The 72,089-nt window shown below is 41.1% G+C and overlaps 1 non-coding gene across 1 annotated transcript; it reads left to right on the forward strand.

The window, feature by feature from the left end:
- The first annotated feature begins 708 nt into the window (after positions 1-708).
- LOC141588966 (small nucleolar RNA R71) lies at positions 709-815 on the forward strand. Its single transcript, XR_012519930.1, has one exon. It is a non-coding gene; the product is annotated as a small nucleolar RNA R71 (small nucleolar RNA).
- The last annotated feature ends 71,274 nt before the right edge of the window (positions 816-72,089 follow it).

The raw sequence follows: 72,089 nt of genomic DNA on the forward strand, positions 1-72,089 counted from the left end.
TGGGCAACTTGAGTTTCAAGTGCCTTTATGGACGCATCTTTCTATTGATCACTCAGCTGAAACTGCTTAGTAAAGGCTTGCAACATAGACTTAAGCTCACCAATTTCACTCACCCCACCAGAAGATGATGCACCGTGGTTAGGAGGAGTAAAGGAAGGAGGCTTTTGAAAGCCTTGTTGATTCTTGTGTGGAGGAACATAAGGCTGCTGCTGGTGCGGAGGAGGTGTAGGATTGAGCACATTTTGACTAGTCCACCTCAAATTGGGATGGACTGCCCCTTGGTTGTTGTAATAGGAACCCCCTTCTTGCCTATATTGCTGAAAAGCAAGGACTTGTTCCTTCTCCACAAGACACCCAACAACAGTGTGGCCATCATTACCCCCACATCTCTCACATGAAACGGTCTCTCCTCTAGTAAGAACATGGACCGTCTGAGGCTCCCCAGCAGCTTGTAACTCCAACTTGTGAAACCTAGCATTCATGGTCTCCAGCTGAGCCAAAACCTGCTTATCAACTGCATGAACTGTTCTAATCCCATCCCTTGGGTTTCCATACTCAGCACTGTGATTAGCCATCTCTTCAATAAGAGACCACCCCTTATCATCATCGGTGTTCTCCTGGAATCTCCCACTAGATGCCGCATCAAGTATGGCTCTGTGGTCATCATACAACCCATTTTAGAACTGATTAGCTAGAAACCATGGGTCAAAACCATGGTGAGGAATAAACCTCACCAAATTCTTGAATCGTGACCATGCCTCATAAAAACTTTCATCGGGAGCCTGCCTGAAACTAGTAATCTTGGCCCTCAGCAGATTGGTGCGCTGTGGAGGGAAATATCTCTTGTAAAAGGCAAGAGCAAGAGACTCCCAAACTGTAACCCCAGCAGCTGTGCGGTCCAAGCCAGTCAGCCACTCCCTGGCTGAGTCAGCTAAAGAGAAAGGAAATAAAACCTCCTTAATCTTATCTTGAGTTACCCCCTTAGTGGCGGGGATAGTAGAACAATAATCGGTAAAGGTCTCCATATGCTTTCTTAGATCTTCACCTGCCACACTCCTATAAATATTTCTCTCCACCAGATTGATATAAGAAGGACGGATGTCGAATGTATTCCCATCCTCAGTCTGGAGATTGAAACCTTTCGGAATAGAGGATGCTTTAGGCACCGAGTGACTGGAAAGCTTTGGCATCTTTACTGTAGAAATCGAACTATCTTCTTCGAAAAGAGAGTGATGTAGCTCTGGCTCGAAAGTACTCAAGTCTTCCTTTCGTGATTTTCTCTGCAGACGGAGTCTATGCCTGTATAATCTTTCTGGCTCTGAATCAGCTGAAACTAATTCAAACCTGTCTGACCTGGGCATAAACAACACTGAAGGAAAATAATAAGAACGGCCTCAAGGAATAAAAATTCCCTGAGACGGATAAAATAAACGGAACGAAAACAAATAGGGCAATTGCCTCCCCGGCAACGGCGCCAAAATTTGACACGTCTGTCGTGTACCTGTCAAAAATAAACTAACTATATAGCTAGGGAAGTCAGGTCGATCTCCACAGGGAGGCAAGATATCTGTAGTAGTCCGTCTATTTTGTCACAAATGGAGGGGGGGGGGGGGGGGGTTGTTTGAATTGTTATCTAAACTACGAGTTTTAAAGGAAAGAGAAATAAAGGGCAAGAGCAATAAAGGTAGAGCAATAAGATTAAACTATCAGATAGAGAGGGACATGTCAGGATTTTGGTTCACTACGGTAGTCCAGTGACTCAGCTGTAAATGATTCAGATGAATTAATGTAAGACGGATGTTGAAAGGTCCTTTCGGTCCACTTTCTATCCTAAAATACCACTAACTTAATTTTCATTCTCGTCAGGGTAGTCTACTGTTCATAACAGGCCTATTTAGTCCAATCTTTCGATCTAGGATTAATTTTAGCCAGATTAAAGGTTAACTCAGAAGCGTGCACTCAACTAAGTCAAGTAAATACAATTAAATTGCTATGGTGACAGAGTCTCGTAATTAATTCATCTATTTCATTCACTACATCGTCATATTCCTACCGCAGATCCCCTAATCCCAACATGAAAGGGGTTTAGCTACTCATGTCGCGAATTAAAATAACAACAGATAAATTCTCAGCAGTAAACATTATGAAATAAACAATAAATCGCATAAAAGTAAATTAGGGCAGAAGAACAAATGCAACGAAACGAAGAATTAAAGCAAACAAGAGATTAATTATTAATAAGGGAGAAGAAAGGAATTACAATCAAGCGAATCCGGCGTAAAGAACAATCGAATCCGAGCAATAATAACCCCAAAGGTAAAGTTACAGTGAAGAAGAATGATTAACGCAGTAAAATTTTGATAAAAGCTAAGTAGTGAATAAAAACTCCTGCTAATGACCTAACTAAAGCTTGCTTAAATAGAAAATAATTAAGTTTTTGCGGAATAAAACATAACACGGGCTAATTAAAGCCCATAATAGCGAAACCACTCGATCGAGTGGATTAAAACCACTCGATCGAGCAAATCTTCAGCAGCATCTACTCGATCGAGTAGATAGTTACTCGATCGAGTAACTCGTCTTTCTGCAGCTTAAGGATCGAGTAGAAATCTACTCGATCGACCTTCTTGGGACGTAAAAACCACTCGATCGAGTGGTAAAACTGCTCGATCGAGTTCTTTGACTTCATTTCAGCTCAAGTCCGTCACCGACTGCCTCGTAATGCGTGCCACGACGCTTCCAAACGCAGTATCTCACTCTGGAAAATCCCGTCTCCTCTAAATGCATGCAAAAAGGACGAAAAAGAGTACGATTCCACTACTTTCGCGTTCATTTCTACAAAATGGACAAAACGAACCAAAGTAGCCAATTCGGGGCAAAATACTATAAAAACAGTATAAAAATGCATAGAAATACGTGCTAAAATAGGCAAAAAAGGCTATATAAAAAGTACGTATCAATCATATTCAGATTATTATGTTAAAAGAAACATGAACAATTGAAGATGAAACAAAACAATAAGATGATTAAAAGACGAAGGAAGAAGAAAGGAAGCAGGAACTGCGGCAGCCTCAGGAAGAGGCGCAGCAGGTGCTGCGTCCCTTCGAAGAGGCGCAGCAGGTGCTGCGTCCCTTCGAAGAGGCGCAGCAAATGCTGCGTCCTTTCTCGTTGTTTGTCTCCTGATAATCCGAAAAAAGGGTTTGAAATAAGGTTTCACAAATCAGTTTTAAGCGTATTTTCGACATAAATCTTACAATGATGATTACAAAAATAAAAAACAAGAATTAAAAGAAGGATTTACACACTCAGACTTACATGTTTGACAAACGAGATGAACTAAGTTAACGTTTAGTGATGCTCGACTGGAATGTACGACGAAAGTGCCCTCTTAGAGGAATTAAATAGATTGATTAAGTTGATTGATTGTGGAGTTGGTCAAATTGGTCGGTCATGCAAAACGAGGCTGGTACTCAGAAGGATCCGAGCTTACGTGGTCAAAAGTTCAAGCACGTAGACGCTAAAAAGTAAGAACGTGGTCTTAGAATGCAAAGGGAGAAGAGAAGGGCGGACACTCGCGTGAGAAATATGAGAAACGAAGGTCCCTATTTATACTAATCATACGATGGAAGTTAGGGTTTTCGGAGAAACTTTGGAAGTGAATCTCGAAAAGATACGAAAAAAAACGCAGAAAAGGACTGAGGAAGAGGCGCAACAAGCACTGCGTCTCTTGGAAGAGGCGCAGCACCTGCTGCATCTTTTCCTCAGTGGTTTCCTCCTGCGGAAGAAAGATTTCCGTGTTTCTATTATGGAATAGAGGATTAATCTTATTTACATAATATTTTATATGATAAATTTCGGGATATATTTTACCAAAGATTAAAGGATTGGAAAAAATATGGAATAGAAATATCCGGAATATTCCAGAACATTATGACTCGGCATTTTAAACGGTTATTGGAAAATGAAGACGGTTTTTGACCCGGACTCCAAATGTACTCTAATTACTGTCAAAAGGACCGTATCGGCGCGTAGATGACGACTATGAGGTAGACACAAGTGTTTGAGCGATCACTTGAAGATAAACTTACGAACTGTCATAAATCGTTCCGTGTACCTGGCCGGATTATGTCTTTTCGGTTACTTGTCGTTAGGAGCACCTAGACCAAAACACAATTTATAACTTCACAAACAACTCTACAATTAGTAAAGAGGAAAGTAAAGGTCGGATCCCAAGGGACGGGAATTGAGATGAGATTTCTATTGCAACTAGTGGTGTCTTAAGGGGTGTCACAATTGGGGTTGATGTAGAAGGTCACTAAACTAAATAGCAATGAAAGTAAACAAGCAAGATGAATTAAAAAGGGTTGTAAACAATTGATAAAAAGCACTAGGGTGTCATGGGGTCATAGGGGATTCATGGGAATTGATCATACAAACATATTCTCAAGTTATCAGCAAGCAATTATTGTTGTGATGGATTGAGTTGGTTTATATCTTACAATCCTAGGAAAGTTTGGGTCCCGGAGCCGAATCGATTACATTGTACAACGCCTACAAGTCGACTTAATCTTCCCTACTCAACAATATGCGTGGTCTAATGAGACTCGAGTTGGTTTATGTCTTACAAGTCTCATTGAAAAGATAGGTGATGGGTAAAAAATGCAAGGATTCATAGGCTCACATTTCATCAAACATAACATGTGCATAAGTTTAGATCACAACAAGCAAGCAAATAAACTATGAAAGCATATTAATTTAAGCATGAATCATTCCCCATGTTGGTTTCCCCTAATTACCCATTAACCCTAGCTAAGGAAACTACTCACTCATTATCATGTTGAACATGCTAGCAAGGTTGTCAATCATACCAACAAAGTGAAACATGATGAATAAATGAAAGTGATTAAAAATAATTAAAAAGGGATTAAGAGAATTATACCTACTAATGATTCCAATAATAAAGCAAAGAATAAAAGAAGTACTTGATGCTTGATTGAGAGGTTGTCAATCTCCCAATAATAACCCAAATAATCTTCAATTACCCAAAATAAAGGATGAACAAAAGAGAGATTAAAGAAATAAAACTTGTATTAAAACTTGATTAATTGTTGATTACAAGATTAAAGAGAGATTTGATTGATATTAACTACACTAAAGATTGCTAAGAAGAACATGCTCTTCTAATTAGACTAATGGGGTATTTATAGTGGGGATTAGGTGTGTGAATTAGGGTTAACTAAGGGCTTAAATGATGATTAAGTCCCTACCTAAGGAAACGCCGGTCTTTTTTGGAAAGACTCCGGTCTCTAGGGTGACTCCGGTCTCTAGAAAAAGATGTGCATCTTTCTTGAAGCTTGAAGAAGACGAAATGGGTCTGCCTAGGAATCCGGGCGTCTTTAGCACGGGACGGGCGGATTCGGTGGTCTCTGCCCGGGCGTCTTGGGGAGAAGACGGGCGTCTTCTGGTGCTCTTGCCCGGGCGTCTTGGAGTGAAGACGCACGGATTGTGGTGGTGGAGACGGGCGTCTTCTGGGGAAGACGCACGGATTGCTGGACAGTCTCGTTTCTTCTTCTTTTCTTCCTTTTTCTTCATAAGATCCTTGGGGATTTCCTCGGGGATGCAAGGATCTTTTCTCATCATTTCCCATCTACTATAGTATGTACAAAGGCCTTCTAATCTTGTCTCTCCTTGATGCTTGGTCATTGAATTCAATCAATTTAGTCTCGTTTTGCCATGAAAATGCAAGGTTTGCACTCCTTTCCTACCAAGGGATCAAAACCTCAAAGAATATGCAAAACAAAGAACTAAAGACAATAAATGACCCAAATATGCACTAAAAAGCATGGGAACAAGGCTAATTCGGGGACTAAATATGCTCTAATTATGGTCACATCAGTACTAAACATGCCGCCCAATCATCACCGGGTGGTTTGCGGGAGGTGCAGAAATTAGGTATCTACAGAGCTCCCACTTTGACTGAGACTTGGACAAGGCAAAATTCAAAGTATAGCCATCAGGTCAATCGAAGATTACAATCTGACGACTATGGCGACGCGAGGCGGTTCAAGGGGTCTGAACCAAGGACCTGTCGTCGGGAACATTTTAGGGTCTGTCGACTATCGGGGAGGGTCGTTTAAAGTCCATTAGACTACGTAAGGAGGCTCGCCAACCATAAGAAGAGACCATACCTGAAATTCCTTGAAACTCCAAGGGGAAATAAAACGCGATATTTGAAGAGGCAGCAGGACGTAGGTAGGAACTGCTAGGAGAAATATGCTTGGGTCGGTTTCAAACAAACTTTGGAAGAGCTTGGGGTCGATGTTGATCTCCACGTGTTGAGAGGGACAAATGTCTGTCCGTATACTCTCATCGGGAACATAATCGGGAACTGATCTCCATGTCTCGAGAGGGACGATTGGCTGTCCGTGTACTCTCGCTGGGGAACATAATCGGGAACTGATCTCCATGTCTCGAGAGGGACGATTGGTTGTCCGTGTACTCTCGCTGGGGGAACAGAATAAAGGTGTGTCGAAACACCTGTCAGAAAATATCTGCTCGTTGTGGCAAGCAAAGTCTTGGTAAAAGATATATATTACGATAGTTTATAGTCGGCTTGGAAATGCAGGTCTGGGCGAAGAACAAATGTCAAATGGACCAAATATACGATGTGTGGTATCAAGGAAGAGGCGCACCATATATGGGCCCACAAATAACGAACTTATAACGAATCTTTAAAAATTCATTTGGAGGGAAGCTGAGGAAGAGGCGCAGTAAGAGCTGCGTCTCTTGGAAGAGGCACAGCACCTGCTGCGTCTTTTCCTGAGTGCGGTTTTCCTGAGTAAAAACTCGATGAAAGACGGGATTCATTTCATAATTTCGAAACATAAAATCTCAATTACTCTCTCAAATTCTAACCATTTCTCGCCAAAATTTGATCAAAAGCCTGCATTTGCCATGACTAATCGAGGTATGTGTATTAATTTTGCATTAATCTTCCGTATTTGATCAAATTGGATCGATAAATCAGGGTTTTTCAACCCTAAAAAGTCGAAAATTTGGGGCTTTTCCCCCAAATGATTTTGCCTTGTAAAATTGACCTTGCAAATGGATAAATGGTAGTATAAGGATCATAACCATGTATTTGTCTCGAATTTTCATTGAGCTTTGAGTATTTGAGTGAAATCGAGACGGTCTCACAGCTAAACCGTATATTGCTTCGAAAATAGCCTTAGGATTGCTCATATTATGGGTAAACTTCCTACCATTTCAGAATTTTGATTTGTGACAGCTTTTTCAGGACACTTTTCCAGGGCATAATCGCTGTTATAACGAAATGCTGTCGAAATTTCGACTCGAACCCATGACTAGGCTTCAACTTAGGCTTGACTTGACCCAAATTACCACATGAGCGGACGGGTTTGTGGGAAAATTGGCCAAAGATGGCGAGAAAATAGCGATTTCGGAGCTTTGAAAACTCAAAAATCCCCTAATTAAGGCTTGTCGTCACTTGACGCGGCCTAAATTTGCTTTAATTTTGCAGGTGATGAGGCTTCTACGTCAGGGAGGGGTCCCATGGACGTGGACACGGCTCTTGACCCTTCTCGTACACTTGAGGAGGCGTTAGAGCAGGCTTTTACTGCTGCAGTGGCAGCTGCTGAGGACGAGGTCGTCGAGGAGGAGGTTGTTGAGGATGAGGAGGCCCCGAGGCGGGCCAACGTCGGACGAGGTGGTCACCAGCTGAGGGGAGCGCCAGAGTGGGCTGAGAGCTGGGACACCACTTGTAGGGTAATATCCGTATAAGACCCTCTAAATTTAGGACTATAACGTAAATTTAACATGTGAAATATAGTCATAAACGAAATACAATAGAAAACGATAAAGATAAAGAATCAACCTCGGGTCCTTTGATGCGCGGCGTAAAGAACAGAAATCAACAGAGATTTCCTCCTAATCGTTGCACCCAAGACCGTCTGAGACTATGCCCTTGTGCTAGAAATGCTCTCTAATTGACTTGCAATATAGAGAGAGCTATTGTGAGGTTTTCAGATGTGAGATCTAGGTTTCAGAGAGAAATAATCTCCAAAACCCTAGTTTTCTGTAAAATGAAAAATGTCTCAGTCAAAAGGAGAGGGAGTCTCTCCTTTTGTTTGGTTCGGCCAAACCGAGAGCCTAGGGGAGGGAGTGGGCTTTCACTTCCTCCTTCTTTTAACTCGTGGTCCGACCAATCCCGCTAAAATGTATATGACGCGGTTTTTATTATAAATCGTCATCGGTTATCGGCTATTAAAATATCAACTAATAATACGGGTTAGTTGAATTATTAATACATGTCCGACAAAGACGATATTGTATAATTTATTCAATATACATTAATTAAATATAACCGTTTATATTTAATTTGCGAATTAACTGTTTAATTCGCCTTAGCCCATTTTATTTAATCCGTATTAAATATAATATCTCAACATCACATTTTGACTAATTACTAGTCAAATAACTCGGACTAACTGGTTAGTCAAAATTGGCATCAACATGATCGTATTTTCATCTTTGTCACATCTCTCAAACGTATCCTATAGGTGTGACTTTTAGGGACCAGTTGATCACCGCCATCTGTATGACAATAACGTCAAACTTATCTAGCAAGCCAACCGTTATTGATAAACGTGGATCAACTGATAATAATACCAAAAGTATGCCCTTTGATCCTTTTAGAGATTTATAAGTCCTGCACTAATCGTTAAGGACACCAACCCCAACAAGCTCCCACTTGTCCGTACAAGTGTATGTGCAATGACGTTATCCGCACTAACTGGAGGACACAAGCTCCAACAAACTCCCACTTGTCCGTACAAGTGTATGTGCGATAACCGATTCTCATATTCATTTAAAATTTCTCCCACTCAATGTAAAACAATTTGCAGATCCGGATCCGCAAAGGTCGTATTTTACAATCGATCTGTATCAAGAGTGGTTTCCCCGACTAGAGAGTAACTTAACTGATAAAACGAATCCGTATCCGAGCATGGCCATACATTTCGATTCTGACTCCTCGAGTGGCCCCGAGAAATATCGAGTACGATAAAGGCTGAATATTTCCTTCAACTCGACTCCTTCCGATCTAAGCACGGCATGAAATGACCGAGAGAAAAAATCTACTTGGCCCCTGTTACGGATGACCGTGAGAAAGAAACCAAAGTCACCCAAAATCTGCCGTAGTCTCAAGAGACAGTCGATAGTCAAAAGAATCGACTCTTAGGATCACCATGGAGGTCCTATCCACGACCGGGCAACGAATGTTATAAAACATTTAGGACTCCACGTCCATGTCACAATGGTGTCCTACGAAATATCCGTATAAATCGCCTCTGTGATTGGTCAGTCAACCGGTTGACTTATGGCTCGTTGGACCCACCATCAACCAACGTCACAAAATAATTGCCAGAGTTATCAGCTCATGTGGGCAATTAAGGACTAAAAATATAATGTTTGTTCAGTTCACTTTGTGGTGTTCAAAATTGTCGTACAATTCCACATGAAAAACAAAATATATAAATATCAAAACGATGATGTTGTATAGAGTACAAAAGAGAATGAATCTAATCCATAAAAGAGTACTACAACTTAGGAGCACGTTTAATTCCCATGGAATTAACGTGCCCTTCATGCTTATCTTGTCGTAATGGTTTAGTGAGAGGATCTGCTATGTTATCATCTGTAGCAATCTTTTCTATCACTACTTCCTTTTGCTCCACGTAATCTCGGATTAGATGAGCTTTCCGTTGTACATGTCTAGACTTGTTGCTAGACTTTGGCTCCTTAGCTTGGAAGATGGCACCACTATTGTCGCAATAGATGGTGATCGGGTCATTCGAACTAGGCACTACAGATAGTCCATGTAAGAATTGACGCATCCATATCGCTTCCTTTGTAGCTTCAGACGCGGCATAGTACTCGGACTCGTCGTAGAATCTCAGTAACGATTTGTTTGGAACTCTTCCGGTGATCATAGCGCCATTAAGAGTAAAAACGAATCCGGATCGAGATTTCGAGTCATCTCGATCCGTTTGGAAGCTAGCATCTGCAGAATCGGTTGCGCATAGCTTTTGATCGCCTCCATAAGTCAATGCCCAATCTTTAGTCCTCCGTAGGTACTTAAGAATGTTCTTGACAGCCATCCAATGTGATTCACCTGGATGCTGTTGGAATCGACTTGTCATACTCAATGCATATGCCACGTCCGGACGTGTGCATATCATGGCATACATGATTGATCCTATAGCCGAGGCATAAGAAATCCGTGTCATGCGCTCTTTCTCTTCCGGTGTCTACGGTGCACGAGACTTGCTCAAATGCACCCCCGGAGTCATAGGAAGAAACCCCTTCTTGGAGTTAGTCATCTTTGAATCTCTCTAGGACTTTGTCTATGTAAGACTCTGATCGAGAGATAACATCCGTCGTGATCTATCTCGATAGATACGGATGCCCAGAATTCTTTGTGCCTCACCCAGATCTTTCATCTGGAAATGGTTCTTCAACCATACTTTCACCGAAGTTAAGAGAGGTATGTCATTCCCAATCAGGAGTATGTCGTCAACATACAATATTAGGAAGACAATCTTGCTCCCACTCGACTTGATATATAGACATGGTTCCTCGACCGATCGAGTGAATCCATTTTCTTTTATCACTTGGTCGAAGCGATGATTCCAACTCCTCGATGCTTGCTTAAGTCCATAAATGGAACGCTTAAGCTTGCACACTTTCTTAGGATGTTCTGGATCGATGAAACCTTCGGGTTGTACCATGTACAACTCTTCCTCCAAAAAGCCGTTTAATAAGGCGGTTTTCACGTCCATTTGCCAAATTTCATAGTCATGAAAAGCGGCAATCGCTAAGATAATCCGAATGGAACGCAGCATGACTACGGGTGCAAAAATTTCATCGTAGTGCAAACCTGGCACTTGGGTGAAACCTTTAGCAACTAGTCGTGCTTTGTAGATATCTTGTTGACCTTCCACAGAATGCTTTATCTTGTAAAGCCATTTGCATTGAAGGGGACGAACCTTAGCAGGTAAGTCAACAAGATCCCACACGTTGTTCTCATACATGGAGTCCATCTCGGATCGCATGGCCTCAAGCCATAGCTTTGAGTCAGAACTAGTCATGGCACCTTTATAGGTTGCGGGTTCACTACTCGTTAAAAGTAGAACGTCATCTATGTCATGTTCCTCGACCATACCAATGTATCTGTCGGGAGGAATAGAGACTCTTCCCGACCTCCTAGGTTCCTCAGGAATATTAACCGCAGCCGGGATTGAAGGAACTGGTTCCTCCAATGGTTGCTCGGTACTTGGTTCCGGAATCTCCGACAGTTCGAAGGTTCTATCACTCTTTGCATTCTCGAGAAATTCCTTCTCTAAGAATGTCGCACTAGCCGCAACAAAAACACGTTGTTCGGTTGGCAAATAAAAGTAATGACCAAGTGTTCCTTTAGGATAACCTATAAAGTATGTCTTGACCGATCGCGGGCCGAGCTTATCCTCGTGTCTCCACTTGACATAAGCCTCGCAGCCCCAAACCCGTATAAAGGACAAGTTAGGGACCGTTCCCTTCCATAGTTCATATGGAGTCTTGTCAACAGCTTTAGACGGACTTCGGTTAAGTATTAGAGCGGCTGACAAAAGAGCATAACCCCATAATGAATCAGGTAAAACCGTGTGACTCATCATGGATCGAACCATATCAAGTAGTGTTTGATTTCTCCGTTCGGACACACCATTCAGCTGAGGTGTTCCAGGTGGAGTTAGCTGTAGGGCAATCCCACAGTCTTTAAGGTGTTGATCAAACTCGTGAGAAAGATACTCGCCACCACGATCCGAACGCAGTGTTTTAATCTTTCTACCCAATAGGTTCTGTACCCTATTCTGGTATTCCTTGAATTTCTCAAAGGATTCACTTTTGTGCTTCATTAAGTAGACATAGCCATATCTACTTAAATCATCCGTGAAAGTGATGAAATACCTATAGCCTTCTCGTGCGGTGATTGACATAGGACCACATACATCCGTGTGTATGAGCCCTAATAGGTCAGCAGCGCGCATTCCAACACCTTTGAAGGAAATCCGAGTCATCTTACCGATGAGACATGATTCACACGTGCCAAATGATTGAAAATCAAAGGCCGAGATAGCTCCATTCTTGATGAGCTGTTTAACGCGTTTCTCATTAATGTGTCCCATACGGCAGTGCCATAGATACGTTTGATCTTTGTCACCAACCTTTAACTTTTTATTCATTACGTGTAATATTTATTTTGTCCGATCTAAAACATAAATTCCATTCACGGAGATCGCCTTGCCATAAATCATATTGTGTAATGAGAAAATGCAAGAATTATTCTCTATTACAAATGAAAATCCAAGTTTGTCAAGTGCAGAAACTGAAATAATGTTTTTCGAAAGACTGGGTACATAATAGCAGTTATATAAAAATAACTCAAATCCGCTAGGAAGCTGGATCACATATGTTCCCCTCGAGACGGCAGCCACTCGTGCTCCATTCCCGACACGCAGGTCCACCTCACCCTTTACGAGGGGTTCGATGTTTCGGAGCCCCTGCACATGATTACACAGATGAGAACCACAACCAGTATCAAGTACCCAAGTTTCGTAACTTGCGTGGTTAATCTCAATCATATGAATAAAAGTAGTAGAGGAAGAAAACATACCAACAGGTTTAACACGACCTGCCTTTATGTCCTCATGGTATACGGGACATGTACGCCTCCAATGCCCAGTCTTGTGGCAATGGTGACACTCCATGTTACCATCCTTGCTCTTTGTCGTGCCTGATGAGTTGCTCGACTCACCAGGACCACTCTTACCTGAACCCGACTTCTTAAACTTCGGTTTGCCTACTGCTAGGCCTGGCTGAACCTTGCCCTTACCCTTGCCCTTGTTTGACACAACGAGAACATCTTGTTTCATGCTCCCACTGAACTTCATGTCCTTCTCGGTCTGTACGAGAAGGGAGTGCAGTTCGTGGGGACTTTTCTTCAAATCATTCATATAGTAATTCGCTCTAAATTGCGAAAAACCATCGTGGAGTGAATGAAGCATGCGGTCAATCACGATGTTCTCGCTGATTTTACAATCAAGCGTCTCCAGGTTCTCGACATTCTCAATCATGCTGAGAATGTGTGGGCTAACCGGTTGGCCCTTCTGGAGTCTCGCATCAAAGAAACGAGTGGTATGCTCATAGGTCACGATTCTCGGTGCTTTCGAGAATTCCTTGGTGAGCGTGGTGAAAATCTTGTTTGCACCTTGGGCTATGAAGCGTTTCTGCAACTTGGGTTCCATTGCAAAAAAGATTACGTTTTTAATCGCACCCGCTTCCAAGGCGAAATCGTTATACTTGTCGATCTCGTTAATTCCAGCCGTGGGGCCTGGGTTTAACGGCATGGGCTCAAGCAGATATTTGAGCTTCCCGTCAGCAGCGGCAGCATTCCGTAATGCTGCCTCCCAGTCCGCGAAGTTTGATCCATCATTCTTCAGTCGAGTTGACTGATTCATCTGATTCATGAAGATCCGAAGCCAGGACTCACGGTCCAATGTGGCACTTGGCATTGGGTCGTTCAAGTGACCAGCCATGTGTTATTAGCAGTTTAAAAGTTCGTGATCTACACTGAAAAAGAAAGAAAAACAAAACCGAAATAAGCAACTCATCGAGGTGATTTAAGTCTATTTAAAATTCATTTTAACGTGTAGACTCATGGCACTTGCATAATTGATCTCCCTCAAGAATAATACAAGTGATCCCAAGACTCAATTTCCGTAAATTGATAAGCCAACTGTTTAGCTAATTCTTCCGTAAGAATTCTTGGTCGATAGATTTCCGTAAATCCTATCTATAGTCCACAATGATCACAGGATCGTACGAGTGACCATAGTGTTGAGATAAAATAGGTCAATCGGTTCCAACTTACCCGACGTAGAAGGGGTCATATTATGCCTACCGACGAAGAAGGGACTCATTGGAGTTTGACCTATAAAGACCGTTCTCAATTTTTGTTTATACGAGGAAGATCCCATCAACTAAATTATAATTCATTTTAAGTGAACGAATAACTAGCGTCTGCGTGAATGAATTAATTTGGGCGATGGCTTAAAAACATGTGACATGAGAATGTCAAAGAAAACTAACTCGTGACCTCTATATGTGTCAGTTTTCATGCAATAAATAGGTGGTTTGGTTTTTAGGCGGAAAATGATGCATATTATCGTTACGAAAAAAAAATAAAAAAATAAAAAATGCAATACGTAAATAAAATTCCTAGTGTGGCCTATCCTAATAAAAAGAACATAAAACAACTTTGGAATCCACCGTTGGACCCGAGAAGCTTGTCTTGATGTTCCATCTTGATCCATGTAGCGGGAGTGAGCATCCGGTCTCCATCTTTGGTCTTCTCAAAAATTACAATTAAAATTACAAAATATAAACCTATTTACATTCTAATTAAAACTGTAATTACAAGTGAAAAATCCAAAATGGAGATACAAGATCTCAAAATACAACCAAGACCGTGTTCCATCATTACGGTAACACGTTCTACTAAGGCCACACTAAGTTACAACCGTTTGTAAAATAAATAAATACGTAATATAAAGCATTCACGGCATTCAAATCAACGATAAAAGAAAATGCATCAACTAAAACAAATTCATTCGTGACATAATTCCGTAATTATGTTAAATTTATCCAAACCACCTTTTAATGATTAAAATTCATGTGATAAAACCGCTTCTATCAATTTAATTTTAATCTAATACAATCTGTTACTTTAAATACGCTTTAAAATAACTTAATGGTACGTGTGTGAACCGTTTCACAATCATAGCGAGTGTACAATATCCGTATAATGTACATTTTATGGCCAAAAGAGAATTTTTAGACAAAAAGAGTAAAATTCAAAGCTGCCAAAACAAAATCCCTCGATCCAGGGACAAAAGTGCTCGATCGAGGAACTAAAGGGCTCGATCGACTGAACTGCTAGTCGATCGAGAGGTATGCTAATCAGGAAGTACTCGATCGACATAACTGGTGGTCGATCGAGGACTTTTATCAGCAATACTGCTCGATCGAGTACGAGGACTTCTCGATCGAGCAGTGGGGTTTTTAAAAGTGGTCGATCGAGTGCAGCAAGGACTCGATCGAGTAAAAACAAGACAGAAAAACTACTCGATCGATTAAAATCGTGTTCGATCGAGCATAAAAGTTTCTGGAAATGCAAAACCCTCGTGAAAACTGTTTTGACGAAACAAAGCAAATGCAATTTTGATCAAAAACGCATAAGAACAATTTTACAATCTGACAAAACTTGACATATTGTTATAATCTCCGTATAAAACAACAATATGCACAAAACAAATCGAAAATTAGATGAAACAACCGTGTAAACATGTCACGGTTTCAAAAATTTCAGCCGTGTAAACAAGGCACGGTTTTCGAGACAAATACAATCGTTTCAAAAATCGTTTTATGAAAAATCACAATGAAAATTTACGTGGCCTCGCTCTGACACCACTTGTAGGGTAATATCCGTATAAGACCCTCTAAATTTAGGACTATAACGTAAATTTAACATGTGAAATATAGTCATAAACGAAATACAATAGAAAACGATAAAGATAAAGAATCAACCTCGGGTCCTTTGATGCGCGGCGTAAAGAACAGAAATCAACAGAGATTTCCTCCTAATCGTTGCACCCAAGACCGTCTGAGACTATGCCCTTGTGCTAGAAATGCTCTCTAATTGACTTGCAATATAGAGAGAGCTATTGTGAGGTTTTCAGATGTGAGATCTAGGTTTCAGAGAGAAATAATCTCCAAAACCCTAGTTTTCTGTAAAATGAAAAATGTCTCAGTCAAAAGGAGAGGGAGTCTCTCCTTTTGTTTGGTTCGGCCAAACCGAGAGCCTAGGGGAGGGAGTGGGCTTTCACTTCCTCCTTCTTTTAACTCGTGGTCCGACCAATCCCGCTAAAATGTATATGACGCGGTTTTTATTATAAATCGTCATCGGTTATCGGCTATTAAAATATCAACTAATAATACGGGTTAGTTGAATTATTAATACATGTCCGACAAAGACGATATTGTATAATTTATTCAATATACATTAATTAAATATAACCGTTTATATTTAATTTGCGAATTAACTGTTTAATTCGCCTTAGCCCATTTTATTTAATCCGTATTAAATATAATATCTCAACATCACATTTTGACTAATTACTAGTCAAATAACTCGGACTAACTGGTTAGTCAAAATTGGCATCAACATGACTGTATTTTCATACTGTCACATCTCTCAAACGTATCCTATAGGTGTGACTTTTAGGGACCAGTTGATCACCGCCATCTGTATGACAATAACGTTAAACTTATCTAGCAAGCCAACCGTTATTGATAAACGTGGATCAACTGATAATAATACCAAAAGTATGCCCTTTGATCCTTTTAGAGATTTATAAGTCCTTGCACTAACTGTTAAGGACACCAACCCCAACACAGCAGACACCTTATCTAGGCTGCGGAGGGTCACCTGTCCTACAGGACGGTGAAGAGCTTGGTAACTTGAACTCATCACTCTTTCATTCATCTTCTTTCGTTTTTATTTGCTATTCCCTTTCCCTTTCATTTGAGCTAAAGATAGCTCTTGCTTCGAATCAAAATAGGAGGTCGGGAACATTAGGTCGTTCCCGGGTTACATGACGATGATGGGGGCCTACGAGAGACTGTCAGCAGAGGAGCGGGCCATCATCGAGCAAGGAGCGTTTGGTGCCTTGGTACAGGCTTGGAGAGACATCACGAGGAGGAAGATTCAGGCTAACCTTAGCCTGGTTCGAGCCTTCCTGGATCAATTTTAGGACACGACCTCTACCTTTCACATGCCTTTCGGTGAGGTTGAGGTCACGTTGGAGGACTACGGCGTGATTTCTGGCTTGCCGTGCGAGACTGAGGCGGTGGTGTGGCCGGAGACAGCCATGAGGATAGACTCGGCTGAGGCTAGGAGATTGATCGGCTGGAACTTGATGCCGAAGGCTGCTGCGGTTCCCGGGTTGGTGCCTAGTTCCTATGTTCGGGAGTACGTTGCTGGGAAGAGACCGGCGATGGTGGTGATCGATGGGAGGGAGACGGCTCCTCCTCCTTGCACTGCAGAGCAGAGAGTCCGTTTGTGGCTCTGGTGGTTCTTGTCTTCGATCTACCTCGGAGACAAGGGAGAGAGGCTGTCGACGAAGCTTCTTCCCTTCCTTTCTGACCTGAGTGGCCTAGGCCGTTGGGACGGGGTCACTGCTGGCTTTGTGGTCCTCATTCGCTATATGAGGGCCATGGTTCATCCGGAGTTGATAGAGAAGGGGACTTCTCCTGCTACTGTTGGCCCTGGACTGTTGCTGGAGGTATGAACCTCCATTTCTTTTCATGAAAGATCATTTCTTTATTGAATCACGATAGATCGTTATTGACTATCTTGTTTTACAGGCGTGGGTGTACTCCTACTTTCCGAGTCTCGCGCCCAAGAGGAAGGAACCAGGGGAGAGAGCTTATCCCGTTGTGAGGGATTGGGTGATGTGTCGCACGAAGAGCCAGCGTTCCTTCCACGACGCATGTCGGCGGGACGTGAACGCTCTACAGCTGGACGGCGTGAGTATCTTCGAGCCACTTTTCTTTGTTCACTTTTTCATTGCTCTCTTTCGTAACCGATCATATGAATGACCTCTTGTTTGCTTTTCATAGTGGGTGCCCAGTGATACGTGCATTTTATATAGTCTTTTTAGTCTATTTTATGCACGTATTTCTATGCTTTTATCGTGGTTTTATGCTACGAAATGCCCCGAATATGCTACTTTGGGTTATTATGTCTTATTTGCAGGTATGGACCCAAAAGTGGTGAAATCAAGCCATTTACCGCTCTTCTTGCATGCATTTGGAGAAAGAGTAGATTTGGAGCGGGAAATATTGCTGTCTTGGGATGCGTGAAGGCGTTTCGGGAGCTAAAAGGACAAGTCAAAGTCAAACTAACGCGATTTTGAGCTGCTGAAGTCGAGATCCACTCGATCGAGTGATTTATTAGTCGATCGAGTGGTTTAGGAGTCAATAATCAGTCGATCGAGCACTATTCTAAGTCGATCGACCAGTTCCTTGTATGCCTTTACTCGATCGAACAATGTCCTTCCTCGATCGAGCTGTTTTCTGGCTGAGTTTGCTCGATCGAGTGATTTCTTTACTCGATCGAGTGGCTTCGCTGACGGGTTGGGCTTTTAAGCTTTAATTCGTTAATTAGGTTTAATCCTACTCCTATTTTCTTATAAATAGGAGTTAGGGATGTCATTTGTAATCATCCAATAATCGAAGGATCACGTTGCTCTTCTCCCTTCTCTATACACTCGTTACATTTTATTTCTTCATTTAGGATCATTTATTTCAGTAATCCTTTCTTCCCTTTTCTCTCTTTAATTTAATTTAATGTTTATTATTTGTTCTTTCTTTATTTCTTGTTCTCCCTTAATTATGCATAGCTAATTCCCCTAGTATGTTAGGATTAGGGAAGCCGTGGTAGCGATGCTTTAACTGTATTAAATAGATTAGCCTTGCGATAGGAATTGTATTAGGCAATTTAATTGTTATCCGGTCAATTGTATGCATGCAGGAGACCAATAATTCTAGTTAACCCCGACCTAGATCAAAAGATTGGAAGGGAAGGCTTGCTTAATTACAATAGGGTATTGCAGTGAGGGCGAAAGTTAAGCTGTTTACGCTCTAGGGCGGTTTAAGGACCGAAAGGTGACGACCATAGCTCTTCTTATCAATAGTCTAATCGCCTTAGTATTCTCGATAGTATAAGATCCAATAGCCGCCACGGTGGACCGACTCCTAGCATACTCCCTTCTCTCTTGCTGTTAATTTCTCTTATTTCTTTCTCTCGCCTATTAGTTTAGTTCAACAATCAATTCAAAACCCCTATTCCTGTGACACCCTGACAGACCAAATTAGACAGATATTTAGCAACTTAGCCTCCCTGTGGAGATCGACCCTACTTACCGCTGACTTCTGTTAGTAGTAATCTAGGTATTTTATTTTTGGTGTAGAACGACCGCATCAAATTTTGGCGCCGTTGCCGGGGAGGCGACGCTTTTTATCTGTTTTATTTTTGTTTGTCCTTTTGCCTCAAGGGAAGACTAAGTACCTTGAGGCTGTTCTTATCTTTTTCTTTAGTGCTGTTTTGATATGCCTACAGGTTTATTAGACAGGCTACTGAGGGATATTATCGAAGGGAAGGCTTGAGTACCTTCGATCCCTCTTGCCAAGATGACATCTGTCTCCCGACTAATTGCTCAGTTTGAAGCCCAAGCTGAGCCACCTGCTAGTTGGGAAAGGAAGAAATCTTGGGGATGTGGTACTGCTGAGCACAATGCAGCCGTAGTTGTGCCGCCACATCCGCCCTATCAATGGCCACCGCAATAAGATCCTCCTGACATACAAGAAGAAGAGATTGCGGAGCTGAAATCCTTGATGGAGACACTTGCATTCCAAGCGCAAGAGTATGTCTCCCGAGTTGATAATCTCGAGTCTGTAGTTGCTCAGTTAGCAGCTGAGATGGAGAAAGAAGAAATCGCGGAGCTGACATATTTGATGGGGACCCTCGTATCCCAAATGCAAGAGAGTGATAGATATATGGACACTCGAATCCATGCGCTGAAGTCACAAATAGCTCAGTTAGCAGCTGAGATGCAAGAAGAAGAGGTTTATCTCGCTGAGAGCGGTTTTTCTCCTGAGGAAACCGTGTTGCCCAATGATGAGGATGACTTCTATGACTCAGACGACGAGTTCCTATCATATTTCACTGCCCCACACGAAGATTTCAGCCCTATGCAGGAAGAATCACTCGATCGAGTGACTAAAACTAGTCGATCGAGTGAAATTTCAGAGGGAAGCCCTCGATCGAGTAGTATTCTTACTCGATCGAGTGGAATGCAGGAGGATGATTCTCGATCGAATGGTTTTGTTACTCGATCGAGTGACATGCAGGAGGAAAGTGGTCGATCGAGTGATTATTCTGCTCGATCGACTGAAATGGCCATTGGGAGCTTTGGTTCGTCATTTTGGTTTGATTTGGATGACGAGTTTGACGATGATGAAGGTTACGGTGAACCTCCCTTATTCACAGCCGAGTCGGATATACTTGAAGTCTGCGATCTACGGGATGGATTCCACCGAGGAGGTTGATGAAGAAACAATTTGAGTCGGTAATTGCTCCTAGCACGGAAGAGGTAATAAACCCTTTTACCTATGATTCCGCCATTGAGAGCGACCAATCTGAGGTAGTAAACGATAATTTTATTATTGTTTGTTCTAATAGTATCTTGCCTCGTTTGACTTGCGCAATTCCTTTTAAAGTTATACCCCCTCTCAAGTGGACGATTAAATTAACAAATTCTCACCGTACATGTCATCTCAAAATTGCTAATCTGAATCGGGACCCCTATACTTTGACAGTTGCTCCCGCGCTCCTTTATTTTGTGGATAAATTTAGGAGCTCACATAGGAAATTTGTTAGACTTAAATGCTTACATATTTTTATTTCCTATTTCTGTATTCCACTTTGGTGCTACTTATGTTGTGTAGCACATGCGCAAAGCCTATTTGACAAAGTTGCTACGCGCTTTGAGCTGTTCTGATTGTGATTAATTAGAGAGGCTCGAAGAAAAAGAAGGTCGAGCTGGGACCTGACTGAAGCTAGCGCTACCCGGGAGGCAACCCGGCGATTTTATTTTGCTTTTATTTAATTTCAGTTGTAATAAATGGTTTTATACCATAGACTATCTCAGTATGCTTGTCTTGTTAGTTTGCGGCTGTTTTATTTGCGTTTTTGCAGGACTTACATTGAGAAGCACTCGATCGAGTAGTTTTTCTACTCGATCGAGCACTTTTTGCTGATGAATCCACTCGATCGAGTGATTAATCACTCGATCGACCACCTGCAGAATGAGAAACCACTCGATCGACCCATATTCCTGTCGATCGAGCAGTTTTAGATGGCCATGTTACTCGATCAGCCACTATACGACTGCTATCGAGTGTTGTTGACTTGAATTAGCTTCCTGAGACGGTTTTCCGGGCCCTTAGCAACCTCCCATTTCATGGTCGGTTTGGGGAGGTCCCCTTATTCGCGCGCATTTTGTGAGTTTTCCGCTTTTTACTCTCTCTTTCTCCTTTAGTTTGCATTTCCTTTCCATGTTTTGGTACAATGAGGGCATTGTACGGTTTGGTTTGGGGAGGTTTTGCACCCATATCTGTGTCTGCATCTTGTTTTTATTGCATTTCCGTTATCACGTTTAATTTCAGTATGCATTGTTGTTTATTTTCATAAAAATCAAAAATCTGATAAAAATTCAAAAAATTTGAAAAATTCAAAAATTCACGTTTATTTCCGCATATAGGTTGAGTCGGAACGGTAGATTTCAATGATGAAATTGCACTGCATTTGTCTTTCTGCTTAAGCCTTGCATTAAACTGTTATCTTTTAGCTTTGTCTTCGCATATCTACGAGTTAATGTTAAAATTTAGCTGAACATATAGACTTGACCTGAAATTTTGGCAACCTACTTATAATTTCTAAGATTTAGAGCCTTATAAACTGGTGTCATTTATGACCAGTTTCATGTAGGATTGTGAGTGGTTACTCCTTGCATAACATGTATCATCAATTTGCAAATATATGAAATTCAATTGCTTTTTGCCGTCATACATTCGGGTTAGTGGTTGGTGTCACATGCAGGGAGGTGCTTACAAATTCCTTTTCTTTCGTTTTTACCCATAAACTCCACATTAGCCAAATTTGCCAGTTGACCTTTAGCTACATCCAAATTTAGCCTGCCTTGTCAAGCTAGTTTAGATTGTTTTGCGGTATATTGTCTATAGTATCAAATATTGGCGCATATTCTGTTGAATTGGAGTTGGTATTTATGAAGGAGAGGAGGATGATGAAAAAAATGACGTGAAAAAAGAAAAAAAGTTGAAAAAGAATTGAAAAAAAAAAGAAAAAATCAAAAAAAAAAAAAGAAGAAGAAAGAGAAACCGAGAAAAAAAATAGAAATAGAAATAAGAAAAGAAAAGAAAAAAAAGATGTTGTTTGGTTGACGGTTTCTACTCCTATGTTCTATCTTACATAATTTGAGGAGTATGTTTGGTTCGGTTTGGTGAGTTTTATGCCAAATGAAGGCCATGTGTTTAATTCATAGTTGCTTAAGAATCGGATGTTGTCATATGGTTTTGTTTAGGTACTAGCTTGATCACCTATACCTCCACATTCCCATAATTGTTTTGCCTTTTCTTACCCATTGCCTCACTTTACCATATTTTTGTAAGCCCTCTGTGTGGGACCTTGTTGGTTGGAATGTATGTTTGGTAGCTAGAATTGTCTATCATATTAGTTGCATGCATGTTTATGTGGGTCGTAGTTTAGGTGAGCGACTATTTTTCTTTCTCTCTTATACATATATGTTCACCCTTTGCTTCATGAGAGAAAGAGTGACCCGTGAGAGTCCATTATTAACGGTCTTGCAAGGTCGACGGTTCAGCTTTATTTATAAACATCCTATAACTCGTTTGCATTTGACTATCTGCTATAAGTGTTAGTTTGCTTGTATTAAATTGGCTTAAGTGGGCATTTGTAGCTGGCTCTGAGTTATCTTTTTCCGTTCCTTTAGTTGCATTTTAGTTTACTCGGGGACGAGTAAAGGTTTGGTTTGGGGAGATTTGATACGTGCATTTTATATAGTCTTTTTAGCCTATTTTATGCACGTATTTCTATGCTTTTATCGTGGTTTTATGCTACGAAATGCCCCGAATATGCTACTTTGGGTTATTATGTCTTATTTGCAGGTATGGACCCAAAAGTGGTGAAATCAAGCCATTTACCGCTCTTCTTGCATGCATTTGGAGAAAGAGTAGATTTGGAGCGGGAAATATTGCTGTCTTGGGATGCGTGAAGGCGTTTCGGGAGTTAAAAGGACAAGTCAAAGTCAAACTAACGCGATTTTGAGCTGCTGAAGTCGAGATCCACTCGATCGAGTGATTTATTAGTCGATCGAGTGGTTTAGGAGTCAACAATCAGTCGATCGAGCACTATTCTAAGTCGATCGACCAGTTCCTTGTATGCCTTTACTCGATCGAACAATGTCCTTCCTCGATCGAGCTGTTTTCTGGCTGAGTTTGCTCGATCGAGTGATTTCTTTACTCGATCGAGTGGCTTCGCTGACGGGTTGGGCTTTTAAGCTTTAATTCGTTAATTAGGTTTAATCCTACTCCTATTTTCTTATAAATAGGAGTTAGGGATGTCATTTGTAATCATCCAATAATCGAAGGATCACGTTGCTCTTCTCCCCTTCTCTATACACTGTTACATTTTATTTCTTCAATTCCGGATCATTTATTTCAGTAATCCTTTCTTCCCTTTTCTCTCTTTAATTTAATTTAATGTTTATTATTTGTTCTTTCTTTATTTCTTGTTCTCCCTTAATTATGCATAGCTAATTCCCCTAGTATGTTAGGATTAGGGAAGCCGTGGTAGCGATGCTTTAACTGTATTAAATAGATTAGCCTTGCGATAGGAATTGTATTAGGCAATTTAATTGTTATCCGGTCAATTGTATGCATGCAGGAGACCAATAATTCTAGTTAACCCCGACCTAGATCGAAAGATTGGAAGGGAAGGCTTGCTTAATTACAATAGGGTATTGCAGTGAGGGCGAAAGTTAAGCTGTTTACGCTCTAGGGCGGTTTAAGGACCGAAAGGTGACGACCATAGCTCTTCTTATCAATAGTCTAATCGCCTTAGTATTCTCGATAGTATAAGATCCAATAGCTGCCACGGTGGACCGACTCCTAGCATACTCCCTTCTCTCTTGCTGTTAATTTCTCTTATTTCTTTCTCTCGCCTATTAGTTTAGTTCAACAATCAATTCAAAACCCCTATTCCTGTGACACCGTGACAGACCAAATTAGACAGATATTTAGCAACTTAGCCTCCCTGTGGAGATCGACCCTACTTACCGCTGACTTCTGTTAGTAGTAATCTAGGTATTTTATTTTTGGTGTAGAACGACCGCATCACTCAGGCCTTGGGCGCACTACACTGGCGCTCCTCCTTTTGTGGCTGAGGTCCTTCGACCTAGGAGCTCGAGCCGGTTGCTTTTGAGGACGTCGATGGGTTCTGTGTGGTACTTGGGCGAGCGCTTGGCTCGTCAGTGCTCCCAAGATGTCTTGACGGTTCCCATCGATCCTCCTCGGACGATGTTCAGGGAGCCTTCCGATGCTGAGAGGGAGGTTGACTTAGCTGGCATTGGTGGCGACGCCCTCCTTCTTCCTTGTGAGGACTACTCGGCGTTCCTCTACGGGAGATTGGCGTACTGGCCAGTCGTAGTAAGTGCTTTATTCTTTTTCGATTGACATGAAAACATGTTGAATGATCATCAATTAATGAAAACCATTTGAATTTTGTAGGAGGTTGAGGTGGCGGGCATTGAGTCCCCAGCGTACCCCGAGGCCCTCGAGTACACTGCGACGGGGATGACGACGATCTCCGAGCTTCGCGATTTTAACGCAGCGGTTAGAGATGCTGGTCTAGACGAGTGGCAGTATCTGATTCGGAGGGTATGCTCCCTAATTTAGTCAGCTTTTGTATAAGAATACACTTGTTTAAGCTTATCAACTTATTGAGGATCTTTGCAATGTAGGTTGCGCCATCCCGGTTCGTGGCTTTGTGGAGGGTAGCCAACCGGCTACGGGCTACTGCCATCGAGGCACTTGCTGGCAGTCGAGGACGTCAGATATGAACCTTCCGTTTACTTCATTTTTGAATTTTCTAACTTTTCTTATGTTTGAAATGATTGAGATTTGCCAATTCTTGCCGTTTGCAGAGGGAGCGTGACTTGGAGCGAGAGCTTGCCAAGTCCCGGGAGGAGACAGCTCGCCTGCTGAGGGAGCTAGAGGTCCGCGACGCCGAGATCGTTGCTCTCGAGGCGAGAGTTACTGAGCTAGGCGGCGACCAGCTGTAGTTTGTTGCTCTTTGTTGTTTTTGTTGTTGGCCGTACTTCACAGACTTTTGTATATTTTGGAACCTTCATTTTGCACTTTATACATTTTGTTTCGGGCTTGAGCCCTCAGTTTGGTGTACATATACCTTTTTGGTTGTATATATGATGGCCTGAGTGCCTTTGCTATTGGGTTGCTTTGTTTGTACCTGCAAGTTAGCTTTTGAACAGGTTTGGTAGATGACGGTTTATGTCGTCATGCTGCCTAAAGAAATTGCACATAAAACACATATTTGACACATGGCCTAAATTAGCGCAAGACAAAGACTCGAAAATGCAAAAAATTTACTGAAAATGACCGGACGGTAGGGAGGGTTACCCCCAAAAAAAGAAAAAAATTAGAAACGTATAAGTCTAAAATGTGAAATGGAATGGGAGTGAAATAATTCCCCCAAAAAAGAAAATTAAAAAAAGAAATGTGTAAGTTTGAAAATGAATGTCTAAATTGGTGAAATGATTCCCCCAAAAAAAAAAGAAAATTAAAAAAAAAATGTATAAGTGTGCTGAAATGACGAAAATGCCGATATTGCCTCGAAATGCGTGCCCGTGGAATTTAGGAAACGCGCAACATGGTAATTTGACGGATTTACCAAAATAATAACCCGTATGAATAGGAAATTATTCTTGGAGGAATTAGGAAAGATCCAATGCGGAAAATCACAGAAAGAAGGCTTAGGAAGAGGCGCAGCATGAGCTGCGTCCCTCTGAAGAGGCGCAGCAGGTGCTGCGCCTGTTCCCCAGTGTGTCAGTCCTGACAGATTTTAGGAAACAACTTTTAGTATAAATATAGATGTCGAGGGAGGTTTTATTCACATAATTCTTCCGTCTTTCTCTCGTCTTATTTCATAAAAGCTCTCTAATTAAGCATACATCATGAATACTCTTGAAATCCGTCTGAAAGAGTGGACAAATGAGTTCTCTAATGTGGAGAAACACGATATGGGTGCCTATAATTTTGGATCGATCTTGAGTTTGAAGCTGGTCAAGGTAGTCAAACCGTTCCTAGATGCTTGTCTGGATTATTGGGACCCGAATTATTACGTATTTGCCTTTTCTAGAGGCGATATTTGCCCATTTCCCGAAGAAATTGCTGCGATCGGTGGTTGGGACCCGGAGCATTTGCCTGCTATACCCTCTACTTCTCATGGGTATAAGATTAAGTTCAGGGATTTGCTTGGGTTGACAAGAGCTGAGGTTGACCGTCTTGTGACCTCTAAAGGAGTGCGAATGTTGGACTTCTTCGATCGATTCATAAACAGGGTAGATCCTACCATTTCCTATGTTGCAAGGCGAAGGGCATTCGGATTTTGCCTACTGCATGTATATGTCCTTCAAGGGCATGTTGATGAGGATTTGAGAGGTGACCCTCGTTACTTGAGCTTAATCAAGCAAATGGAGCTGCGGAGGAGCCTAGCTTGCCTGTGTTTAGGAGAGATCCTGTTGGGGTTAGATAACAGGAAAGCCAACCGCGACCTTCCTTATTTGGGAAGTTCCATTATATTGCAGGTAACAGAACGAAGCTTTTATTATTTCCCTTTTTTTTTCGATTTTTTTATTTTTTTTTATACCTGCGTTTTGGTAGGTCTGGCTTATGGAGCGTCTTCGATTGATCGAGCCCCCAGTTAATGTTCCTGCTTATCATGCTCGCTCAATTGCAATGAGGACTAGACATTACATGGTGGACTTCACTCGAGTCAGCAACTATTGGGAGAACAAATTGAAGAGTGATGATGGTCCACTGATTAGATGGATCATACCATGGTGGCATCTCAAATCTGTCACTGGAGTATCGTCCTTGGATCCTACCCGATCGGTGCGCATTCTTGGCTTGGAGTTTATGATATGCATCTTCCTAGAGAGGTTGATGAGGCAGGTTGGATTGAAGCAGACGATTCCGAAGCTTGATACCGTCCTGCAGACCGCTATGGCCCTTACCACTGAGAGCCGAAGAGAATGGGCCATCAAATGGGCTCAAAGAAATGTGTGGTTCTTGAATTCTTCTGTTAGTGCTCTATGGGTGTCAGATTCCTACTTGCAGTGGAGAAAACCTACTACTTTGGAGGAGCGCGAGAGATTGAGGAAGCGCGAGCCTGTTGACTATAAGGTTCGTGATGTAGAAAAGGAGAAAGAGAAGCATCTGACTGAGGGAGAGGAAGAAGCCGGGTTTCGAGTTGTTCATCTTTCGAAGAAACCGAAGACTTCTCCTGCCGTGGAAAAGGTGGTTGACAAGAATGGCAAGGGAAGACCACGGGAGAGACCGTTGGTGATTAGGTCTGAAGTGGCGCAAGAGTGTCCGGCTCGAGGTAGAGACAAGAAATATGATAAAAATGACAAAGGCAAAGGGAAAATGGAAGAATAGCCTGAGTCTTTATTATTATTTATTATTATTATTAGTATTGTTTATAATAAGAAGGTGGGGTTTTTAGAATCCTAGCTTATATTTTTTTTAACTTTATTTCTATTATGTAGCGTATTATTATTAAAAGAAATGAAATAAAAGAGGTTGATTGGTTATGAAACCGTTGGGATTTTCTATTATTATTCTTGTCGAACCCCAAATGCATATGCAAATGTCTTTCTATTTACATTTAAAATAATGGGTTGTATCCTGTGAAGGATTGTCTACGTATTCATCTTAAAAATGAAATCAAACCCTTGCGCGTAGTTCAAGTAAATGTAAAAGAATAATTGTTCTAAGCAAGAGCTCGTAGTGAACTAGAAAATAAGCATGAGCTTTTTACTTACTCCTAAAGTGCAATTCAATTTATTTGATGATATGAGGATGACAAATTGTCAAAATGTAAGAGCAAGGTGACGTTAGCTTTATTTAGCTTGGCCAGGGGCCGTTTATTTCGTGCCATAGGAGCGACACGTGAGGTTACGCGAGGCGCGTTTTGTTCCTATTCTAGGCATATTAACGTTTCAATTGGTCGAGGTTTGTCGGGTTGGCAAATTCATTCCCATCTAAGTCTGTGATCCTAACCGCACCCCCTGGAAGTATGGACTTGACTAGAAATGGTCTGGCCCAGTTGGGTTTAAACTTTCCTCGTGGATCGACATGTAAAAGAGCTCTAATTGATTTGAGGACCAAGTCTCCTTCTTTGATGTTCCTTGGCTTAACCCTTTTGTTGAAGGGTCGTTTGATACGTGCCTGATATGTTTGCACATTATGCAATGCGCGCAATCTTCGTTCATCCAGGAGGATGAGTTCTTCATACCTATCCCTCTTCCAATCGCCTTCCGGGATTTGACTTTCGAGTAAAATACGCAAGGATGGTATTTCGAGCTCGACTGGTTGCACGGCTTCCATGCCGTAGGTCAAATAGAAAGGGCTGGCCCGAGTGGGCATCCTAACAGATGTGCGATATCCCCATAAGGCAAATGGTATTTTTCTTGGCCAATCTCGATAGTTGTCAATCATTTTCTTGAGGATTGTGACAACGTTCTTGTCTGCCGCCTCTACCGCGCCATTAGTTTGTGGTCTGTATGGTGAGGAGTGGTGATGCTTGATTTTGTACTTGGCTAGAAATTGCTCAGTCTCAGCCTGAAAATGTGACCCATTGTCACTAATGATCTCATGTGGGCAACCGTATCGACAGATGATGTTTGTTTGTATGAACTTTGCCACGTTCTTGGCTGTGAGACTAGTGTAGGAAGCCGCTTCTACCCATTTGGTGAAATAATTGATTGCCACTAGAATGAAACAGTGACCTCCTGTTCCGACTGGGGTGATCTTTCCGATGATGTCGATTCCCCAAGCAGAAAATGGCCAAGGAGATGTCATGGTGTAGAGTAATGAAGGAGGGACATGTTGCAAATTCCCGAAAATTTGCCAATTATGACAATGTCTGACATATTTGATGTAATCGGATTCCACTATGGTCCAATAGTATCCTAAACGCGTGATTTTCTTTGCCATCATTGGTCCACTCATGTGAGGGCCACATTCTCCATCATGGACTTCTTCCATCACTTTTCGTGCCTGTGAATGATAAAGGCAACGTAAGACTGAACCAAGAGGCGTTCTTTTGTATAACTCTCCTTGCATGAGGACGTATTGGGAAGCTAGTAAGGGTATATCACGTTGTCCCCTCTTGTCCATATCTGGTGGATAGGTGCCATTGTGTTTGAAGTTCAAAATTGCTTGGAACTAAGTTTCCTCTGTAATTTCTTCTTCATCTGTGATTTGGTGCACATAAGCCGGTTCTGGCCGTCGTTTGATGCATAAAGGCATTTCTACCATATTATCCGGCATGTTAATCAAAGATGCAAGTTTTCCAAGAGCATCTGCAAATTAATTTTCTTCTCGAGGTAGATGTAAGTATGTTACTTGATCGAAGAATTGGGCTACTTGGTCTATTCTGGCTTGATAAGGTGCTAGGTTTTCACTTCGAATTTTCCAAGATCCTGTAATTTGGTTGATGATCAAAGATGAATCTCCATGTACGCGAAGATTCTTGATGCCTAAACCTGCTGGTGCTTGTAATCCGATGAGAAAAGCTTCATATTCTGCCGCGTTATTTGTCACCTCGAAGTCGAGTTTGACAGATATTGGTGTATGCTCGCCTTCAGGAGAAATGAGCAACACTCCTATTCCAAATCCTCTCAAGTTCGATGCCCCATCAAAATAAAGGTCCCAGGAGTCTACATCGGTTTGGAGTATATCTTCATCCGGAAATGACCAGGTGTCTATTGTTTGTGCATCATTGATGGGATTTTCTGCGAAGAACTCGGCAACGGCGCGCCCTTTTATAACTTTCAGAGGTACATACTTGAGATCGAATTTTGAGAGCATCAAGGTCCATCTTGCTAGGCGTCCATTGAGAACAGGTTTCTCGAAGAGGTATTTGACAGGATCCATTTTGGAGTATACTTTGACGGAGTAGCTAAGCATGTAATGGCGTAGCTTCTTCGTTGCCCACACACGAGTGAGGCATGTCTTCTCGAGTGGTGTGTATTTGCACTCGTACTCCAAGAACTTCTTACTAAGGTAGTAGATAGCTCTTTCTTCTTTTCCTATGGTTTGGGCTAGCATGGCGCCCATGGCTGTTTCAGTTACCGTGAGATATAAACCGAGATGTTGATCTCGTTGAGGTGGCATGAGCACTGGTGGCTTGGCTAGTATCTCCTTGATTCGGTCGAATGCCTTCTGACAGTCATTATCCCACATGGTGTGATCTGTTTTCTTTAGCTTTTAGAAGATAGGTTCACAGATCATGGTGAGTTTCGATATGAATCGACTTATGTATTGCACCTTACCTAAGAATTCTCTAACTTCTTTCTCTGTTTGAGGTTGCGGCATTTCGATTAGAGCTTTGATCTTGGAAGGGTCTATTTCTATTCCTCGTTGGCTAACAACGTATCCCAGGAGTTTACCAGATGTTACCCCGAATGCACATTTATGAGGGTTGACTCTCATGTTGTACTTTTGTAGCCTTGAGAAGAATTTGCGAAGGTTCGCAATGTGCCCTTCTCTATCCTTGGACTTGACAATCATGTCATCTAAGTATACCTCAACTTCTTTATGCATCATGTCATGTAAGAGCATAGTGGCGGTGCGTTGATATGTAGCTCCGGCATTGATTAACCCAAATGGCATAACCGTGTAGCAATAGGTTCCCCATTGAGTGAAGAAGGCGGGCTTATGCATATCTTCTATGGCCATCTTGATCTGCCTGCGTATCCATCCATGAAGGACAATAGCGCGTGATCTGCTGTGTTATCCACCAATATGTTGATATGTGCTAGAGGAAAGTCATCCTTGGGACTTGCTTTGTTTAGGTCTCTGAAATCCACACAAACCCGGATTCTCCCATCCTTTTTGGGTACGGGTACTATGTTAGCTACCCAGTCTGAGTACTCGGAAACTTTGATGAACCCGGCTTTGAATTGTTTGTTGACTTCTTCTTTGATCTTAAGAGCCCATTCTATCCTCATTCGTCGAAACTTCTGTTTTACGGGTTTAAAACCTGGTTTAATCGGGATTCTATGTTCTGCAATGTCCATGTCGATCCCTGGCATGTCTTTGTAGGACCAAGCAAAAACGTCTTTGAACTCGTGTAGGAGGTCTATGAAACTGGCCCTCTCGGCGGGGCTCAAGGTTGTCCATATCCTAAGTTCTTGAGGTTCTAGTTCGGTTCCTACGTTGATGGGTTCAATATCTTCTATTACTGGTCCCCCTTCCCCCTCTTGTAGTATTTCTTTGGCTATGTAGGGAGGTATTTTGATTGAGTCTGGGTCTAGGTCATCCTCATTATCATTGTAAACAGAATTGCATTCAGAATAACACAAAGAGTAAGCAGAACCTGATTTATTCATATTAAAATTTGAGAAAAGTTGAAACAAAGAAGCCATCTGTTCTATAGTCAGTGGCGGTAAAGGGACAGCTGTTAGGATATTTCCCGAACTACTGTTACTATTTGATGCTAAGCTAGGAGAAACAAGGGGAGTGGGAGTGACGACAGGAGGAGACTCTCTAGGGACTTCTCTAGACTTCGACTCTGAATCTGACTCGAACTCATCGTCTTCTGGTTCTCCTTTGAACATCTCTCCTTCTCCAGTGGTGAGCTTGAAGAGTCTTTCTTGGTTGTTCGTCCACTTGATCGTTTTCCTCCATCCTTTCTGCTGATTTAAGTTGGTTTCTGTGATCAGTGCGGTAGGGTTGAAATGATCGTCTTGAAGTATCATGGTAATGATCTCATCATGCGCGGCTCTAACAAATCGATCTTCCCCAAACAGTAGGCTAACAGCTTGTTCGTCTAAGCAAGGTGCTTGACGAGTTTTGACGGTAGGAACCGTTTCTGGAGGAATGAAGTAGCAATCGTGAAAGATCTCGATTCCGGCAAACTTGCTTTCGAGATAGTGCCAAGGTTCGGGAAATCCATGAAAGAGTTCTTGACTTCCTTCCCTAACGAAGTATCCATTTAGGGTAGGGAGATAAGGTTGCATTTGGATTCCCAGGTTCTTACGATTTTGAACTTGGGCGAGCATCTCGAGAGTTTCCTCTTTAGTGGGTTTGTACCCTAATCCAAGTGGTATCCTTTGTGAGTTGCCTTCTTTGTAGGGTGCAAAGGTGTTCCTTCGGGTAGGATTCAAAGGCATTCCCGGGAAGTATCCCTGGGATTTGAGTATGTGGTTGACCACCAAATTAGAGTAGGGATTGAAGTATAAAGGTGCCAACTCGCTTTCTATGACGCTTATGCTATGAAAGCCCCCAAGTTCATGTACTGGATCCGCGAGTACTTGGTTACTTGATCTCTTTTCTATTACCGCTTTGATGGGTGATGAAGTGATTGTCACCACTTTACCATCTAGTGGGATCTTGATCTTCTGGTGGAGGGTGGATGTCACCGCTTTGGAAGCGTGAATCCAAGGTCTTCCCAGAAGTATGTTGAAGGATGCTTCAATGTCTACTATTTGGAAGCTGACTTTTCGTTCGATCGCCTCTGTGGCTATGGCCAAGTTAACAAGTCCTACCACTTTTCGTCGTGTACCATCATATGTGCGAACACCTTGGTTGGTAGGGGCCCAATCCGACTCTTTCATTCCCAGTTTGTATGCCATTTTCAAAGGTATAACGTTAACTGCCGAGCCATCATCTACCAAAGTCATTGGCACATTCTTCTTCAAGCAAATGACAGTGATGTAAAGAGCCAAGATGTGATTAGCGCCAAAAGGTGGTAAATATTCATTTGAGAAAGTAACAGGGTTACTTAGCTTAGGTGATTCTTGGAAGACCAAGTTGACTACGTCATCGGGTGTGGAATTATGTGCCACAGTTAGTTTGGCCAAGGCTTGCAGTAAAGCTTGGCGATGTGGGAATGAGCTTGCAACTAGTTGCCAGACTGAAAGATCAGCCTTTGTCTTCTGCAGTTGCTTTAGCAAATGGTCAGTAGAGGTATCTTCGTTATCATTTGGTGTGACAACGTTGATTGGACCATTCGCTATAGGACCATTTTGAAAAGTGTTTTGGTATGGACGCCCTGAACGAGTAAGGTGGTCTACATTTTGATCCTCACTATTTTGGACTATTTCCTCACCGACTTTGACTAGGTAGCGTTCAGTGAGATACTCATCTTCATCATCGTCGGCCCACACTCCATTGATTGTAGCAAGTTCTCTCATCCTCATGATCTCGGCCTCCAATTGGATAATTTGGCCGACTAGTTCATCAACCACGGCTACTACTTCTTGCATTGTAGCATTTCGAGAGAAACTTAGTGGCGCACGTTCTTTGGGTGTTACACGTGGATCATGTAGGGTTGCCTCTACACTTTCTAATTCTGAGACTTGCCTATTCACACTCTTTGCCCATGCTATAAAGTCGGTGATGGTATGGGAAATGGTAGAGTAGTTCCCTTCTTCTTCTATTGCATATATCTCATCTTCGACTGGAGAAATGAGGTGTGAACAATCTAAGGTAGATTCTTCACTTGTAATCATCAGAACTCCAAGAGGATTATGAGTATTGTTAGGCTTGCCTCCAGGCGGTATTGGTAGGCGACCGTCTTCAATCATGTCTTGAAGCACATTCTTTAGCTTATAGCATTTTTCCGTATCATGTCCCTTGCCTCTATGATATTCGCAATACGAATTCTCGTCCCAGAACTTGGATTTCTTTTCTGGTTCGGGTGTAGGGCCTATGGGTTGAAGCTTACCCTGTTTCATCAGTCTCTTTAGAGCATTAGAGTATGTGTCCCCAATATTTGTGATTTTTCTTGGTGGGGTACTTTTCTTAGATGGCTCAAGAAGGTTAACTTCATCAGTCTTGCTAGTAGACCCGTAAGAATGACTTGTTGAGCCTTGATATCCACGACCTACCGTTTTAGACAAGAGCCCTTTACGGATGTCATCCTCGATCCTTGTTCCTAGTACAGTTAAGTCTTTGAAGGTCTTAATGTTTTGGTACCTCAAATGACTCGCATATATGGGCTTTAAATTGTCCACGAATTTCTCCACGAGGGTAGCTTCATCTAGACGTTCAACAAGTTGGGTACTAGTCTTCCTCCACCTACTTAGGAAGTCGGTGAAACCTTCTTTGTCATTTTGAGTAAGAACCTCTAAAGTGCGCATGTTGACTTGGATTTCGGCATTATCCGCATATTGCTTAGCGAACTCAATTGCGGCGTCGTCCCAGGTAGCAATCTTCTTGTACTCTAGAGAATAGAACCATTGTTTCGGGATAGTGTCAAGAGATGAAGGAAAGATCCTTAAGAACATCTCGGGTTTAATGCCTTTGATAGACATGTAATCCTTGAAAGCACGAATATGGTTCAAAGGGTTTTATGCCCCTTGAATTTAGGGATATCCGTCATGTTGAAGTTGGTTGGAAATTTGGAGCTCACGGCCTCATATTTGCGATTATTTTCCCTATAGATATCATCCCCTTTGAGATACATCAATTGTTCCTCCAAATATTGGAGTCGTTTCTCAGCTGTAGTCATACCTACGGGAGGGTTAACTTCATGTGCTCCCATAGGAGGATTTTCATTCCCGAAGTCATTCACAAATTCATCAGACACTTCACTTTCTCAAGGAGGCAACCTTGTTTCCACAGTATATATTCGGCCTTCGATTGTGTCGAGGCGATCATACACTTGGTCTTGAGTGACTTGGAGAGGAGCTAGCGCGGCTAGGATTTGATCATTACCATTCAGGGGTTGGTTGTAGCTCACGTCGCTTGTGTCAGACATCTTGGAAACTGACCAAAAGATCGACGACGAATCAAAACACGATCGACCTTTCTAGCACACTTACTTGGAAAAAATGTTTTGACTTGTAGAGTGGGAGTGTGCCACTCGTGTCAAGTGAGTTTTTTGAAGAAATGACAAAGTTTGAAAATGTTGGTCCTAGTCAACTGTAGTGTAGTTGTAGGAGTGGACTCGAAGTGAGGTTTTGAAATGGGCTTTGAGGCCCGAATTTTAACTCGACAATTGGACAAAGGTTTGACTGGTTTTGCGCTAATATTAGGCTTATGTTCGAAATTTTTACATTTTGAAAGAAATTTTGATTTTTACAAAAATCGTCATGGTTTTGTTTAGAAATGGTGATCACATATGGTACAAGTATTTATACAGGCATTATAACGGGATGCTGAGTGCATTTAAAAGGGTTTTGGCCTAAAGGGTGGGTTGCCATACCTAACAATCAAACCCGGGGTTTGTGGAGAGGCTCGTACCAAACAAGAGTAAGGCCGATTCCTAGCCCATTTCCTCGAGTAGTGAAAGTCCTTGATACAAATAAGAGTAAGTACCATGGCCTGGATGACGTCAATCGCTATCCATCCTTAGGCCCAAATAAGAATTTGGACCGTCTAGACGGGACGATTGGTCGAATGGGTTGGGTTGGGACTAGGAAGGCCGAATAAAACGGTCTAGGAAGACCGAGTTATGAAAATCGACAACTGTCTTGTACAAAATATTCCCTAACCTTGTTCAAGTTTCACCCTTGGCAACACGTAAGTGTATTAATCCCCAGCGGAGTCGCCAAACTGTGGACACGGGCCCACGGGGGCGAAAAGCGAGCAAGCTTTTCTTGTGCATTTGTGGAGTCGCCACCAATTTATTGTGGAAAATTGGAAACCGTTCGAATACCTCGTGCCATGTCAACACACAATGTCAAGACACAAAGTAGTGACATGAACACCAAGAACTCGTTACCCTTAGCATTCTATGTCTAGAATGACTCTCGTGGATGCCAATGAACACGGATGTTCACAGAGATCTGGAGTAAGGGGTGAGGGTACGTATTAGGAAACTCTTTTGATGGAACACCTAATCCCGCCCGCCTCGATTGCGGCCTCTACTAATGATTAGGGAAATTGTCTATACTTGATATGTTGTCGATTATATGCATGCAATGCAACATTCATTAGATTAATCCTAGCATGTGAGAATTAATACTAAGTCGGTGAACACGTAATTTAACATGCAATTGAGTCGAAGTAGGAATTTAGATTGATTACATGTGAGAGCATACAAGCAATACGATAAAAGAAATACAATAAAAATACAATAATTACATTGGATTAATTGATTTATGTCGAAAATACATTCAAAACGGATAATTTTAGAAAAGAAAGAATAAATAAATAAACAAACATAAATTAGGTGATAATACGATTAATAGTTAATTAAATACGTAAACTAATAAACTAGGTCAAAGCAGAAACGGGAATTTAGGGACATAAATCAACCGGGAACAGGCGCAGCAGAGCTGCGTCGCTTGGAAGAGGCGCAGCAGTTGTTGCGTCTGTTCCTGGGTTGAGTTCTGGCTGTGAAGCTGGAACTGCATCTCGTTAATATTCGCAGGTAAATTTAATGCTTGATTATGAATAATTGACTCGGATGGAAGTGATTAACAGATTATTTACATGTGATTGAGTCATAAAAACGATAAAACACGGATAAAAACTAATTTGGACGAATATATACAAGATTAATTAGGCCAATAACGGAATAAAACGAACTAAGACAAATTAATTAGGTTAAACATGTTATTAATGACGAACTAATGATGGTGACGATAAACAACAGATGCAAATATGTTAATGATAAATTCCAGAGACTCAATATGGATGAATCGAATCTCTAAAACCCGAATTGATATTAATGACGAAAACCCGCAAATATGAATTATGAGGGATTTAAGTCGGGAATTTAAAAGATTATAAATTATTAATGATTTATTTACATATTAGAATTATCATATTAAGATTATTTTAAAAGAAACATGAACAATTGAAGACGAAACAAAACAATAAGACGAACAAAAGACGAAGGAAGAAGAAAGGAAGCAGGAACTGCGGCAGCCTCAGGAAGAGGCGCAGCAGGTGTTGCGTCCCTTCGAAGAGGCGCATCAGTTGCTGCGTCTTTTTTCGACGTTTGTCTCCTGATAATCCGAAAAAAGGGTTTGAAATAAGGTTTCACAAATCGGTTTTAAGCGTATTTTCGACATAAATCTTACAATGATGATTACAAAAATAAAGAACAATAATTAAAAGAAGGATTTACACCCTCAGACTTACATGTTTGACGAAACGAGATGAACTAAGTTAATGTTTAGTGATGCTCGACTCGAATGTACGATGAAAGTGCCCTCTTAGAGGAATTAAACAGATTGATTAAGTTGATTGATTGTGGAGTTGGTCAAATTAGTCGGTCATGCAAAACGAGGCTGGTACTCAGAAGGATCCGAGCTTACGTGGTCGAAAGTTCAAGCACGTAGACGCAAAAAAGTAAGAACGTGGTCTTAGAATGCAAAGAGAAAAGAGAAGGGCGGACACTCGCGTGAGAAATATGAGGAACGAAGGTCCCTATTTATACTAATCACACGACGGAAGTTAGGGTTTTCGGAGAAACTTTGGAAGTGAATCTCGAAAATATACGAAACAAAGCTCAGAAAAGGACTGAGGAAGAGGCGCAGCAAGCACTGCGTCTCTTGGAAGAGGTGCAGCACCTGCTGCTTCTTTTCCTCAGTGGTTTCCTTCTGCGGAAGAAAGATTTCCGTGTTTCTATTATGGAATAGCGGATTAATCTTATTTCCTTAATATTTTATATGATAATTTCGGGATATATTTTACCAAAGATTAAAGGATTGGAAAAAAAATATGGAATAGAAATATCCGGAACATTCCAGAACATTTTGACTCGGCATTTTAAACGGTTATTAGAAAATGAAGACGGTTTTTGACCCGGACTCCAAATGTACTCTAATTACTGTCAAAACAACCGTATCGGCGCGTAGATGACGACTATGAGATAGACACAAGTGTTTGAGTGATCACTTGACGATAAACTTAAGAACTGTCACAAATCGTTCCGTGTACCAAACATGCGGCCCAATCATCATCGGGTGGTTTGCAGGAGGTGCAGAAATGAGGTATCTATAGTGGCAACTCCACAAATGCAAACACTTATTTTCCCAAGCGCCCCCGTGTCCACAGATTGCTTTTGAATCCCTTAACTTGTAACCTAATTATTTAACTACAACTTATCTATGATAAACCGCTCTATTTCGTTTGTTCGCACTACAAACTTGGAAAACCAAGTCATGTAACATCCCCATGAGTTAGGATGGCCTAAGGGAAGGCGTCCTGACTTATGGGGTTTTACACAAATGACTTAACTTTAGAGGCTTGCAAAAAGGATGGTATTTAAAACCTTATATTTCTTGAGCAACATCCATAATTCTTGTGACATACTCCATACAAATAGTAAAAAGAAGAGGAGGAAACCCTATGTCTAAGACCCTTCTTTGTCTTCAAAAACAAAAAATCTCTCCATTCAGAGCAATTAATGAGAAGGATAGCGTTGTAACACACTCCATAATCATATTAATGAAATAATCAGGGAAATTAATTGCATTAAGCATATCCTTCAGAAAACTCTATTCAATGTTATCATAAGTTTTTTGCAAATCCACATTTATAATCATTCTTGGAGAACAAGCTTTCCTACTATATAATTTGACCAAATCCTGCCATATAAGAATGTTTTCAACAGTATATGCTCCTCCCCTTGACAAATGCACTTTGGTTTAGGCTAATGATGAGAGGTAATACTTTCACCAAGTCTATTATGAATAAGTTATGCTGCAACAATAAATAGGTCTGAATTGACTCAATATGACATGAACGTCCACTTTTGGAATTAAAGTAAGAATGACATTATTCAGCTTCCGTAGAAGCTTTCCTGTACTAGAGAAGTCTGCAATACCCCGTATTTTATAATTATATTTTATATTGTATTCTACGAGTTACGTTATAAGACGGAATAATAAAATAATAATGATAATAATAACAATACATAATACATATATATACTCCACCTCACCTTATCCACCCATCTTATCAATTCACCACATCACAAATCCACCACACAAATGAGAAGAGAAGAATAGAGAAAAAAGGAAGAGAAACTTGAAGATTTTGTCCCTCCGCCTTGAGACGGTAAGGTAAGACCGCTTTATACTAGTTTATATATTAATTACTTTATACCATTGACCCGCCTCAACCTCGACCGACCTTGACCCGTCATTTGACCACCGTTGACCACCCTAAAACAGGTTTACCAGAGTAGATCTAGGGTTTGTGTTGCTGTTTTTATACCATTTTAAGGCGGGTTTTTACCCTTGTTTTTGTGGCTGACTTAGGGAGGCTTTGGATGTTATTGTCGTGGGGTGTTGGGGGGGGGGGACACGATGGTGGTCATGGGTGGCAAGGTTTTTAAAACGTGCTATTTTAGGAGGGTGTCAGGTTGTGTGTTGTTGTTGTTGTTGTTAGTTATTGTTGTTATCGTGTATGGGTGTTTGGGCTTGTGTAGGTGGTTTCGGTGGTGGCTGGTGTTAGCTGATGGTGGTTGGTGTCGGCTGCTAGTGGTAATCCGAATAGTGGTGGTGGTTAGTGGTGTTTGGAGTGTGTATATTTCGAGTGTTAGGTTGTTGTTGTTGTTGTTGTTGTTGTTGTTGTTGTTGTTGTTGTTGTTGTTGTTGTTGTTGTTGTTGTTGTTGTTGTTGTTGTTGTTGTTGTTGTTGTTGTTGTTGTTGTTGTCGTGTGAGGTTCATGGAGGCTGTGTTAGGCCCTGGAGGCGGCTGCCGAGGCTGGGTAGAGCCACGATCCAGCATGGCTAAGTGGTGGTCCTAGGTGGGGAGTGGTGGGGAGTTGACCGAGTGGTCGAATGGGATTTGGGTAGCTTTAAGAAGGTTTTAATAAATTAATTACGTATATAATTTAATTAGATTAGTTAGTAATTATATATTTAATTATCTTAATTAGATGCTGACTTTATGGAGGAGCACATTTGTATCCGGTTACTTTATCGTTTAGCAGGATTGCTAAACGGAAGGTTATTTCTACTCAGTTTCAACATATTTGAATGGTCCTGTGAGTCGTGTTTTAGTGGTAATTGCATTTTAACATGTTGTCATAAAGTCATATGTTACTATAAATGCAATATAACATGGTATTGGTTAAGACGACTTGATGAGTCGGTAATTGGCATATTATGTGGTATCTTGCATTTATTGTGTTTGTCATGTATACATTAATGACTTGAGTACGAAGGGACTCGTGTGTTTGAGACAAGACATCTGGAAGGGATCTGGTTGGCTTCCGGACCTGGCACGTCTGGGCGTGTCCCGGTACCATTATAGTGATTGTATAATAGTGTCTCATTCACATCATTGTCATGTTGCATACACATGTATATATTGTGTCATGTCTTATGTTATTTATTGAAACTCACGTGTTGTGTGTCTGTGTAATTGTCACCTATTTCCGGGGTGTCCTATGTCGATCCATATGATATTTCCGATCATATGGGGTGCAGGTTGAGTACAGGTTAATTTGTTGTCACGCGGGAGACGGGACACACTTTGGACTTGGAGTCTAGTCAGCATGAGATAGTCTTCTTTAGAAAGTCGTAGTAGCATGACTTGCATTTTTTATTTTGGAAGTAAAATTTACGTATCTCATTATAATCTGATTAAATAAGATACGGTCTAAGTGATCGAATTGTTTTATTACTTGGATGAAATTATTGTTTAAGGAAACAATTGTAATTGAATGAATAAATTATTATAAATACAAGATGTTGTGATTTATAATTGGTAAAGTAATTATGAATTATTAAGTCGATTTTGTATATGACGTATTTTTCTTAATACGTTGATTTTTAATATGTTAAAAATACATAACAATTTTATGTGACATATGACATGTGACAAATTGACAAATTGACAAAAATAAAATGGAGTCCATTTTATCTATTTGGACCGAAATAATGGGGTAGTATTAGCAATATATTATGTTAATTGAGTTAGTGGAAAACATGATCATGGTTGCCTAATACTAGCCATGCAAGCCTACTTGCTCTTGTGAAGGCAACCTTGTGCATGCATTGACTCCTTCTTTTTCCTCCTCTTCCACCCGGTTTTGAGAAGAAAACCACCTTGGTTTTTCTTCTTATTTTTACCAAATATACACTATGAGATGAACTAGTGCATATTCATTCATTTATCAACACAAAAATATTTTAGAGAGATAAAATATTTTCTTCCGTCTTCTTCTTCCTCTTGACCGAAATCCAAAGAGGACTAAAATATTTTTGGGTCATTTTATTTAAATTAATGTTATTCTAGTATTAATAATATTAATTTTATTAAGAGTATATCTTGGGTATTATTCCTTGGGAGGGATTCTATATTTGAGTCCTTTGTTCATCCATATAAGGAGAGCTCAAGAACAAGAGAGTAGGAGAACTCTCTTGTGCCCTTAAGATCCGAAAATACCAATGTAAGAATAAAGATTTCTTCCTTTTTAATTTTTGTTTGCATGCATAAGATCACCATTTAATTTTATGACTAAATTAAATTTATAACATATATGAATATGTTGAGTATATAGATCTAGATTTATAACAAGCGGTATCAAGAGCCTTGGTTCTTTGCATGCAAATCGGTTATAGTTTTTCCGAGTTATACGATTAACATATAAAACTTGTAAATTTGTGTTATTATGATATATCACGAAATAAATTTATGCATGTTAAAGTTTCTGGTCCTAAAATGTTTTTAGGATATTTTGGTTATTTATTGGATTTTTATTGTTCATCTTATATAATAATGACATTAAAAATATGATTTTATGATTAAAATGTCATTTTCGGACTAAAATTAACTAAACTTCGAATTGTCCAGTGATTTTTGGATATGTTATCACATGTATTATTTTAAGATGACCTGTAAATTTTCAGGATGTTTGGAGTTCTTATGCTCGAAAAATGGATTTTTCATGTTTAAAATCGGATTTAGAAGAAAAATAGGTTAATATGAGATACATTTAGAATCTGGTCATAAAAATTTAGTATGTTGTCACATGAAATTTTACATGATGTGTGTAAAATAATAGGCTATATTGAAGTCTTTATGCATGATTTATGATTTTTTGATGAAAAATAGCATAAATAGTGACTTAATTACTGAAATATTGCTAAAATATACTCCATGACTAAGGAAAAACGTCACATGTTGCATTTTATTATATTTTTCAGATCTAAAATTGAAAAGTTGATGAATATAATTTTTCTCATGTTTTTATGATTTTTATTGATAAATCCGATAAACCGCAACATAGTTTTTTCGATAATATTACGAAATTTAACCTAAGTTTTTGAATATTATGAGTGTCATGGTATTTTTTCAGAATGTTCATAAGTTTAAATTTCAAATTTTGAATTCATTTGGAATTTTTGTGATTTATTTGAAGTTTATAGCATTTTTATTGTAATTTTAGGTCCATTAATGAACAATTTTAGAAATATGAGTTAATTATGGTCAAATAGTTAGTGAAGACTAATTTTGAGTCCTAAGAGGTTAGGGTAATTAACTTATGGATAAATATGAATTTATGTATTTTATTGTGATTTTATAAGGTTGAATCACGCAAATCCGTAAAAACCATTAAATATACGATATTGGCTACTTAAAGGCGATTTAGCATAAAATTGGGCATGTTCATACATATTATAATGCTGCATTTTATTTATGATTGTCATAATTTTATTTTATGTAATTTTGAATTATGTAATTTTTACTTAGTATGGCCTTTGTTTTTAATTGGTATTACCCGAAATGTATGAGAATATCGATTCGGTTGTAATTTATTGTGAACTCGTATCACTGTTTTGTAATTTAATAAATTTATTTTATTTTAATTACAAATGTATAATAGGAAATTATGTAATTTGTTATGTATTTTAATTATACCGGAGTTCCTTGAAGACGGATTCATTCAAGACGGTGATACATAAAGACGGTGTTACCTCAATATGCGTGCCTTAACCGAAGTTCAAGGGACCAATGGAGTTGGTTTCCGAATGTGTAATAGTTAAATTGTTTTTCTATTTTAGGAAGGCCATACTAGGATTTATTTTATGTTTTGCATTTAATTTATATATTGCATGCATCGCTAAATCGCCATAACTAAAACATGCATCATCACTTAATCGAGTATATCGACCGTGTCAATTAGAATTATCGTAGTTCACCGCTTGTAGATACCTCATTTCTGCACCTCCCGCAAACCACCCAGTGATGATTGGGCCGCATGTTTGATACGCGGAACGATTTGTGACAATTCGTAAGATTATAGTCAAGTGATTGCTCAAATATTAATGTCTACCTCTTAGTTGTCATCTACGTGCCGATACGGTCGTTTTGACAGTAATTAGAGTACATTCGGAGTCTGGGCCTAAAACCGTCTCCATTTTCTGATAACCGTTAAATCCCGAGTCAGAATGTTCTGGAATGCTCCGGATATTTCTATTCCATATTTCATAAATTTTATCTTTTAGTAAGCAATTTCCCGTAATATTCACAAAAGATATTAAGGAAAATCGGATTATTTCCGTCCTACCATAACTCAAACACGGAAATCTTTCTTCAACAGGAGGAAACCACTTGGGAACAGACGCAGCAGGTGCTGCGCCTCTTCCAAGAGACGCATGTGGTCTTCGCGCCTCTTCCCGTGCCCTTTTCTCGCATGTTTCTCGTATCTTTTTCATATCTTTCCGAGATTCACTTCCAAAGAGTCTCCGAAACCCTAATTCCTTCACGTGATTAGTATAAATAGGAGCCTTCGCTCCTCATATTTCTCACGCGAGTGTCCGCCCTTCTCTTCTCCCTTTGCATTCTAGACTTTGTTCTTACTTTTTGGCGTCTACGTGCTTGAACTTTCGACCACGTAAGCTCGGATCTTTCTGAGTACCAGCCTCCCCGTTTGCATGACCGACCAATTTGACCAACTACACCAATAATCAACTTAATTAATTAATCGTTTTCCTCTTACGAGGGCACTTTCTTTGCATTCGCGTCGAGCATCACTAATCGATATCTTAGTCCTTCTCGTTTCGTCAACATGTAAGTCTGAGGGTGTAAATCTCTCTTTTATTTTATTGTATTTACCTATTGTATCATCATCAATTGTAAGGTTTATGTCGAAAATACCATTAAAACCGACTTCTAAAACCATGCTTTAAAACCTCTTTTTACGGATTTCCAGTAGATAACCGTCGAGAAAGGACGCAGCAACTGCTGCGCCTCTTCGAAGGAGCGCTAGATTCTGCCGCCTCTTCGTGAGGCCGCATGATTCTCGCTTCCTTTCTTCTTCGTTCGTCCTCTGTTATTCATTTCAAAATCCTTTTGATTGTTTCGTATTGTTCGTCATAATAGCATATAATTCCCATGTATATTATAATCATCATCATTAACATGTTTTAATCATACAAATCCGACTTAAATCCCAAATAATCCAATATTTGCGGGTTTTCGTCATTAAATTCAATTCCGGGTTGTAGAGATTCAATTCGTCAATATTGGGTTTCTGGAATTCGTCTTTGATATAGTTTTCATCTGTTTATTCACATATTCATCACATATTCGTCATTAATCCGTCGTATCTACCCTAATTAATTGACTTAATTTGTTTGACTCATTAATATTTTTCACTTCTGTCATTATTCCATCTTGTAATTAATTCGTTTAATTCCGTCTTATTCATGTTTTACTGTTTTCACAACCCATTCACGTGTTAAATAACCTGCTAATCACTTTCATCCGAGTAGATAATACCAATTGATCATTAAATTCACCGATTAACATTAACGGCTTGCAATTACGGCTTCACGGCCCGAGGAGAGCCAAGGAAGACGCGGCGTCACGCGCTATTCCAAAGGACGCGGCTCTCTGCTGCTTTGTTCTCGGCCGAGTTCGTCCCTGAACTCCGTTTCTGCCTTGACCTAGTTTAATTAGTTTACATATTAATCAACTATTATCCGTAATATCACGCTTATTCCTGTTCGTTTATTAATTTCATTCCTTTATTCCTTTTTCTCAAATTATCCGTTTTAAAGGTATTTTCGACATAAATCGCCTAATCCAATGTAATTAATGTAATTTTCATTATTGTAATTCATAATTATTGTATTTCTTTTATTGTTTGTATGTTCTCACATGTAAATGAGCATTAAATCCTACTTCGACCCAATTGTATGATAATTACGTGTCAACCGACTTAGTCTATTCTCACATGCTAGGATTAAAACTTGGATGTTGCATTGCATGCATATAGCCGACGATATATCAAGTACGAATAAACTTCCCTAATCATTAGTAGAGGCCGCTATCGAGGCGGGCGGGATTAGGTGTTCGATCAAAAGAGCTTCCTAATACGTACCCTCACCCCTTACTCCAGATATCTGTGAACACCCGTGTTCATTGGCATCCACGAGAGTCATTCTAGACATAGAATGCTAAGGGTAACGATTGCTTAGTGTTCATGTCTCTACTTTGTGTCTTGACATGACACGAGTATTCGAACGGTTCCAATTTCCCATAAAAATTGGTGGCGACTCCATACAAAATGCAAACGCTTGTTTCCCAAGAGCCCCCGTGGCCCCCGCTGTCCACAGTTTGGCGACTCCGCTGGGGATAATACACTTACGTGTAGCCAAAAGGGTGAAACTTGAACAAGGTTAGGGAATAGTTTGTACAAGACAATTGTCGGTTTTCATAACTCGGTCTTCCTAGACCGTTTTATTCGGCCTTCCTAGGCCCAACCCAACCCATTCGACCAATCGTCCCGTCTAAACGGTCCTAATTCTTATTTGGGCCTAAGGATGGATAGCGATTGACGTCATCCATACCATGATGCTTACTCTTGTTTGTATCAAGGGCCTTCACTACTTGAGCAAATGGACTAGGAATCGGCCTTACTCTTGTTTGGCACGAGCCTCTCCACAGACTTCGGGTTTGATGGTTCGGTATGGCAACCCACCCTTTAAACCAAAACCCTTTTAAATGCACTCAGCATCCCGTTATAATGCTTGTTCATGTATATCTTACGTGATCACCATTTGTAAACAAAACCATGACGATTTTTCAAAAAAATCAAAACCCATTTTCAAGTAAAAATTTCGAATTGGGCCCTTAATTAGCGCAAAATCCGGTCAAAACTCTGTCCGTTTGTCGTGTCAAAATTCGGGCCACAATCCCATTTCAAAACCTCACTTCGAGTCCACTCCTACAACTACACTATAGTTGACTAGGACACCCATTTTCAAAGACCTTGTCTTTCTTCAAAACTCACTCAACACAAGTGGCACACACCCACTTCACGAGTCAAAACTTTTCCTCTTTTAGCAAGTGTGTTAGAATGGTCGATCGTGTTTTGATTCGTCGCCGATATCTTATCCAGTTTCCAAGATGCCCGGATCAAGTGATGAAGCAAACTTCAACCAACTTCAGAATAGTAATGATCGAATCCTAGCCGCGCTAGCCCAAATGCAATCTACTCAAGAACAAACCTATGACCGCCTTGAGCTCATAGAAGGCCGTATCTTTGCCGTGGAGGGAAGGTTGCCTCCTCACGAAAGTGAAGTACTACGTGACTCTGACAACGAATCCAAGGATGAAAATCCTCTCATGGGGATGACTGGAGCTGAGAAAAGGCTCCAATACCTAGAGGAACAATTAATGTACCTTAAGGGTGATGACATTTATAGGGAGAACAATCGCAAGTATGAGGCCGTCAATTCCAAATTACCAACCAACTTTAGTATGACGGATATCCCTAAGTTCAAGGGACACGAGAACCCTTTGAACCACATCAGTGCCTTCAAGGATTACATGTCTATCAAAGGCATCAAACCCGAGATGTTCCTAAGGATCTTTCCTTCATCTCTTGATACCATCCCAAGACAATGGTTCTACTCTTTAGATCACAAGAAGGTCGCTACTTGGGAAGATGCCGCAATCGAGTTCTCCAAGCAATATGCGGATAATGCCGAGATCCAAGTCAACATGCGTACTCTAGAGGTTCTTACCCAAAATGACAAAGAAGGATTCACCGACTTCCTAAGTAGGTGGAGGAAGACTAGCACTCAACTAGTGGAACGCCCGGACGAGGCCACTCTTGTGGAGAAGTTTGTGGATAATCTCAAGCCCATTTATGCCAATCATTTGAGATATCAAAACATCAAGACTTTCAAAGACTTGACCGTACTAGGGACAAGGATTGAGGATGACATCCGTAAAGGACTCTTGTCCAAAACGGTAGGTCGAGGATATCAAGGGTCCACAAGTCGTTCATACGGCTCTACCAGTAAGACCGATGAAGTTAACCTTCTCGAGCCCTCCAAGAAAACTACCCCACCAAGGAAATTCACAAACCTTGGGGACACTTACTCCAACGCTCTAAAAAGGCTAATGAAGCAAGGTAAACTCCAACCCATTGGACCTACTCCCGAACCCGAAAGGAAGTCCAAGTTTTGGGACGAGAACTCATACTGTGAATACCATAGGGGCAAGGGGCACGACATACTATAATCCCTACTCTAACTTGGTGGTCAACCACATACTCAAATCCCAGGGATACTTCCCTGGAATGCCTTTGAACCCTATTCGGAAGAATACTTTCGCACCATACAAGGAAGGCAACTCAACGAGGATACCACTGGGACTAGGGTATAAACCTACAAAAGAGGAGGTTCTCGAAATGCTCGCCCAAGTCCAAAACCGCAAGCATGTGGGAGTCCAAATGAGGCCCTATCTCCCTACTTTAAATGGATATTTTGTTCAAGAAGGAAGTCTAGAACTCTTTCACGGATTTCCCGAACCTTGGCATTATCTCGAGAGGAAGTTAGCCGGAATTGATATCTTTCACGATTGCTACTTCATCCCTCCAGAAACGGTTCCTACCGTAAAAACCCGTCAAGCACCTTGCTTAGACGAACAAGCTGTTAGCCTACTGTTTGGAGAAGATCGATTTGTTAGGGCCGCGCAGGATGAGATCATTACTATGATACTTCAAGACGATCGCTTCAACCCCACCGCGTTGATCACAGAAACCGACGCAAGACAACAGAAAGGGTGGATAAAATCTATCAAATGGACCAACAATCAAGGAAGACACTTCAAGCTCACCACTGGAGAAGGAGAGATGTTCAAAGGAGAACCAGAAGACGATGAGTTCGAGTCGGAGTCGGAGTCAGAGTCGGAGTCTAGAGAAGTCATTAGAAAGTCTACTCCTGTCGTCATCCCCACTCCCTCCGTTTCTTCTAGCTTAGTCTCGAGTAGTCACAGTAGTTCGGGAAATGCCCCAACCACTGTCCCTTTGCCGCCATTGAACATGGATCAGTTGGCTTCTTTGTTTCAACTTTACTCAAATTTTAATATGAATAAATCAGGTTCTGCTTACTCTTTGTGTTATCTTGAGTGCAATTTTGTTTATGATGATACTGAGGATGACCAAGACCCAGACTCAATCGAAATACCTCCCTACGTAGCCAAAGAAATACTACAGGAAAGGGAAGGGGGACCAGTAATAGAGGACACCGAACCCATCAACGTAGGAACCGAACTAGAACCCCAAGAACTTAGGATATGGACTACCTTGAGCTCTACCTAAAGGGCCGATTTCATAGATCTCCTAAATGAATTCAAAGACATTTTCGCTTGGTCCTACAAAGACATGCCAGGGATCGACAGGGATATCGCTGAACGTAAGATTCCCATTAAGCCAGGTTTCAAACCTGTGAAACAGAAGCTTCGACGAATGAGAACAGAATGGGCTCTAAAGATTAAGGAAGAAGTTGACAAGCAATTCAAAGCCGGGTTCATCAAAGTTTCCGAGTATTCTGAATGGGTAGCTAACATAGTACCCGTACCCAAAAAGGATCGGAGAATCCGTGTTTGTGTTGATTTTAGGGACTTAAACAAAGCAAGTCCAAAAGATGACTTCCCTCTACCTCACATCGACATATTGGTAGACAATACTGCTGACCACGCATTATTATCCTTCATGGATGGGTATGCGGGTTATAACCAAATCAAGATGGCCATGGAAGATATGCACAAGACCGCATTCGTCACCCAATGGGGAACCTATTGCTATACGGTAATACCGTTTGGATTAATCAACGCCGGAGCTACATATCAACGCACCGCAACTACACTCCTACATGACATGATGCACAAAGAGGTTGAGGTATATGTAGACGACATGATTGTCAAATCTAAGGAAAGAGAGGGACATATCGCGAACCTTCGCAAGTTCTTCGCAAGACTACGAAAGTACAACATGAGGCTCAATCCTCAGAAATGCACATTCAGGGTAACATCCGGCAAACTCCTGGGATACGTTGTTAGCCAACGTGGTATAGAAATAGATCCTTCCAAAATCAAAGCTCTGATTGAAATGCCACAACCTCAAACAGAAAAAGAAGTCAGAGGATTTCTAGGAAAGGTGCAATATATAAGTCGATTCATATCGAAACTTACGATGATTTGTGAGCCTATCTTCAAGAAACTCAAGAAAACAGACCACACCATGTGGGATGACGATTGTCAAAAGGCATTCGACCGGATCAAGAAGATATTGGCTAAACCACCAGTGCTCATGCCACCACAACGAGATCAACCTCTTGGTTTATATCTCACAGTAACCGAAACGGCCATGGGTGCCATGCTAGCTCAAACTGTAGGAAGTGAGGAAAGAGCTATCTACTACCTTAGTAAGAAGTTCTTGGAATACGAGTGCAAATACTCACAACTCGAAAAGACATGCCTCGCTCTTGTATGGGCAACGAAGAAGCTACGCCATTACATGCTTAGCTACTCCGTCAAGATATATTTCAAAATGGATCCAGTCAAATACCTCTTCGAGAAACCCGTCCTCAACGGACGTCTAGCAAGATGGACCTTGATGCTCTCAGAATTCGACCTCAAATACGTGCCACTGAAAGTTATAAAAGGTCGCGCCGTCGCCGAATTCTTCGCAGAAAATCCTATCGATGACGCACAAACAATAGATACTTGGTCATTTCCAGACGAGGATATACTCCAAACTGATATAGACTCCTGGGACCTGTACTTTGATGGAGCATCAAACTTAAGAGGATTCGGAATAGGAGTGTTGCTCATTTCTCCTGAAGGTGAGCATACACCAATTACTATCAAACTCGACTTCGAGGTGACAAACAATGCTGCAGAATACGAAGCTTGTCTCATTGGACTACAAGCGGCAGTAAGCTTAGGCATCAAAAACCTTCGAGTGCATGGGGATTCATCGCTAATCATTAACCAAGTTACAGGATCTTGGAAAATTCGAAGCGAAAGCCTCGCACCTTATCAGGCTAGGATAGACCAAGTCGCTCAATTCTTTGATCACGTAACCTACCTACACCTACCTCGGGAGGAAAATCAATTTGCAGACGCTCTTGCGAAACTTGCATCATTGATTAATATGCCAGATCACATGGTGGAAATGCCTTTGTGCATCGAACGACGGTCAGAGCCGGCTTACGTCCACCAAATCACCGATGAAGAGGAAATCGCGCAGGAACCCTGGTTCTAAGCAATCCTGAATTTTAAGCTTAATGGTACCTATCCACCGGATATGGACAAGAGGGGACAACGTGCTATACGCCTACTAGCTTCCCAATACATTCTCATGCAAGGAGAATTATACAAAAGAACACCTCTTGGTGTAGTCCTACGTTGCCTTGATCATTCACAGGCACGAAAGGTGATGGAAGAAGTCCACGACGGAGAATGCGGTCCTCACATGAGTGGACCAATGATGGCAAAGAAAATCACACGTTTGGGATATTATTGGACCACAATGGAATCCGATTGCATCAAATACGTAAGACATTGCCACAACTGCCAAATCTTCGGGAACGTACAACATGTCCCTCCTTCATTGCTCTATACAATGACATCCCCTTGGCCATTTTCTGCATGGGGAATTGACATAATCGGGAAGATAACCCCAGCCGGAACAGGAGGTCACTGTTTCATTCTAGTAGCGATTGACTATTTCACCAAATGGGTAGAAGCGGCTTCCTACACTGGTCTTACGGCTAAAAATGTGGCAAAATTCATACAAAACAACATCATCTGTCGATATGGTTGCCCACATGAGATCATTAGCGATAACGGATCACATTTCCAAGCTGAAACCGAGCAATTGCTAGCCAAATACAAGATTAAGCATCACCACTCTTCGCCCTATAGACCACAGACTAACGGCGCGGTAGAGGCGGCAAACAAGAATGTTGTCACAATCCTCAAGAAAATGATTGACAACTATAGAGATTGGCCAAGCAAGATACCCTTTGCTTTATGGGGGTATCGTACATCTGTCAGGACGCCCACTGGGGCTACTCCTTTCTATTTGACCTACGGCATGGAAGCTGTACAACCAGTCGAGCTAGAAATACCATCCTTGCGTATTTTACTAGAAAGCCAAATCCCGGAAGCCGATTGGAAGAGGGATAGATATGAAGAACTCATCCTCCTGGATGAACGTAGGCTGCGCGCCTTGCATAATGTCCAAACATATCAAGCACGTATCAAACGAGCTTTCAACAAAAGGGTTAGGCCAAGGAACATCAAAGAAGGAGACTTAGTGCTTAAATCGGTTAGAGCTCTCTTACCTGTTGACCCATGGGGAAAATTCAAACCTAATTGGGCTGGACCATTTCTAGTCAAATCCATACTCCCAGGGGGTGCGGTTAGGAACACAGACCTAGATGGGAATGAGTTTTCAAACCCAACAAACCTTGACCAACTGAAACGATACTATACCTAGAATAGGAATGAAAACGCGCCTCGCGTAAACCCACGTGTCGCTCTTGTGGCACTAAATAAACGGCCCCTGGCTAAGCGGAATGTCACTGTGCTCTTGCATTTTGACAAATTTGTCATCCTCGTATCATCAAACAAACTAAATTCGCACCTTCAGAGTAAGCAAAAGCTCATGCTTCTTTGCTAAGTTCATTACAAGCTCTTGCTTCGAACAATTATTCTTTTACATTTACTTGAACTACGCGCAAGGGTTTGATTTCGCTTTTTTAAGTGAATACGTAGGCAATCCTTCACGGGATTCAACCCATTATATCTAAAATGTAAATAGAAGGACATTTGCATCGCATTTGAAATTCGACAAGAATAATAAATAGAAAATCACAAAGGTTTCATAACCACTTAACCTTTTTATTTCATTCATTCATTTTATAATAATAATAATACGCTAAATAATAAAAATAGAATAGGCTAGGATTCTAAAAACCCCTCCTTTTTATTACAACAAAAATAATAATAATAATAATAATAATCAAATAATAATAAAGAGACTTGGGCTATTCCTCCAGCTTCCCCTTGCCCTTGTCATTCTTGTCATTCTTGTCATATTTCTTGTCGCGACCTCGAGCCGGACGCTCTTGCGCCACTTCAGACCGAATCACCAACGGCCTTTCCCGAGGTCTAGCTTTTCCATTCTTGCCAATCACCATTTCCGCGACAGGAGCAGTCTTTGGTTTCTTCGAAGGATGAATGACTTGAAACCCGACTTCTTCTTCTCCTTCTGTCAGATGCTTCTCCTTCTCTTTCTCTCCCTCGCGCACCTTGTAGTCGATGGGCTCACGCTTCCTCGACTTCTCGCGCTCTTCCGGAGTTGTAGCCTTTCTCCACCTCAGATAAGAATCCGACACCCATAAAGCACTGGCGGAGAAATTCAAGAACCACATGTTTCTTTGGGCCCATTTGATAGCCCACTCTCTTCGGCTCTCGATAGTAAGCGCCATAGCAGATCTGCGGGGACGGTATCAAGCCTCGGGATCGTCTGTTTCAGCCCAACTTGCCTCATCAGCCTTTCCGGAAAGATGCATACCATAAACTCCAATCCAGGAATGCGCACCGACCTAGTGGGATCCAAAGAAGACACTCCAGTGACGGACTTGAGGTGCCACCATGGAACGACCCACCTGATCAACGGGCCATCATCACTCTTCAGCTTGTTCTTCCAATAGTCACAAACCCGGGTGAAGTCCACCATATACAACCTTGTCCTCATCGCGATCGAGCGGGCATGATAGGAAAGTGCATGAACTGGGGGCTCGATCAATCGGAGCCGCTCCATAAGCCAAACCTACCAAAAGCAGGTATTAGACATCGAAAAAAAAAAAAAAAAAAAAAAAAAAAAAAAAAAAAAAAAAAAAAAAAAAAAAAAAAAACGAAACGAAAAAAAAAGAAAAAAAAAAAAAAAAAAAAAAAAAAAAAAAAAAAAAAGAAGGTGTCTTTCACCTGCAAAATGACGGGACTCCCCAAGAACGGCAAATCACGGTTGGATTTCCTATTATCCAAACCCAATATAATCTCTCCTAAGCATAAGCAAGCTGGGTTCCTACGCAGCTCCATCTGCTCAACAAGGCCCAAAAGACGGGGATCACCTCTCAAGTCTTCATCAACATGCCCTTGGAAGACATACACATGCAACAAGCAAAAGCCAAATGCCCTCCGCCTAGCAACATGAGAAACGGTGGGGTCGGCCCTATTGATGAATCGATCTATGAAGTCCAACATTCTCACACCTTTTGAAGTAACTAGACGGTCCACCTCAAGTCTAGTCAATCCGAGCAAGTCTCTAAATTTGCTTTTGTACCCTTGCGAAGTGGAAGGAATGGCAGGCAAATGTTCGGGGTCCCATCCACCAATAGCAGCAATCTCTTCAGGAAAGGGGCAAATGTCACCTCCAGGGAACGCAAAAACATGGTAATTTGGGTCCCAATAGTCAAGGCAAGTATCCAAGAACGGTTTCACAACCTTGATGAGTTTCAAACTCAACAACGATCCAAAGTTATAAGAACCCATATCATGCTTCTCCATATTTGAAAACTCGTTGGTCCATTCCTTCAAGCGGATCTCTAAAGTATTCATGATGAGAAAATTTATTTTGAAGGGTTTTGTGTAATTAGACGAAGAATAGACGAAAGATTTGTGTGAATAAAAGCTCCATCGACGCTTCTATTTATACTAATTTTTGTTTCCAAAATCCGTCGAACGGAACAACACGGGAAGCAAAGCCACTGCTTGCGCCTCTTCAAAGGGACGCACTCATTTGCGCCTCTTCCCGAGCTTCACTTCTGTGATTTTCCGCGTTGGATCTTTCCTAATTCCATAACGAATAATTTCCTATTCCTACAGGTTATTATTTTGGTAAATACGGGAAATTACCATGTTTCAGGTTTCCTAAATTCGCGGGCACGCATTTCGAGGCGACATCGACATTTCTGCCATTATATTACGCTTGTATATTTTCATTTTAGGAAATAAATTTCATTTTCATTTTAGGAAATAATTTTCATTTTAAATTTCAACTTGTAAATATTAATTTCTATTCTTTAATTTCATTTCTAAACTTATAGATTTCTATTTTTTCTTTTTTTTAGGGGGTAACCCTCCCTACCGTCCGGTCATTTCCGGCAAAATTTTTGCATTTTTGCATTTTTCGCGTTCTTTTGAGTCTCTCATTTTGCGCTAATTAAGGCCATATATATATAAAAATGTATGCTTTGCGTGTTTTTTCTATGTAAATTTCGATGACATGACGGCGTAAACCGTCATCTACCAAAACTTTTTCGAAACTAACTGCAGACACAAGCAACACAACCAACAAAGAAAGGCACTCGAGTCCATCGTATATATACCAAATGGAGGAAATGTACAAACTGGGGGCTCGAGCCCCAAACAAAGTCCAAAAATGTTCAAAATGATAGTCCCAATGTACAAATGTACAAGACACAGCCAACAAACAAAAAAGCTACACAAAACTACTGCTGGGCGCCCTCCAACTCTGCAACTCTCGCCAAGAGAGCGGCGATCTCGGCATCCCGAACCTCGAGCTCCCTCAACACGCGAGCTGTCTCCTCCCGAGACTGGGTCAACTCTCGCTCCAACTCGCGGTCACCCTGTAAACAAGAAAATTGGCTCATGTCAATCAATTCAAGCAAAATCAGAAAATCAAACAAAAAGGAAAAATCAAAAAGGAAATAGGTGTAAGGTTCATACCTGACGACCTCGACCACCGACAAGTGCCTCGACGGCAGTAGCTCGCAGCCGGTTGACCACCCTCCACAACGCCACAAACCGAGACGGCGCAACCTGCATTTTCAAAAAGAAATTCTTAACAATTGAACAAACTCAACCAAATGTGTTCTTACACAAAGGATATACAAATTAGAGGCTCACCCTCCGAATCAGATGCCGCCAATCGTCCAGACCAGCATCCGTCACGGCTACGTCAAAGTCACGCAGCTCGGAGATCGTTGTCCTCCCGGTCGCGTCAGTGTACTCGAGGGTCTCGGGTTACTCTGGGGGCTCGATGCCCGCCACCTCGACCTCCTACAAAGACAAATGGTTCTCATCAATCGATGATCTTTCATCATGATTCTCAAAAATCAAATCAAAAGGAAAAATAAAAGATACTCACCACCCCGGCGACGCCGGTCTCAGTAAAGGAACGCCGAGTAGTCCTCGCCACGAAGAAGAAGGTCGTCACCACTGGCACAAGCCAAGTCCGCCTCCCTCTCAGCCTCAGAAGGCTCCCTAAACATCGTCCTGGGAGGATCGACGGGAACCGTCAACACGCCCCGCGAGCACTGACGAGCCAAGCGCTCGCCCAAGTACCACACAGGACCCATCGACGTCCTCAACAGCAGTCGGCCCGAGCTCCTAGGCCGAAGGACCTCAGCCACAAAAGGAGGCGCTCCAGCGTACTCCGCCCAAGGTCGGGGCACCCACTGAGACAAGATAAAAAGGATCATTCCTACGATCAATTAAAAGCAAATATAAGGAGCAAAAGCAAATATAAGTGGGATACTCACGCTACTCAGCTGAAGAGCGTTCACGTCCCGCCGGTAGACGTTGTGAGAAGAACGCTTGCTCTTCGTCCGACACATCACCCAATCCCTCACCACGGGATAGGCCCTCTCCAACGGCTCCGTCCTCTTGGGCGCGAGACTCGGGAAGTAGGAGTACACCCACGCCTGTAAAGCAAAATAATCAATGACGATCTTTCGTAGTTTGATAAAGAAAGGAATTTACTTTGGTCTAAAGGTAGGTTCATACCTCCAGCAGTAGTCCAGGCCCGATAGCACCAGGAGAAGTCCCCTTCTCCATCAACTCCGGACGAACCATGGCCCTCATGAAACGGATGAGGACCGCGAAACCAGCAGTGACCCAGTCCCAACGTCCTAGGGAACTCAGGTCAGAAAGGAAGGGAAGAAGCTTCGTCGACATCCTCTCGTCCTTGTCTCCGAGGTAAATCGAAGACAGAAACCACCGAGCCACGCATTTGAGCCCTCTACTCACACAGGAGGAGGAGGAGCCGTCTCCCTCCCATCAATCGTCACCGGCGCACGGGGTCTTCCCCCAAAGTAGTCTCAAACGTAAGAACGGGTATCAAACCGGAAGATGTGAACAGACCTTCGGCGACAAGTTCCAGCCGATCAATCTCCTCGCCTCGGCCGAGTCCGCCCTCATGGCAGTCTCCGGCCACACCACCTCCTCGGTCCCGCACGGCAGGCCAGAAATCATGCCGTAATCCTCCAAAGTGACTCCCACCTCACCAAAAGGCATGTGAAACGTAGAAGTCGTATCCCAGAATCGGTCCATGAAAGCACGGACCAGGCTAAGGTTAGCCTGCAACTTCCTCTTCGCGATATCCCTCCAGACCTGAACCAAAGGACCGAATGCTCCACGCTCGATCATGGCCCTCTCCTCCGCCGACAGCCGCTCGTAGTGCTCCATCGCTGTCGTGTAACCCGAGAACGACCTGATGTTCCCGGCCTCCAATTATGATTTGAAACAAAGCTATCTTTAGTTTTGAATGAAATTTGAAAGAAATTTGGACAAATGAACGAAAGGGGATGAGTAGTGAGTAGTGAATTCCTATTTACCAAACTCTTCACCGTCCTGTAAGACAGGTGACCCTCTGCGGCCCACACCAGGTGCCTGCTCTCCCAAGTCTCAGCCCACGCAGTAGCTCCTCTCCGCTGACGACCTCCTCGTCCGACGTTGGCCCGTCTCGGGGCCTCCTCCTCCTCAACGGCCTCCTCCTCGTGAAGCTCGTCCCCAGCAGCCATCACCGCAGCAGTTAAGGCCTGCTCTAAAGCCTCCTCGACAGTAGCAGCGTCGATCTCCATGGGAGCTCTCCCAGAAGTAGAAGCCTCATCACCTGCAACATTAAAGCAAATTCAGGCCGCGTCACATGACGACAAGCCTTGGTTAAGGGATTTTCAAGCCTTCGGAAGCCCTGAAACCGCTCTCTTTTCGCCATCCTTGGCCATATTTCCACCTACCCGATCACTCATGTGATAAATTGGGTCAAGTCAAGCCTAATTCGAAGCCTAGTTCCAGGTTCGAGTCGAAAATTCGGCAGCATTTCGCTATAATGGCGATTATGCCCTAGAAAAGTGTCCTGAAAAAGCTGTCACAAACCAAAATTCCGAGATGGTAGAAAGTTTACCCATCATTCAAGGATCCCAAATATCAAGTTTCATTACAAATGGGCATTCCTAAGGATACTTTCGAAGCAATTTACGGCTCAGTTGTAAAACCGTCTCAAATTTCACTCAAAGGCTCAAAACTTGATGAAAATTCGAAACAAATACATGGTTGTGTTCCTAACACTACCTACTATCCATTTCTAGTGTCAATTTGACAAAGCAAATTCATTTGGGGGAAAAGCCCCAAATTTTCGATCAAAAGGGTCATAAACCCTAGATTTTTCGGCTCAAAATTAGACAAATGTAGAAGATTAATGCAAGATTGAGACACATACCTCGATTAGTCATGATTAATGCAAGCTTTTGAATCAAACCTTGGCGGAAATGGTGAAGATTTGAGAGAGAAATGTGTGATTTATGTTTCGAATAAAAATGAATAAAGCCTCCTGATTTTCGCGTTTTTACGCAGGAAAGCCAATTTGGGGAATAGACGCAGCAGGCGCTGCGCCTCTCCCAAGAGACGCAGCTCTTGCTGCGCCTCTTCCTTTTGTTCCCTCCATACGGATTTTCAAAATCCGTTATGAATTCGTTATTTGTGGGCCCATCTTTGGTGCGCCTCTTCCCCGTTTGGCGATTTTCTTTCGTTCCGGCCCGCGTTCTCAAGCCCGCAGCAGACTGCCGCACATCATTTATTCCTTCCAAGACCTTCTGCTTGTCGCAACGAGCATTGGTTCCTCACAGAATTTGACGCACCTTCATTATGTCTCCAGCGAGAGTAAGCGGATATACTTTCCCTCTCATGACAAGAAGAATCAATTCCCAATCGTGTCTCTAGCGAGAGTAAGCGGACGTACTGTCTCTCTCAAGACGTAAGGATTGACGATCTACCTAAGTAGATTTCCTCCCAGCAGTTCCCGCCTGTGTCCTGCTACTTGCAATTATTTCTCGAAGACTACCCAAGCAGTTTTCCCTCAGCAGCTGCCGCCTGTGTCCTGCTACTCACAATGTTTCTTGTTTCCCCGCAGAGTGCGACAAGGGTGTCGTTCTCCAGAAGTTCCCAAACCCAAAGCCTTCTTTCTTAGGTTCGTAGACCCGAAATTAGGATTTTTTTAGCTATGGGATCCCAATCCTTTTAGGTTCATAAGCCTTCGAATTCCCAATAGAGTTCCTATACCTAAGCTTTAGTTACCCTTAAGTTGAACTTACCTTAGGCCTCGTTCCCACCGATGCTTTCCTTTAGAGTCCCACACCCTAGCACCAATCCTTATATATCTTTTAGGTCTTACCCTTAGCTCCTACGCTTACCCTTAGCTCCTACGCAACTCTGGAAGCATCTCGAGGAAGAAGTCTCAGGTATGATCTCTTCTTATGGCTGGCGAGCCTCCTTACGTAGTCTAATGGACTTTAAACGACCCTCCCCGATAGTCGACAGACTCTAAAATGTTCCCGGCGACAGGTCCTTGGCTCAGACCCTTGAACCGCCTCACGTCGCCATAGTCGTCAGGTTGTAATCTTCGATTGACCTGATGGCTATACTTTGACTTTCGCCTTGTCCAAGCCTCAGTCAAAGTGGGGGCTCTGTAGATACCTCATTTCTGCACCTCCCGCAAACCACCCGGTGATGATTGGGCCGCATGTTTGATACGCGGAACGATTTGTGACAATTCGTAAGATTATCGTCAAGTGATTGCTCAAATATTAATGTCTACCTCTTAGTTGTCATCTACGTGCCGATACGGTCGTTTGGACAGTAATTAGAGTACATTCGGAGTCTGGGCCTAAAACCGTCTCCATTTTCTGACAACCGTTAAATCCCGAGTCAGAATGTTCTGGAATGCTCCGGATATTTCTATTCCATATTTCATAAATTTTATCTTTTAGTAAGCAATTTCCCGTAATATTCACAAAAGATATTAAGGAAAACCGGATTATTTCCGTCCTACCATAACTCAAACACGGAAATCTTTCTTCAGCAGGAGGAAACCACTTGGGAACAGACGCTTTTGCAGTCTGCGCCTCTTCGAAGAGACGCAGTGGTGGCCGCGCCTCTTCCGTGCCCTTTCTCGCATGTTTCTCGTATCTTTTTCATATCTTTCCGAGATTCACTTCCAAAGAGTCTCCGAAACCCTAATTCCTTCACGTGATTAGTATAAATAGGAGCCTTCGGTCCTCATATTTCTCACGCGAGTGTCCGCCCTTCTCTTCTCCCTTTGCATTCTAGACTTTGTTCTTACTTTTTGGCGTCTACGTGCTTGAACTTTCGACCACGTAAACTCGGATCTTTCTGAGTACCAGCCTCCCCGTTTGCATGACCGACCAATTTGACCAACTACACCAATAATAAACTTAATTAATTAATCGTTTTCCTCTTACGAGGGCACTTTCTTTGCATTCGCGTCGAGCATCACTAATCGATATCTTAGTCCTTCTCGTTTCGTCAACATGTAAGTCTGAGGGTGTAAATGTCTCTTTTATTTTATTGTATTTACCTATTGTATCATCATCAATTGTAAGGTTTATGTCGAAAATACCATTAAAACCGATTTCTAAAACCATGCTTTAAAACCTCTTTTTACGGATTTCCAGTAGATAACCGTCGAGAAAGGACGCAGCAACTGCTGCGCCTCTTCGAAGGAGCGCAGTTCCTGCTGCGCCTCTTCGTGAGGCTGCCGCAGTTCCTGCTTCCTTTCTTCTTCGTTCGTCCTCTGTTATTCATTTCAATATCCTTTTGATTGTTTCGTATTGTTCGTCATAATAGCATATAATTCCCATGTATATTATAATCATCATCATTAACATGTTTTAATCATACAAATCCGACTTAAATCCCAAATAATCCAATATTTGCGGGTTTTCGTCATTAAATTCAATTCCGGGTTGTAGAGATTCAATTCGTCAATATTGGGTTTCTGGAATTCGTCTTTGATATAGTTTTCATCTGTTTATTCACATATTCATCACATATTCGTCATTGATCCGTCGTATCTAACCTAATTAATTGACTTAATTTGTTTGACTCATTAATATTTTTCACTTCTGTCATTATTCCATCTTGTAATTAATTCGTTTAATTCCGTCTTATTCATGTTTTACTGTTTTCACGACCCATTCACGTGTTAAATAATCTGCTAATCACTTTCATCCGAGTAGATAATACCAATTGATCATTAAATTCACCGATTAACATTAACGGCTTGCAATTACGGCTTCACAGCCAGAACTGAGCCAAGGAACAGACGCAGCGTCTGCTGCGCCTATTCCAAAGGACGCAGCTCTTCTGCGCCTGTTCCTGGCTGAGTTCTGTCCCTGAACTCCGTTTCTGCCTTGACCTAGTTTAATTAGTTTACATATTAATCAACTATTATCCGTAATATCACGCTTATTCCTGTTCGTTTATTTATTTCATTCCTTTATTCCTTTTTCTCAAATTATCCGTTTTAAAGGTATTTTGGACATAAATCGCCTAATCCAATGTAATTAATGTAATTTTCATTATTGTAATTCATAATTATTGTATTTCTTTTATTGTTTGTATGTTCTCACATGTAAATGAGCATTAAATCCTACTTCGACCCAATTGTATGCTAACTACGTGTCAACCGACTTAGTCTATTCTCACATGCTAGGATTAAAACTTGGATGTTGCATTGCATGCATATAGCCGACGATATATCAAGTACGAATAAACTTCCCTAATCATTAGTAGAGGCCGCCATCGAGGCGGGCGGGATTAGATGTTCGATCAAAAGAGCTTCCTAATACGTACCCTCACCCTTTACTCCAGATATCTGTGAACACCCGTGTTCATTGGCATCCACGAGAGTCATTCTAGACATAGAATGCTAAGAGTAACGATTGCTTAGTGTTCATGTCTCTACTTTGTGTCTTGACATGACACGAGTATTCGAACGGTTCCAATTTCCCATAAAAATTGGTGGCGACTCCATACAAAATGCAAACGCTTGTTTCCCAAGCGCCCCCGTGGCCCCCGCTGTCCACACCGCTTTAGTTCACTTAAAACGTGATAGATAATAAATTGACATGACCTCTCGCTAAAACAATCAATTGAGACATAGCCTTACCAAGTAGTATAAACCATGAAAACCTATTTCGCGAGGGAATGCACTCGGCCCTACCGGGGTACAAACCTTGTTACGTAGGGGAAGTGGGTGATAAATGTCTATCCACCGAATTCATGTTGATGAGGGTTTCATCGGCCGTACCGTGCCCAAGTTGATGCGGATTTGGATCATGGACACATTTATTCGAAATTTGGATTGAGCTCAACGGAAGTATTCGTGACCGTAGTCGCATGTGTACTGGGCTAAAGATAAATGTTAATGTAATTTTATCGACCAAGAGTTCTAGAAGTAGAATCGATTAAAGCGTTAATCCACCGAGTTATATTGATAAGGGTTTCATCGGCCCTACCGTGCCCAAGTTAATATGAATTTGGATCTTGGAATAATTACATAGTTGGGTAGAGGTCACTATATAAATGCTCATATCTTTTTAACTTATTTACAAATATGATTTAAAAGACAAATGTTAATATTTCCTTTCCTCCATACTTGTAGTTCATTACAATGAATCCATCAAACGCTACCGCACTGATAACTATTGAGCCATACCACAATGTTTTTGACGACGTTTGCTCCAACAATGATTTCGACACTACTAGAGAACTTCATTTTGGGATAGGTTCGGATGGAAACCTTAACTTCATCACTTCTACTAGACCACCCACTACCACTAGATCCCGTGTGAGCCCGTCTCATACAATCTATAGGATCTTTGTCTCTGGAAGATAAAGATGCCAAAACTAGTAGGAGCTCAAGCAATCAAGTTCTTGCTTCAAAGAGCAAAAGGTTCAAGAAGAAGGGAAATAAAGTCAAAAACTCCAAGCAGGTTGATGATGAGTGCCATTATTGATATGGCATGGGACATTGGCTTAGGAATTGTCCCGTATATTTGCGAAATATAAGGGAAGAAATCATCACTCCAAAAGGTAAAATTCCTAAGGAAATTTATGTTATTGATATAAATTATACTTCCACTACGACATGGGTACTGGATACCGGTTGTGGTTCTCACCTTTGTAATCATTTACAGGGTTTAAGAGACGTGAAGAGGCTTAGCAAAGGAGATGTGGATCTACGCCTTGGAAATGGAGCTCGAGTAGCGGCCGAATCCAAAGGAACTTATGTTTTAGCTTTGCCTAACGGATTTGAGTTGTATTTACATAATTGTTTTTATGTGCCTACACTCTCTAAAAACATTATTTCAATCGCCATGCTTGACATGGACGGTTTTTGTTTTGTCTTTAAGAACAATCGTTGTACTATTTTAAGGAATGATTTGGTTATAGGCCAAGCTTCTTCCATCAATGGCATTTACATTTTAGAGACCTCAAATCCGACAAATGATATCTATAACATTCAATCAAAGAAACTCAAAACAAGTGATCCAAGTGAAGCGTTCATTTGGCATTGTCGATTAGGTCACATAAACGAGAATCGCATTAAAAGATTAATTTCAAGTAATGTGATTACACCATTTGATTATCAATTATATGGAACATGAGAATATTGCCTTCTTGGCAAAATGATTCGTAATCCTTTTAGTGGTAAAGGGACACGAGCTAGTGAACTATTGGGACTCATACACACTGATGTATGTGGACCAATGAGTATCACCGCTCGAGGAAATTATGACTACTTCATAACCTTCACCGACGACTTAAGTAGACATGGGTATGTCTATTTAATGAAGCATAAGAGTGAAGCGTTTGAGAAATTCAAGGAATTTCAACACAAAGTAGAGAACCAATTGGACAAAAAGATAAAAGCATTACGTTCCGATCGTGGTGGAGAATATCTTAGTCTTGAATTCTATTCACACTTGAAAGGTTGTGGTATTATATCACAACTTTCTCCACCCGGAACACCACAACTCAATGGTGTTGCCGAAAGGAGAAATCGAACCCTACTTGATATGGTTCGATCAATGATGAGTCAAACCGAGCTACCAAACTCGTTTTGGGGGTTTGCGATTCAAACCGCAATTAGATCTTTGAACAATAGTCCCACAAAGACAACCGAAAAGACTCCATATGAGATGTGGATGGGAAAAGTTCCCAATATATCCTATATGAGGATTTGGGGATGTGATGCTTATGTCAAGACAAAAACCGACAACAAGCTTGCCCCAAGATCCGAAAAATGCACCTTTGTAGGTTACCCCTCGAACTCTCGAGGATACTACTTCTAAAAACCTCAAGAAAACAAAGTGTTTGTGTCTTGCAAGGCTGTCTTCTTAGAAAGTCAATTTATTTCTAAGAGACGTGGGAGAAATTTTGAACTTGATGAAGTTCAAGAGCCACAAACCGAAATAGAGACGCAAGAAGATGTTCCTTCGTCGTCTAACACAGTTGTCTCTCCTCCACTTAGAAGAACGAGTCGTGTTATACGCCATCCCGATCGATATGTGGGACTTATCGAAGAAGATGGAACACTCGATGTGTTGCTTATAGATAGTGACGAGCCCGCCACCTACAAGGCTGCAATCTCTAGTCCTAATTCCTCCTTATGGCTTGAAGCCATGATGTCCGAAATGGATTCTATGCATGAAAACCAAGTTTGGGACTTGGTAGATTTGCCTAAAGGGGCAAAACCTCTTCAATGCAAATGGATATTCAAAGTCAAGAATGGCATAGAGGGACATGATGATGTCTACAAAGCTAGGCTAGTGGCAAAAGGATTTACCCAAGTCCAAGGTCTCCATTATGATGAGACCTTCGCCCTCGTAGCCATGCTAAGATCCATACGGATTTTGTTAGCGATCGCCGCATTTCATGATTATGAAATATGGCAAATGGATGTCAAAACCGCTTTTCTAAATGGGCATTTAGAAGAGGAGGTGTACATGATACAACCCGAAGGTTTTATTGATTCTAAAAATCCTAACAAAGTGTGCAAACTTAAGAGATCCATTTATGGTCTTAAGCAAGCATCTAGAAGTTGGAATCATCGATTCAATATGTTATAAAGGAGAATGGTTTCACTCGAAGTGTTGAGGAACCATGTTTATACATGAAATTTAGTGGGAGCAATGTTGTGTTCCTAATCTTGTATGCCGTTGACATACTACTCATTGGAAATGATATTCCGATGTTGTCTTCTGTTAAGAAGTGGTTAGGTAACCACTTCTAAATGAAGGATTTAGGAGAAGCACAACACATATTAGGTATCCGGATCCATAGAGATAGATCCAAGAGAATATTGGCACTAAGTCAAGAGTCTTATGTTGATAAGATTCTTCGACGGTTCAGCATGGACAAATCCAAAAGGGGTTTGGTACCTATGGTAACTGGGACGATATTGAGCAAGACTCAATCTCCCTCCAAACCCCATGATGTTGAACGCATGAAGACGATCCCTTATGCTTCCAATGTTGGATCAATCATGTACGCCATGATATGCACACGTCCTGATGTCTCATATGCTTTGAGTATGACGAGTAGATATTAAGGAAATCCAGGAGAGAGTCACTGGATAGCCGTCAAGAACATCCTTAAATACTTGAGAAGAACTAAGGATTCTATCCTAGTGTTTGGAGGAGACACTGAGCTACGTGTTAATGGATATACGGACTCGAGTTTTCAAACGGATAGAGATGACATGAAATCACAAGCTGGTTTCGTTTTCATGCTCAATGGTGGTGTCGTTAGCTGGAGAAGCTTCAAGGAAGCTGTAACCGCGGATTCAACAACGGAGGCTGAGTACATTGCAGCGTCAGAAGTTGCCAAGGAAGTTGTGTGGATCAGGCAATTCACGGAAGGTCTAAGAGTAGTACCTACCACCAATGATCCCATCACTCTCTATTGTGATAATAGTGGGACGATCTTCCAAGCTAAGGAGCCAAAGTCTAGTAATAGATCTAGGCATGTACTTAGAAAATATCATGTAATAAGAGATTTCATTGAAAAAAAGGAAATTGCGATTTGTAAGGTTGGGACGGATGACAAAATAGCCGATCCACTCACCAAGCCTTTATCGCAGGCCAAGCATGATGGACATGTTGCGTCCATGGGACTTAAATGTGTACCAAGTTTTTGTTAGATTTTGAAATGAAATAAAAGTGTTGTTTTTATTCATGTTCACAATCACATTTGTCTTTTATCTTTAATTTATACATTGTTACATCCAAACGGGTTGTAGTGACAATTGAACCCCGTTAAAGTGAACACGGATTAACATAGTATTTGCCCATAGTCACTTGCATGAGGTGACGTCTCGAAGTGACTAGAGTGTGATGCGATTGATGGCAAGTTCAAGTGCCATAGATTCATGTGAGATGACTAGTCGATCACATAGGCAGACTGTTAGGAACACTTTGTCGGGCCTTATGACCGCTTATAGAGTTCTGGCAAATTTATATAGCCTGGTCGTGGCGAGAGCTACTATAGTATTCAAATGAGTCGATTCTTTTGACTAAAGACTATTCGCCTAAGATGGCACAGTTTCAGATTAACTTTGATTTGTGTTACTACGACCTTCGTAAATGGGGTCAAATGGGCACATTTTGGGTTATGATGGCTGTGGCTAGTCGAAGGGAATGAGTGCGATAGGAATTGTCCACCCCTAGTCAGGGTTATAACAATATCTCAGGGCCACTCGAGGAGTAATGAACTGGAAATGCGTGGCCACGCTCGGAATGAATCCATGGTGGATAAATCCGGTCAATCAGTTATTCTCCAGATCGAGGAAACCACTCTCGATATGATCACTTGCAAGTACGACCTGAAAGACACCTTGCATTGAGTGGGAGATAGTAATAGGACAAGAGAATTGGTGACGCACACTTGTCGAGGACAAGTGGGAGATTGTTGGAATATGTGTCCTCCGACAATAATGCAATCACAATCGTTGATGATCATGATGATCACATGTTTAAGTCTCATTTTAAAGAATACAATTGGGAAGTAATATTTTTTGTCAATGGTCCACACATATCGGTAATGATTGGTGACTAGAGTTTGACATTCGCCGTCGTGCGACGGTGGTGATTAGTTGATCCCCTAGGTCATACCTAAAGGATAATACTCTTAATTGATCATTTAATTAATCGTATAACGTTACGAGTTAATTAAATTACTTGAAAATTGACGGACGATTTTTGGAAGTAAAATTTACGTATCTCATTATAATCTGATTAAATAAGATACGGTCTAAGTGATCGAATTGTTTTATTACTTGGATGAAATTATTGTTTAAGGAAACAATTGCAATTGAATGAATAAATTATTATAAATACAAGTTGTTGTGATTTATAATTGGTAAAATATTTTGGTACAAGTAATTATGAATTACTAAGTCGATTTTGTATATGACGTATTTTTATTAATACGTTGATTTTTAATATGTTAAAAATACATCACAATTTTATGTGACATATGACATGTGACAAATTGACAAAAATAAAATGGAGTCCATTTTATCTATTTGGACCGAAATAATGGGGTAGTATAAGCAATATATTATGTTAATTGAGTTAGTGGAAAACATGATCATGGTTGCCTAATACTAGCCATGCAAGCCTACTTGCTCTTGTGAAGGCAACCTTGTGCATGCATTGGCTCCTTCTTTTTTCCCCTCTTCCACTCGGTTTTGAGAAGAAAATCACCTTGGTTTTTCTTCTTATTTTCACCAAATATACACTATGAGATGAACTAGTGCATATTCATTCATTTATCAACACAAAAATATTTTAGAGAGATAAAATATTTTCTTCCTTCTTCTTCCTCCTCTTGACCGAAATCCAAAGAGGACTAAAATATTTTTGGGTCATTTTATTTAAATTAATGTTATTCTAGTATTAATAATATTAATTTTATTAAGAGTATATCTTGGGTATTATTCCTTGGGAGGGATTCTATATTTGAGTCCTTTGTTCATCCATATAAGGAGAGCTCAAGAACAAGAGAGTAGGAGAACTCTCTTGTGCCCTTAAGATCCGAAAATACCAATGTAAGAATAAAGATTTCTTCCTTTTTAATTTTTGTTTGCATGCATAAGATCACCATTTAATTTTATGACTAAATTAAATTTATAACATATATGAATATGTTGAGTATATAGATCTAGATTTATAACACTTTATTCATTCATTTGTTCACGTTCATGTAATTTACTAAACTTATAATTTATAATAAATGTTTCTTGATTGTATCTCCGATTCACCGCCTCGGGAAACCGAGTGTAATACCCTGTATTTTATTACCTTGATCAAAGGCTAGTCAACGGTAAATGGGTAAATATATTTTATAAAATATTATTATATTGCATTTCTACGAGTCATGTGTGAGACATAATCATAATAATAATAATAATAATAATAATAATAATAATAATAATAATAATAATAATAATAATAATAATAATAATAATAATAATAATAATAATAATAATAATAATAATAATAATAATAATAATAATAATAATAATAATAATAATAATAATAATAATAATAATAATAATAATAATAATAATAATAATAATAATAATAATAATAATAATAATAATAATAATAATAATAATAATAATAATAATAATAATAATAATAATAACAATAATAATAATAATAAGATGATAGTAATAATAATAAGTTGTAATGATAATAATAATAATAATAATAATGGTAATAATAACACACGATAATAATTAACTCGGGACGGTAGTAATTGTGACGGTTGCTAGAAACTTCCACCCACCTACCTTATATATTGCACCTTATCCAGCCATCACCTTATCCTTTCATAATCCAACAAATTCGACATAAAACATGAGAGAAGAGAGAAAAAGGAAGAGAAATGGAGATTTTGCCCCTCCGCCTCGAGATCCTAAGATAAAACCGTCTTAAACTTATTTATATATTATTTAATTTACACCATTGACCCGGCTTGACCCGGACTCACCTTTGACCATCATTAACCACCCTGTTGACAACCAAAAATCGGGTTTGACCGAGCCTTTATATGGGTTTTTCTTGTTGTTGTTGTGCGACCGTCTTAAGACGGATTTTTACCTAGCTTGTCGTGACTATTTTAGGGAGACTTTGGGTGGTTATCGTTGTGGGTAGAGTGGGGATCACGGTGGTGGTCTTGGGTGGTGTTTAGGGTGGCCTTAGGTGGTGGAAAATGGGTGTCAAAGGTGGTGGTACGGGTTGTTTCGTGTTGTGGTGTCGTGTTGTGGTGTCGTGTTGTGATTGTTGTTGTTGTCATTGATGTTGTTGTTATTGCTGGCAGCTGCCGGCATGGTTGCCATGGTGGGACCCACTATGGTCAGAAGGGTGCCGCGGTGGTGGTGGCTGTTATGGTGGCGGTTTAGGTGGTGTTTTGAGTGTGTGTGTGTGTGTGTGTATTTGTGTCGATAGTGTTGTTGTTGTTGTTGGGGTTGTGGGATCCGTGAGGATGGTGGTGGTGATGGCCGGTGGTGGCTGGCCACCGTGGTGATGGCGTTGGCTATGTTGGGGTGGTTATTGGTTGTCTGAACGGGTTTTGAATAGCTTAAGACGGGTTTTTAATTCCTTAATTAAATTCGTATTTAATTTAATTAGATTAGTTAGTAAGTAAATATATTTAATTATTATATTTAGGTGGCGGTTTTTGTGGCAGATTATTTTAGCCGGATTGTCTACGGAGTATGCTAAAAGGTAGGTATATCCGACTCAGCTTCAATATTGTGTTTATTTGCTAAATGAGTCATTTGTTATCAATTGGATTGAATGATTCGGTAATTGGCATGTTATATGGTATATTGCAGTTATTGTGTTATCTTGTTTGTCAGAGGACGTGGAGGTTTGATTGGTTACTTATTGTATGGAGACGGAAGGCGATTGGGAGACCGTCTTTCGCTTGAGACGTCTCTTGGAGCTTCCCATTCCAAGAGGGACATGCACATTAATGGCTTGAGTTACGGAGGGACTCTTGTGGTTGAGACACGACGTCTGGCAGGAGATCCGGTTGGCTTCCGGACCCGGTACGTCTGGGCGTGTTCCGGTACCTGTTTGTGGTTGTTGGTATATATGGGCGTGTTCCGATACCAGTGTGGTTGTCGGTATGTCTGGGCGTGTCCCGGTATCGTGGTGGTTGTGGGTATGTCTGGGCGTGTCCCGGTACCGATGTGGTGGTTGCTTGATAGCATGTCATTCATATCATAGTCATGTTGCATACTCACACACTTTGAGTTGTGTCACACTTTATTTATTGAAACTAACGTTTGTGTGTCTGTGAAATTGTCACCTATTTTCGAGGTGGCTTGTGTCGATCTATATGATATTTATGATCATATGGGGAGCAGGTTGAATACAGGTTTTGCTTGTTGACGTGATCGGGATTTGGGCCGTGCTACGGACCTTTGAGTCGAGTACATAGTCACTAGGTGAATGACATAGTCATAGACGAGTTGTATTTCATTTATTTATTTGTTATGGTATGTAATCACTAATCTTGTATTTGTAATAAATGTTTCTTGATTATATCTCCGATTTACCGTCTCGGGAAACCGAGATGGTAACATCTCCCAATTACCTTGGCGGGTAAGAAGGAGGTGTTACACCGAGATGGTAATAACATTTACCAATTACCTTGGCCGGGTCAGAAGAGGGTGTTACTAGGAGTGTTCGCCGGCCAGAACCGGACCGCAAAGACCTGCAGACGGGACAACCCTATTTCCCAAACCCGGAGGCCGGACCAGTTAGGTTAGAACCCGGGCCGGACTGGAACCCATTAGGTCCCGTTTTTTCAGGGTTTGGACCGGACCTGTTCTATTTCTAAATGTAAATTAAGGTGATTTTTTTTTCTTGGACCGGAGACCGGTCACAATATTTATGTAGACTCGGAGACCGGACCGGACCGGCCGGTCCGGATCGGTCCAGTCTACTTTATATGTATCCCTAGGTGTTACAAAGTGGTATTAGAGCGACGATTTTGCAACCTAAACCAATGAACCAAAATGAACGTAGGTGTGTCTAATAAAATGAACAAAACATGGATACAATAGGAGGTAGGTTTTGGGTGAGTAAGATCCCTCATCTCAAAATTAGATCCTATTATCTCGGTTTGTCACTACGTGGGTAGTTATGACTAGGGGGAAAGGCTATGTCATATGTCATGTGTTTTTTATGTATGCAATGTTAAATTGACAAGTCCTCGCATGACGTGGTCTTGTATCTATTGATACAAGTTGATAAATTTCTTGCTTGACATAACCCTTCATTTGGCGTATGCTAATATATGATAGTTTAAATGATGAAATGGAATTGTTCACTTGAGTGAGGTATATGTGATGTGAGTGGAGGATTGTTTCATGTGAAATGCATTTATTTGTATGAGCGTAGCGTGTTTGAACATTATGAGTTTTAATGCAATAATTTGCATGTGTGTCGTAGCCAGTTCATAGGCTTCTTGTATGATATAATTGTTCATATGGTATGTGATAACATGTAGAAGTTGGATGAAAGTAATGATACGTATGACATGTTTTGAGAATGATTATTACGTGTTGGTGTGTGAGGGGCGTTAGCCTCGTCCTTTAGCATGTTAATACCGCATATATGTTTAGATTTCACTAGTGCTATAGTAGGGTGTGATTAGTAATGGTTGTTAGTAGAGTAGTCGCTAATATAAGAATAGTATTTCTTAGTCGGGAATTGCAAACCATAGAGAGGCACCCAACCTAGTGCGAGCTATTACTCGACCGAGTACCAGTCACTCGACCGAGTGAACCCTAGCACTCGACCGAGTGGACCATTTTCCAGAAACTTGAACATTTCTGGAAGTGGGTCACTCGACCAAGTGGAGAAGGCACTCGACCGAGTGCCCTTTTCTGGGTTGTGAATTTCGCGAGATTTGTATTATTACCTTATCTCTTGCATTTCTTCATCATTTCTGATAACCAAAGTTACCAAAATATATTTAATTTTTTTCCCAAAACTCCATTTTTTTCCCAAAACTCCATTTAAATGTGAGTGGTTTTCTCCTTGTTCTTATTTTCCCCAATTTAATTTTATTAAATCTACGCTAATTCCTCCAATTTTTTTCAATTAATAGCATGTTTTGTTTGATTCATGATATTAATCACCTTTTTATAACATTTATGATGTCAAGTATAAAAATTTTATATTGAATTTTGCCCGAAAATTTTATGAACCCGAAAATATGTATTCTCGAGTCAATAATTTTATTTGGTGTTGGTTGCATGGTTAATTGTTTAACAAGGACTAAAGTTTGGTTGTTATTTTTTTTTTGGGAAAGGTAAGCTTCTCATTAAATAATTAAACCAAGCCCATTACAACAGTTTTGTAAGATAAACACTATGCTTATCCTAATTCTTACATATTACGTCAATCCAATGCAAAGCTTTACTATTCTTGCTACCAATTCTAATACTATTCAACCTTAGCCGAACTTCATTGTGGATCTGTCTGACTAAGCTTTCAGGTCTAAGAAGTAGCATATCTACTCTGCATTTGTTCCTGCAGCACCATATGTTATTCATCAATGCTGCCATCACAACTGCAACCACTTTTTTCC

The sequence above is a fragment of the Silene latifolia genome, chromosome 6 (assembly GCF_048544455.1).
Source record: "Silene latifolia isolate original U9 population chromosome 6, ASM4854445v1, whole genome shotgun sequence".
Classification (NCBI taxonomy): Eukaryota; Viridiplantae; Streptophyta; class Magnoliopsida; order Caryophyllales; family Caryophyllaceae; genus Silene; species Silene latifolia.